At 39.6% G+C, this 60,948-nt stretch overlaps 2 protein-coding genes across 2 annotated transcripts in view; one reads left to right on the forward strand and one right to left on the reverse strand.

Moving 5' to 3' along the window:
- The window catches only part of sorcs3b (sortilin related VPS10 domain containing receptor 3b), an 87,001-nt gene extending 73,063 nt beyond the window's left edge, over positions 1 to 13,938 (reverse strand). The window contains exon 1 of the mRNA XM_035956496.2: positions 13,842 to 13,938. The gene's annotated coding sequence lies outside the window, so the exon portion shown is untranslated. The remainder of the gene's footprint in view (positions 1 to 13,841) is intronic.
- An 18,482-nt stretch (positions 13,939 to 32,420) lies between these two features.
- Positions 32,421 to 60,533, forward strand: LOC111580719 (E3 ubiquitin-protein ligase NEURL1). The gene is made up of 6 exons (XM_023288585.3): positions 32,421 to 32,677; positions 37,577 to 37,818; positions 39,245 to 39,566; positions 52,785 to 53,501; positions 58,101 to 58,280; positions 59,012 to 60,533. Exons 1-6 carry the CDS (start codon positions 32,644 to 32,646, stop codon positions 59,248 to 59,250), a joined length of 1,734 nt encoding a protein of 577 aa, XP_023144353.1. The 5' UTR covers positions 32,421 to 32,643; the 3' UTR covers positions 59,251 to 60,533.
- Positions 60,534 to 60,948: the final 415 nt, after the last annotated feature.

Here is a 60,948-nt window from a genome sequence, read left to right on the forward strand (position 1 = left end):
AGATATGTAAGAAGCATTAGCGGCTAACAGCACACTATTAACTATGGAACCTGTGTTACACGTGTTTTTCTGATCATGTGTAATCTTGTAGGTGTACAATTGCGATTTCTCAATGGAGTGCGAACTGGAGCAGTGGAAAAACATGACATTCTGTGTCAGTCAGCAGCCAGGATGAGTGAACCTTCATGTGGAGGATTATTACTGGTGATGCAAGATGGTCCTGCAGCTACCACCAAGACAAGAAATAACTGTTCTTGTCCATAACTAGACAAGGCACACAAGGTCACAAGCGCAAAAGGAGCATTTTCATTGTTTTCTTAAACATTCACCTGGTTGTGCACCAGAAATGAATCCCCCATAGTCAGACTGTTAAAGCAGAGTTCCACTGTAACATCATGTGGCGTCTGAGGGAGAACATTCTGTCCAAACTCTCTGAACTGTTGCACAACCGCATGTAAGTACTTCAATGCACTGTGTTCCCAGTTCCAATGTGGCAATTGCAATTTTTTGGCCACAACAACAGAACTGTGACTCCTCAGTGGTGCTACTGACCAGATTTGACTTCCTTTGATTTGATAAAAATGAAATTTAAGTTCAAGCTTCGCCATTTTTACTCAGTTTACGATATTGTGGCTGTGCTTGACATAATAAAAATGACTTCCAAGAGCATTACAAGTATTGAAGAAGCACTGGGAGCAGTGTAATGTTGCACAAGGAAACTACTTTAATGGCAGTTAAATTTGAATTAGTTACAGATTTAGATTTTGATAGGCATTATCTTGAAACGTCTTGATCAAACCTCCTAACCAGTCACAGAGAGTCGATCATAATGACCAGAAACTTCGAAAGTAAGCAAAAGCATTTATAACAAAGCACATATGAGGAGAAATTTACCAAACATTGCTTTCTGCTTGGAGGTACATGGGCACAGTCTCAGAGGTACCATGTCTGCTGAATCAAAGCTGCATTGGTGGACCATCTAAAATACCTACACAGCGTTGGGTAGTTTTAAGGTTATGGTTGGTCTGTGTGTGTCAGTGTTGTGTTTCAACTTGTTGCACTGCTCCCGAGTGGCCAAAAAAAAAAGAGAATGCAGGATAAACATACAGAAAGGGACTGTCTTGCACAAAATAAATGTTGTTTTAACTATTAAATGTCCAGCGCTTTAAATGATTTCACTGAGGAATGGGTAAACATACATGAGAGGAGTCTGCAGAATTTTTGTAGGTATAAGCAAGCACATCTAAAGAAATGTCATGCCGAAACAACAGTGTCTTACCTGAGCTACACAAACACAACCTCAACTGTTACTCAGCACGTGTGTTGGTTTAGAAGCTATGAAAAGATCCCACCAAAACTGTAATGCCAGTCTTGTCAGCCAGAAAGTGGAGCTGTGTTTGCACTACTACAATGGAGATTTCACACTTTATGTCTTTATGTAAAGTTTATTAAATTTTTTTTGAAGCTCTGAGTGACTGGTCAATTACTGAGAGTCTGAACAGCAGGGTTTTCAAAACTGAAGCCTTGGTGACGTTGTGGCATCAAAAATGACCAGAAACATTCTTACAAGTATTCATCGGAAACACTGCAGAGAAATAATCAGTTTTTGCACAATTCTGAAACGCTATTTTTGCAGTTAATCAATTCCTGTAAGTGGCACTATAACATTACATTATTATTATTATTGAGAATATAATATCTCGAGTCAACTAGATACCACAAAAATGTTGGAATACGTTCAGTTCAGTTTTCTGTATCTTTAATGTTGAAGTTGAACTATACTTTGTATTATTTTGCTATCTTGAACACATATACTTCTAGTAAATAAAACCAGTCCAGGCTTGAAGCTCATCTGGATGCACAATGTCCCTCTGTTGCAGACTTTTAAGATTTCCAAATAGGAAGTCATTACATCTGACAAGAAAATATCACTATCATTTCCCTTTCAAAGCAGTCCATTGAATGCAAAACAAACAAACCAAGGCATCACAATATACAAGACATCACGGGAAGAGAAGATTATGTTCTCTTGACAACTTTTATTTAGATGTGTGCAGTAGAACACATTAGGCTCTTTATTTACTGCCTCTCAAGACATTAGAAACACTTTGTGGCCCAGAGTGCCTGCCAGATATATGCAGTGCTGATGCATGTTTTAAAATTCTATGCTGGAAGCAGGTCCAATTTTCATTTCAAATTACATGATTGCCAATTGGAGGATACACGTGTAAACAACATTATCTTTGTTTTCTTAAGTACATGTGACCATTAATTCCACATCATATCCCCTTAAAATAAAATTCACTGATTATAAGATGTTAGATTTGTGAGATTAATCGTGCATGAAACTCTCCCACGCTCTTCAACGGGGAGGGAGGCGGCGGAGGAGAGGGGATGAGTTTTGCAGCAGGCAGATCCCATATTGCTTCTGTTTAATGTCATGTAAAGTACATCCATCTGAGTGGAAGCAAATAATCTACTACTACAAGAAGCGCCTCTGGCAGCAGACCACTCTCCTGGTAACAGATAGCGCTGTGGTGTTCAATCAGCAGTCAGGAGAGTAACAAGAGTGAAATCCTTTCCTGTGGTGTCTAATAGCATAAGTCCCTCCATCACCAACATGGGAGGGAGTCAGGGGCAAAGGTGATTCCGCCTCCCGTGCTATCAGAACCACAGCGACAGATCTTCAGCAGATGCGTGCACGGAATACAAAAATAGCCCAGATTTAACGACTGTGGCACATTTCCAAAAATGTGTCCCTCTCTGTGTCTATGAACTGTGAAAGTTATCTGACCGGGCGAGAGGTGTTCTCTCCTGCACCCCCAGTCAATTTGTGTCTCGAGTCAGGGCCTTTACAGATCAAGCCGTTTGATCCGGCTCTGTTGGCTCGGCCGTCTGCTCCTGAGCAGCTCGAGCCTATTGACCGAGGCAGCCGTGTCGCTGGCACCAGCCAATGACACGGAATTTCCATTCAGTTCATCTCAGAGTTTGGGGAAAAAGCCTCACCTCTGGAAATAAGAACATGTCAACACTGATTCATGTCAAAAAAAACGATCGTGTCCCTGTCCCCAATGAGCTTGCGTCTCTGTGTCACAACAATAGTGTTTCTATGTCGGTGCTTGTGTTCAGCTCTGCCTCTTGCATTGTATCACCTGAGCTAAGAATTCCCTATACATGAACATCAAGACACCATGTAATTACATTTAATTAAAAATCTGCAAAATAATAATCAAAAACAGCACATTTTAGAGTTTAAAGGTGACTTAAACAACTCATTTTATGCTACTTCCTACAGCATACAACACAGCTGAGTAATGTGAGTGAAACAGAATCAGTTAAATGTCAAATGATTCATAATTGTATCATCTTATAGTAATTGCATTATTGAACAGGATATTTAGCTCTTATGTAAGCTTTAAAACTAACAGTTTTGATTGACTGTATTAAAAAATACAGACCCTATAGTAGGAACTCAGTGCAGAAAAACTCAATACATCTTCATGACTAAGATTCAAATCTTTTTTTTTTTTTTTTTAAAATACCTCACATATCCACATTTACTTCTGACTACAGAAACAATCCTCCTCAGCATGGAGGACACCAGTTTCTAGTGCGATGTCCTGTAAGTCTTAACAGACTATTCTTTTCAGTTGCTCTTTGCTGCAGGGATTGTGTGACTCTACCTTTAGAAACTCTTGTGTAATTTTGGCAGAGTCCTTTAGATCATTATCATGCTGGAATATTTCTCTTCTGCCAAGCATCTGCAGATTAGCATTTTGGTATTACACTCACAGGCATTCATGGTGCCATCTATAGATGCCATCTTCCCAACACCTTTTGCACTGATGCAGCCTTTCATCATCACAGTCCCACCTCTGTACTTCACTGTCAGGACTATGCATTCACTGTGGTAGTCCTGGCCAGGTTCATGACAAAGAGTCTTGACCCCATCTGAGCTGAGCAAATTCATCTTGGTGTCATCCGACCAAACGAATGTCCTCCCATTATTCATTAGGTTTGTATTTCAAGTTCTTTAGCTAAGTTTCATCCTGCCAAAGAGTAACCAAGGTTATTCCTTGCATGCCCTCCGTAGAACATTATGTAATTTCCTTCTTGCTGTCCGAGCTGTCACAGAAACTTTGGATTTAGAGTCAAAAGAACTACATTGTACAAGCAGTGTACTGTCCATGGTATCATTTTAGAAAAACAGCCACTGCAGCTCTGATTAGTGGTACTATGAATAATTTTTTTACATCGTGATTACTGCTGTAATTGTGTTTAGACTAATTTTTATTTGCTCACCTATCTCCCTGTATCCTTGACCATCCTTGTGAATTCTCAAAATACGATTTTTCAATTCTTCTTTTCTACATGGAACCATGATGCAGACATGGAGATAGACACAAGCATCTAAACTGAGAAGGTATTCAAAAGTAATTTTATAATCATGTTCATGCAATTAAACTGAATGGAAGTAACTAGGGGCTGCACAGTGGTTCAGTGGTTAGCACTGTCGCCTTGCAGCTAGAAGATCCCCAGTTTGTGTCCCAGAATGGGCCTGGGATCTTTCTGCATGGACTTTGAATGCTCTCCCTGTATGTATGTGGGTTTTCTCCGGGTAGTCCGGCTTCCTCCCATAGTCCCAAAAATATGCAGAGGTTAACTGGTAACTCTAAGTTGTCCGTAGGTGTTAATGCGAGTGCTCTTGTTTGTCTCTATATAGCCCTGTGATAGACTGGTGACCTGTCCTTGGTGTCACCTGCCTTTGCCCTAAGTCAGCTGGAATAGGTTCTGCCCCCCCTGCAACCCTAATGAGGATTAAAAGGTGTATAGATAATGGATGGATGGATGGAAATAACTGGTGTACTCAATTTTGTTTCATTGTTTACAGGTTTTCTAACATGACCACAGTTGTATTCACTATTTTTTGCACTGACTTTCTACATGTTTTATTCAACTTTTTAGCTTAGAAACTATGCAGTTTTTGAGAAGTGATACAGTTTTGAATCATTTGTCATTTAAGTGATATTGCACAGGGAGTCCTCACTTCTGTTATGTAGTACAGTATACCTCCACTGCAGTTTTTCAGAGGAAAAAAAACACAGTTTGCTTCATGAATAACTTCACCTAACTGTAACCTATAAATCATCCTTGCATTGAAGGTTGATAATGAAAAAATTTAAACGAAAAGCGGCATTATGATTTTGGAGGATGTAGCTTGTACTGTATTGGTTGTAGTCATTTCAAACTTAAATTTGCAAATGAAACAGCATGTTCCACAGCAAACAAATTATGTGACAACACAACAAAATGTCCTGTTTATAAGAGGCATTATTGGAACCATTTTCATTTTACATTAGTTGCTTTTGTTACTGTGCAGAGTGGAGAAAAAGTATTTAACCCTCTGCTTTATCTGCACCCCCTCCCCCCTAATCACTTTAATACAGTCTCTTAGAGGAGCAGGCTAAATTTAGAAACTAAGAAAATTGAATTTCTGAAAATCATGCTTTGCCAAATTGAGGTACTGTAAGAATAAGCCAAGAAAGCGTTGACAACAGATGTCTGACAACGTTTGAGAAGGGATAATAAGAGATTTCAGCGTAATGTGTTTGGATCGATGGGAATGACACTATTCAAACATTCAAAGAAAGTTAAATATTCAAACAATGAATCTGAAGAAATCTGGTACAAGGAAGATCACTTTATTCATTCAAATGAGAGAAAATTCCCTTAAGCCTTTCAAAGGGATTTCTATCATTGTATAATGGATTGTATATCTATATGAAGTGTATCTTATTTCCCTCTTACACTCATCTCCCTGCTCATTTGCTTGCTAAGAGTCAACGCTCTACTTCACACTACAGACTGTACTTTCATGTGTTTTTTTTTTTGCACAGAAGTCTTTCCCTAAACACTTTGACTTGGATGGAAAACATCATAAAGTCAAAGAAAGATGGTAAGGAGAATTCATAAGGCTTCTTCCAAATTGTGTATGCCGCTGACGTGCTGCAGTGACACTACAATGTTCCGAAGATGAACTATTAAAAGCGTATTTGACTTGGCCTTGGTGCATTCACACCGTGTTGTTTCATGCCGGCAAAATGAATGCGGACAATCTGGGTAAAAATATTACTTAATTTCAAAGGTTTAACAGGAATACAGACAAGCAACTAAAAAAACGAAATGAAATGGTTGTCACATTGAGGATGGTTGCTAACCTCCTCATAGTTATTGAGATGAATCCCAATTAGCATAATTGTAACAAATCTACTACCGCACACGTCATTCAGAGGTTTAAACCATGTTAAATTAAACACATAATGACCCTATGCAAATAATATCTCGAGAGCCACCCACCACACATTTCAGTAAACTTCTTGAATGCTGCTGCCACAAGGAATTGTGGGGCATCATAATTTCATTTCCTTTTGTAAAATATGGTCCAGTGTATCCACTAACCTAGAAGCACCTTTCCTTAGCATAAAGAGAATTTGACCAGCTCTTCTCGTGGCTGCCACTTAGATAATTCCAGGTCATTTCACTCAGTTAGGAAGATTCCTAAGTGGTGAAGGCTACTGGACCGCAACCAGGGTCAAGCCCATATCCAGCACACCTTTTTCACTCCAGACCTTTTGACTTGCCACAGTAGGGAAAGCATAGGAGTCAGCCTCGGAAGAAGCAGACTGCAAACGATAGCAACTAACACTATCCTTGTCAGTTTTGTCTTTCTTTTCTGCTAATTTCAAAAGTAACTGCACCATTTCCAGGATGGCAACACTGATCAAAGCTGCAGATTCACAGTTGTATCTCCACAGCTGGAATCACTCTCATACATGGACACGTGGAGATGTTCCAAGTCTGGCATCAACAGGTTTGCAGCAACAGTTTTCCTCCTCACTTGGCAGCAGAGCAGTGAGTGTCGGAAGATGACTAGTCCCTCAAGGTGCACTGTCTTTCAGATCATCCTGTTATCTTTGTGCCTCCATCCCCATAGAGAAAGTCAGCTTCACACCGGCATGCACAGATGAATATGCCGGTGATTAGGTTGGCCGGCAAGTATCCCCAGATGGAGATCCCTAATGCAGTTAGCAAACTGTCCATTCCAGGCGGCAAATTTTTGTGTTTGCTGCCTGGAATGGATGACAAACCATTACCTTCGGTCAGAGTGAAAATAAAAGTTTAAAATGATTGATGTAAAAATCATCTTTCTTTGGAAAGCTGCAGCAAGCTCATGCTAATTTCTCCACTAAATGCTGATCCCAAGCTGTTTTTTGGGACTCCTCATTTACCCAAATCTCTCCAACAGGAAGTGCAGAGTGCAAAGTTAGCCCATAGACCCATCAGACTAGGATGGTCACATCAATGAGAAACATGCCAGGCTGAATTGTACCAGAATTCTCTTTTAAGAAGTGCCAGAACAAACTCAACAAAAACCTCCACTGAGGCTCAGATTTGATGTACGTTTGGATGAGGATAATAAGTTAAGGCAATCATGATCCAAAATGGTGAAAAAACAGTTATATTCGAAGTTGCCATTATAGAGTAATTATAGCAATTACCTGTCATCTGCCTTGCATTATTTAAATTTAGCACCACGGTGAGCCAATGATTTGTTTGGGTTTTTTTTTGGTTGGTATTTTGGTTTTGTAACAACATAGTGTTCTAGTGGGTGCGACAACCTGCACAATGCCAAATGCAACAAGTGGCGATAAATGCACGTAACTGTCTGTCAAACATGCAGCTTGCATAGCCGCTATGGGCAGCAAGTGAAACCATTTTGATGCTGCACAGAGAAAGAAAATAAAAGAGAGGAAAGGGAGAGGGTTTTTGTTTGTGTGGATATTTTCGTGTTTGCGGGATGCATCACAGAAGGCCTTGGCATACATTGAACTTAACATGAATTCCAGATGATCAAAAGGATGAATACTAAAGTGAACTCTTCCGTGGTTTAATGCACCGTTTGAACATTCACAGCATTTCCAGTAAATTAACATATTCTTTGGTCCGCCTGTGCTTTGAATCAACAGACAATGACCTGATAAGTACACTGTGATACTACAGATCATTTCAAAACGCAGAAACTCGGTTGTGCAGAGAAACCTATAGAGTTGCAACATTATTGCCGTGGGTCAAGGCAGAAAACAGTTCTGCTGGTTACTTTTGCAAGTAACTTTTTGCAATTTACTCATACAACAGGGAGTAAAATCGAAACAATTCACTAACTGTTGTAGCCATAATGAAGCAGTTCTCCTAATCTTAACGAAGCAGTTATTTTAGCCTAAACATCTGTTCTCCTTACGTAAATTCTAAAACGAAAAAGTGTAAGATTAGGAAACTTGAGAGTTATTCTGAAGGATGTATAGAACAATAGCACATTTTATTGCATAATTAGGACAACTTTCAGTAAGCCCACAGTATAAAAACGAATACAAAATTTGCTTTCTACAGCTGGATATTAGCTTCTGGCAGACAAATCTATATCAGCAGAGGAGATATGGAGTTGTCCATCAGAAAGCACTAACAAGATGACTTATTTTCTAAATGCAAAAATGTTCCATGTAGTAATCTGATGACCAAACGTAAACAATCCTTTTAAAAAATGTTTTAAAATAATGTAAGAAAAAATAAGACATACCACAACATATCTTTTTAAACAATGAAACATCAATATAAACACCAGTTTTGACAATTCAGGCTATAACAACTTCTCAACATCCACCCTGCCTACAGGTTTTCAGATATATCCCTCCAAGCAGAAACTCTGCTTTCCAGCCTGGTTTTAAAGGATCAGTACATTTCTTTTTAAAAACAATTGTCAGGTGCTCATACAATGTGTACATTGACATAAGTTTTGCTCGCTGGAATCATTTACTTTCTTCATGAAGGTCACAATGCTATCCTGTCTATTCTATGTGAAAATATATAAATGTACATACCAACATAATGACATTAATTCCAAAATGTCAGAGATCTTAAACAGGTAAATGAAACTCAAACTATCTACATAAAGGCCACTAGAGGTAAGTATGAGGTATGAACGGACTATTTACTGTGAATGACCTGTGTGTCTGAGGAATATCTGTCTGTTGGTGAAATAGCTGATTTGAGGGAATTTATATGTTCAATAATTCTTTAGTAAAAACTTCCCAACTCTCCACATTCGACACAGTTAAATCATGCTGCAGGAAAAGAGCCTACGGTAGGCTACGCTAGGTGTAGATATGAGGAGAATGAAATTGTATAAGAAATAGACGCAATACTCATCTGCCTAGAGATTGCAGGGCAGACTGACATTTTGATTTCTTTCCTGCAAGTTTGATGTTAATGATTTGGCTTTGGATGGGGAACCTTCATAGAGTCTGAGCCATATGAGTGCAATTTCCGTCCTGGGGATGAAAGCACATCGATTGCCCTCTGATGGTTTTTATGGGGGGCTGCTTTCATCCAGACTGAGACATTATTGAACTGCACTCAGCATTAATGCAGGACTGATTCTGTGTAACTATATCAACAGGAGTCCAGGCAAACATTCAATATGCTATACTTGTATGCTGTAGCAACTATACCACCGCATAAGTGTTCCGAGTGAATATGCAAATATCAAAGAGAAGGGGGATAATTTCATTTTCCTTACAATGGAGCACAAACCTCATATGATCCAGTGAATAAAGACGACAGAAAGTCAGCACGTCAGCCACCCATGGTAGGCATAAAAATGAGCTTTTTATTCTCAGTAATTGATTAATATTGCAATTAGACTTTGCAGTCGGCCAGCCCTTCTGCATTCACATTAGGGAATTTTATCCCTGCTGGTGTGCAGTAGGAAGGATGCTGTTGGAAGCCTTTCTGCCTTTATGAATCCCTCTCTCAGTGTCTGCTTGGATTAGGGAATCATCCACAGCTGCCTCTACTGCGCTGATGGGGTTTATGCACGGGTTAAACGCTGAAATGTGCTCAAGTGATTCCCTTATATACCAAACCTTACTGAATTGACCCACAAAGACACGGAGGAATGCAACTGTCTAAATGAATATGTCTAGACAAAAGCTACTTGTGAAGACATCACAAAGCCGGTATGCTTTTTTTGTTTGTATTACAGCAGCCGCCAAACAGATTCGAGGGTTGTTTTCATCCCAATGATGGTTCAGAAAATGTTCAACGTATATTTTCCATCGAGTTAAGATGCGCTTTGTGTTTCAGTAATTCTCGAGGGAGCAGGATTCACCTCAAATATGATTTGGCATGATATAGTCTGAAGTACCTCATTAAATGCTTCACATATCTGTTTGAAAATAGTGTAAACTACAACTGGCAAGGGAATTATAGATTTTCTACAGTTGTTACAGAGCCAGGTGTGCCTTCATGAGTTGTCTTCATCACAGATTACATTCGAGATGGCAGGACAAAGATTTCCCTCTTTAACTCTTGGCTGTCTGCAAAATGTGCATTTGTGCCCTGAAAGCATGAGCAGTAAATTTATTTAATCAATCTTGCAACTCGGCTGCAGTGAACGGCTGAGCAATCAATGATGCCTTTAACCTTTCATTTGTGTCATTAAACTGAAAATTCTCAGTGTGGGTACAATCTAAACCTGTAAAAGGGACACCTGGTGATATTTAGCACCCAACACAAGACTGCAGACTCGGCATCTTTACCTGTACAGGCGACACTGACCTCTGCTCTTTTTACTTAATTTACTGACAAACTATAAATATGGAACATAGAAGACTCACCTCTGCATTCGAAATTAGCGCAGCACGAGGTGAGCTAAAGGGCAGGGGTTATTTTAGAAGTCAGATGTGTTTGCATTACTGTGCCATAAACAAAAACCCATATGAATGTCGAGAGGTCCAATTAGGCCCCCTATTACTACATGTGGCTGTATGCATAACAGGTGCAGCTGATTCAGAAAGTACGACTCTTTCCTAAATAATGACCAGAGTCAGACACCAACATTGCCTGCAGACAGCGCAGCACATTATCCCCAATGTTGTTTCCCCTTGTTGATCTGAGATCTGCTTATCCCTTCGCTCCTTCACCTAATGGTCTGGAGTTAAGGAAGCAAGACTGATTGTTGGTCCAACCTGAACAACAAGTTACACAAAAGCCATGTTACACAAACCCACAGGACACTTGCATCTCATCCAATTTGCAGTTTTGTTCTTTAGCCTGCTCACTCCTCTCTTTCTCTTTTTCTTTCTCAACTAAGACCCACAATCCCTTCAGATCTCAAGAGGCTTAATCAGTGTCTGTGTCAGACTACTTCACGGCAGCCTTTGGCCACAGCGGATATTATCCATCTTTTCCCTCTAACAAATCTGTCAATCCACTCAACGGGAAATGAAACTTTTCCTTTTTGCAGACAAGCAAACTGTTTGTCTGCAGCAACGCCCTGGCAAAGAAAAAGAAAAAAAAACTAGAGAAAGCAGAACAACACAAATTCGACATTAAAATACTCGAGGATGAGAGCTCAGAGGTGTGTGAAAGAGTGCGAAAGTGGCACAAGCTCCACAAAAAAGGAATATCAAGAATAAAATACTGGTTTCAAATTCACAATGTATGCAAAGGGGTAACCAACCAGGGGAAAGCTTGCTTTGATTTGACTCGATTTGCATAAACCCTCCCAACTATGCTTTTAATAAGTGATCTTCACCCAGGGAGTTGCCGGTGCATAGCAGATTAGCATATTCCAGACAACATAACCACTGGTTGGTTTGAAAAAAAAAAAAAAGAAAAGGAAAAAAAAAGTGGTATGAGGGCAAATTGGCAGAATAGCAGGGGAGAATGAGGGGGGAATGTACCAAACAGACCTGTTTGTTTTGGATTTCATTTTCAGTAACACAGCAATAAACAGCTACTGCTGGAGAAATAACCACCCCTTATGACTCCCCTGCTAATTTGCTAATGGCTGGGTTGTTTCATAGTGCCCCCTAGTGGTTTGAAAAGTGTCCGTTTGTGTGACGTGAACGAAGCAGTTGATTGGAAAACCAGAAACTGTGCAGCAGCAGAATAAGACCAGCAGAGACTCTGACTTGCTGAGGACAGACACTGACAAGGGAGGAGGGGGACATAAGAAAAACATGGTACCAAGATGCAACCTCGCATTAAAATGAAATCTTATTCCTTTTAAGAGCAAGTCTGTGTAGTCTATAAAACATGTTACAAAAGCTGGAAGATGTGAATAACATCCTGACACAGTCTGTTGTATGTATGATGTATGAGGGACATGTCTAAAGGAGACCTTTGAGGCAGGAGTCTCCTACGTGATCATTTCTTCACACACTAGAGGGGGCTAGATCATTAGGAGCAAGTTACATTAAATAAGAGCTGATTATGATTACAGAAAGTGCTCTGGTCATGTATTTCCCCACATTCTACACCTACAGTAAGACTCTCTCTCTCTCTAGCTCTAACCCCGAGGAGGCACAAATTTGTAATTTTCCTGGTCACACAGAACAGATAAACAGCTACATCAGTGTCAGCCGAATCAGATATTACGAGCTGGGTCAGGTTAATCCCTCTCCCATCATATTACCCTTGAGAAAGAAGTGACATTGACTGTAGGATGAAATAATGACAAAATAAAAGATATAGTGTAGTGGGTCCACACTTCAGTGCCCAGGATAAGCTGAAGTGCCAGTTAATTTGCTGCAACTTTAATTTGCATGTATTTGAAAGGCCAGAAACTAATTGGTAGTAGATAGTTGCATGTTGATAGAGGAGAACTGTCAGAATATTGGCAGGAACGGGGACACGGGGTCCATTGTTTAACCGCCTTCCGGAGGGAGTAAAATCTCATTAATTGGCACAGTGAAGTTTCGGTTAATAATAAATCCCACCTAAAAAGATTCAGAGCTGTGACATAGTTTTCAGATTTTTACTTCGTATTTTGCACAACATTCAAAACAGAAACCCAATACCAGCATGAGAAGCTGCAATCATACTTATCGTGATGTGTTTACTCAGCTCACATTATTATGTGTCGCAGTTTCTTTCACAGATGCGAGTCTGTGAAGACTCATCCACACTCTAATCATGAATTATTCTATACCCACGCTCTCAGCGATATCTAATCCCAAAAGCAATGCAAGCAATATCCCAGCAGCCGGTTTTCACTTGCATTAAGAGCATTATTGCAAATATAATGGACCAATCATTTTCATTTTCAAAACAGAAAAGCAGCATCCTATGTGGATTTGTGCAACAGGTAAAACAACTGTTGTATGCATTAATGTATGTTGTTGCTACAGAAAAATCTTCAATTTCAGTTTGATTGTTGTTTTTATATTATTGTTTATTATTTGATTGTTTTCCAATTCCAATAATTGCATATTGCTTTTAATTGTTGCAAAATCTCTTATGAAGCTGCATCTATGTGTGTATGCTTTACAAAAACTGGAAATATAAGCAGTGTGCTTTCTACATTTCCATCTTCATCAATATTTGCATTTAACCATTTAGCTTTAAAGATAGCAGTGCAATGTTTAAACAGATAAAAATGGGTGGCAGCTGAAAGTATCGTGCCAGATAAAAAAATAAACTACATACAGCAAGGGTTGAAGATTTGGCTTCCCGAGGTTTTCATCTACTGCATGTATATGATGGTCAGCAGTTTACTCTGAGCTTCCACGGCCAACTGAACACTGACCAGTTTCCTTGACAACAGAGTGCAACATCTCAGCCATTTTCTTATCAGTGTCCTTGGTGATCAAATGTAGCTCTAATTAGTGTGATTTATGTATTTAAAAACCTCCACCACGGCTAAAATTGGTCCCATTTGCTCAGAGCACTGAAAGACAGAGACAATATTGTTGTTTTTTTTTTTTCTTTTTTCCACTGACCTTCGCTGTGTCTGCTTTGAGGCTGCATCCTGGAGTCTGTCAATTGTTTTAAACAGACGGCTGTTGTTGATTCTGATTTATTTACCCCTCCTCCATCCATCCACATGGTCTAGAAGCGTCTGCAGGCCCTGTGTTGGGGAGAGAGGGGGGCAGCTGGATGAGTGTGTGTGTAGAGAGTTTACATGTGTGGAGATGATGTCAGCTTTACAGTGTGAGTAAAGACAGATGTGTCATAAGTACAGACACAGTCAAGAGAAACACTGTGCTGTGCTGCACAAAAGACCACTCAATTTGCGTTTACAAAGTAACTCTTAGACCCATATTGTGGAGGGGTTTAGCCATTTCATGTCACTGATGGCAGTGCTAAATGAAATAACTCACTGCCTCCCCTTCTGAACTCACTCTCAGGAAATGATGATGATCCGCAGGTTCTGATCATTAGTTAAGCAAAGCAGGAAGGAAAAATAAAGAAAATAAAGCACACTCTTGCTTAATTCAATGAGCTCAGGGAGATTCATCTCCATACAGCCTCACCTGCTCTGGTACGAACAGTAACTTAGATCTAATGTTAGCAAAATCGACATAGATGTTGTTGTATAACTCAGTTTCATGAACTAAACTGAAACACAATCTTAAATATTTCTCCAAAACATTGCATTCTCGTGACTAAATAGACAGAAAAATTTTAATTTCAATGTTGTTAAACTCAGATTGCAGCTGAGCAAAACATAAAGCCTTGAAATGACCAGAACTTTCACACATTTGGAATAAAATCACATCTTCATGAGGGACCTCAATGTGTTCTGGTGTTCTTTTCTGTTTGTACTACACGTGTTGTCATCATGCTGGATTTTGTTTAAGCATTTATAATCATTTCATAATGCGTCATGATGAGTCAGCTTTATAACAAGCAGTGGCCCACTGGTGGGTTGGTCTTCATCAAGTTATGCAAAATTGTTCAAATCAACAAAAAAGAAGTAAATGTTTAAATTCTCCAAATTCGGTGAAATGCATTTAAAGAATGCACAAGACATATTTCCATTTGAGGCCAGGCTCATAAAAAACACAGAACATTTAGATTTTGAATCCAAAAGACACAATGTGTGTGATCCTCATGGAGGAAGTGGGGCTCAGGTGCAAAACTGTAAGTCCGTAATCAAAGGGGAAAAAGGTGACACTACACAAAAAAAAAAAAAAAAAAGCTTGTGATGGAATATTTCTGTTTCAGTGTCATCACCATGAAGCTTTAGCAAAGGTTTGGAACAAGCTGATGGTGTTAGTTAGCAGAGAAAAATATGATTTTAACAACCTTCAACCAAAAAAGGAAAAACTGTGTTAAAGGGGTTAATTCTTCTGCATTGTGTTGCTTTGAAGCTTGTGAGGTTTCTATTAAAAATCTGCTTTACAGGCTGCTGAGCACATGCACACACTCCTTCCTCTTACATATACACACAGCATATAAACAACATAAGTAAAAAATGGAGGCTGGTTTATCTGTGAGGAAGATGCTGTAGGAGACTTGAAATGTGCGGGTTTTCTTACAACAATAAGACATTTTATGGTAAATAACATCTGAGGCCAGCCTACCTCTAGTTAATGTTGCTCTCTCTCAGGTGGGATGTGAGATCTAGAGCAGAGGTCACGACCTTCCCGAGGCGGCAGCTGATTCTTTTCGCGTTTGTGTAATTCCTCTGTGTGCGGATAATGTTATTGTGACATCCAAGAGGACACTCCACAATATGGAAGAGTCTTATTAGCGAGAGCCAAACAAGCCCACATGGGCGCTCATAATTCATGCAGGTTTCGGCCTGTCTTGTAAAGAGACGGGCATTGATCAGGAGAGCCCACCCTGGCTGAAGTACAGCGCCATGACGATAACTCGATGAGAGGAAATTTTGACAAACGCAACCGAGGCCACAAGAGACTTTGCATGACGTTGCGGTGCTGTCATTTCTGGATAAAGGCCAGATGTGAATAAACATACACATACTGGCAGGCTGAATTTACAATAAACTTCCAAATAAAGAGTTGCACCAAGACATGCCAAAAAAAAAAAAGACAGAACTCGCTCACATATGTTCACGAACAACCAGCCACACGCACGTTGCAAATGCCCGTGAAAGCTATCATGGTGAATGACAGCTTATACATTGGATGCCTTCGAATGAAGGCCACGAAGTGACAGTGCGTAAGTCCCATTGCTCAGCCAAGTATAAAGAGATTTGATGGAGCATCTGTTTGGAGAGCACTGAAACAACAGGCGGAACAAGAGTGGAAATCTGGACCAGACAGTCTGCACATTGTCATGCAGCTTCAGATTATAACCCATAATAGACACAACAATGGAAAATCACGTTTACGCAAACAGAAGACTTAGAGAATTAAAATCAACACATCATGCGATATGAATGCGTTGCCTTCATACATCTTATATTATTAACTAACACTGAAAACGATTTGCAACAGCTGGTACAGATGTCGAGCTCTGGGTGTCGGTGTACGGAGAAAATACGAAGAGGAAGGTAAAGAAACATCAAGTAATTTGTACCTAGAGGAGCCGAACTGTCATTCAGTTAGAACATGGCCTTCACCTTGTTGTCAGTTTAATATGATTGTGAGTCACAGCCAATGACAGAGCATCTGTTTGTGGCACGGAGGAATCAATACTCGAGCGTGAAGTGTCATTTATCTTGTTACGCACTGACTTTGAAAATAAAAGCCCTGCTTCTTCCTGAATGTGGGGAAAAGGGTAATCATACAAAGCAGCTCTTGTGAATTTCAGCTCAGTCTTGAGTTATGCTTAAAGATTTTTATCTCAGTAAAAATACAAGCTATTTATAAGCGTTGGAACCATTAAAAATGTGCTGTATTTTAAAAGCTTGCCATATTTCGCTAATGTAAAGGCTGAATCTAAACTACAAGTTGCTAAATAGTAAGGTACTTTCTACCAATGTTTGGCTGAGATTATTCTTTTAGCTGCTATTTTGCAGATCAAAAAACTGCAGAAGTGCACAGAAACATCAACCGATAGAGCCAACTCTTCAAAAAGCTTTATAACAAGCAAGTGAAGATGCTTTAGTTGACAGATTTGTCAAGAAAAAATTGTTTATTCTTTACGCATCTGAATAGATTTTACATCATGTTTTCATGATTCTGGACACTTCCGATTTCTAAATTTAGGAAGTAAATATGAAAGACTTAGGTCCTAAAAAACAACAAACCCATGATATCATCCAAGTTTCTGTTAACAGTTTGGAAACCTTTCCTCTGCAGTGTGGGGGAATCACTTTAGGGACACACTGAGAGGACAAGGGACTGCTTTCCTGGGATGTTGACATATTTTCACATTTACATTAACTACTCGGCTCATAAAGTTAGTTTCCAGTTTGATATCCAGGTGCCAGTAAATTCCAGAAAGTATGTGGAAAGAAGTTTAAAGTTTGTATATGAGATGCTTTGTAAACCTGTCGGCGAGCTGACATGCTTGTGCTCCTTGCTCCATTAGCTTCTCCGTCATGGCGCTCCCTCCCCACTCCGTCTTGCAGTGATTTATGACGGAGCGGAAAGACTGCAGTGTCGCAATTTGTGTCCTATCCGCATGTCACCAAAGCGGTCCAACTATTTAAACTGTCTGTAAAAGAAGAAGTTAATCCCTGAGATCTACACTTGTCTATTTACAGGTTGTTATATCTATATCCTTATGACATAGGTCTACCGTTATAGGATTCGTTCATGTGTCAAGACTACAATGTTTGATTCTTGATCTGCACTGTTGCGTACCTTCTACTCAGATCCGTCACATACGGTTGTTTTTGTTTGAAGATGCTGAAATGACTGCATAGTGCACAATTTACTTTCCTGCACCCTTGTTCAAAATGATGCCTTTGATGGAAAATTCATTATGCTAAAAAAAGACGCAGGATTTTGAGTCCATGGTTTTGCATATTCATCAAACTGTTGGTAAAAGAGAAGGCAAATATGTCGAATTTTGGCAGTTCTGCTCCTGGGACACTTAAAACAAACCCCATTTTTTTTTTAAAAATTACTAAAATCCTTACAGACATTGCAGTAAATCTTCGACTAACCACGCTAAACCAGTCCTGTGTTGGTGGCATCAAGAACATATCTGACAAATTGCAGCCTCTATAAATCTGGCAAGGAAAGGTCAATAATTCAAAAGGTTTTCCAAGTTATTTCTTGTAGCCAAGCCTCTGTGATTCTCACCAGATGGCATTAAATCAGTGGATTATCTCAAGAGGAATTACTGAAACCAGCAGTGAAACTCTCTGCATTACTGTGCCGTCTGGCAAAGAGCCCTTCAAGCGCTCATATGTCGCCCATAGGAATTTAAAAGAACATAAGAAAAGTTTAGCTGAAATATCGTCTCTTTCTCTGCTACTACCATCTTCTCAAATAAATGTAACCTCAAAAGGACTGCTGTTGTACGTGGACACGGAAATCTTCTAACGGTTCTTTCTAATGATGGCATTTGCACAGATAAAACAGGGTTCACAATTTTCTCTTATAAATACTTAAACATCTCTGTAAGAATGAAAGTGAAGCAGCATCCGATTGTCAGATTCTGACAAAGTGTACAGTAGAAGTCACATTTAAAAATGCATCTACAGCAGACTTTCTATGTTTTGGTAATTGCATCTGGATTGTCACAGTACGTATCCACAGTGTGTGGCTGATGTGTGTCCTATCTACTTCATGTGTGTGTAATTTTACAGATAACATTTTTTATATGCAGACGATTTGTTGCTTTTTATGAGAAAATATTTTATCTACCTCAGAGGTTAATAATTACACACAGCAAGTCGGTTGCTCCAAGTAGTTTGAGGCTAATTTTCACTGTTGTAATTTAAATACATTGTGTGGTTTCAATATAACATTCTAATCTGCTCATTGGCATCTACAAGCTTTCACACGAGAGGACAAGTCAGTGCAACCAATAAATAAATGCTGTACTCATCTTGTAGTAGAGCTGCAACAAAGCAGGTAGACAATGTACTCTTTTATTGATGTCGAGGTTGAAGGCACAACATGGTACCGACGCTTTTCTTTCCAAAACTGTTACACCAAACATGACCAAAGGTGATTAAATAAGGAGAATAATACTCAGCGGAATCAAGAAAATCTCTGATAGAGGCTAGATTTCATTTCTTAATGCTCAGCAATAGTTGTTATCTGCTACAAAACACTTTAGAGTTATTTTTTTCTCATTCAATAACAAGAAATCCAATCTTGTCATCACCTGCCTTTGCCTGAAAGGCATATACCGTGTGAAAATATTCAAAAGCAGTGTTGTATCCTGGGCTAGAACAAACAGGCCTTTCAGGTCTCAATTAGATGCTCAATTGGCACCTTTCATAGTCACCCAGATCCATCTACAGGTTGGGGCTGTTCTCAAGCAACAGACAAATCAGACATCCTACAAACCAGAAGACTCTTCCGTGAAGGTATTATTGTGTCATTTTAGGAACCGCAAAATGCCCATGTGTTAATAAACATGGCAATTTTACTGACATTTGATCATATTTATTGTAAGGTGACAAAAAAATACGCAATACAAAAAGTGTATTTGATGGCACACTGTGTATTTAGCACAAATAATACAGTAAATTTTAGCAAACTATTATCAGTACAATCAAATCATTTGCTAATCATTTTAGAGCAGGGGTGTCAAAAATCGGCCCTCTAAAAGGGTCCAATCCAGCCCACGGGATGACTTTGTAAAGTGTAAAAATTACAAAGAAGACATCACTTGCAAATTGTAAATTTGTAAAACTATAAATTGAAAATAATTTCTAGACCTTGACAAGTTGTTTTGATCAGAAAGTAGAATACTTGATTACTCATTGTTCTTTTGTCATTTTGTGTCTCATTTTTGGAAAAGTTTCTCTTGTTTTTGTTGCTTTTTTGTCTTGGTTTTGTTGCTTCTGTCATGTTTTTGTCGTTTTGTTTGTCATTTTTGTCGTTTTGTGTTTCCTTTTTGTCTCGCTTGCATCATTTGTCTATTTGTTGGTCATTTTTTTCCCGCTTTTGTCGTTATATGTCTCATTTTTGTAATATTTTGTCTTGTTTTTGTTGTTTTTTTTGTTTCACAATGTACTTTTTTGCACTAAAACAAAGGAAAAATTTGGAGTTGTCGTTATTCATAGGTTATTACGCAATGATTTTACTGGTCTGGCCTACTTGAGATCAAATTGGGCTGAATGTGGCCCCTGAACTAAAATGAGTTTGACACCCCTGGGTCCCCCAATTTAACAAATAAAGGTCAGTTTTCTCATCATTAAAAAGCTGAATAACATAACATAAAAAATTCCACTGACCTACTCCAGGTATCTTAAGTTAGGCTTGAAACTGCAATATTTGAATAAACAGGACTAAATCTCTGGAGTTCCTCAAGAAATATAATGTGGCTCCAATATTGTCATCACCCTTGTGTTTGTTTTGCACTCAATAAATCAATACACGATTGCTAATTTATTGTGAGTATTCATCATCTCAATCCTAATATTATGACAGCACATCTTCAAGCATCACCTTCAGGTTACAATCTCCACTCATACACGAGAAATAACAAAATCCAAAGGGACGATATCCAGGAAATTTACTGAGCAAATTTGTGCTACCCAGACAAACTTTGTAGAATTTAGTGGCTCCATGTCCTCCTCTGAAATGTCATCATTTCATGTGTGTAACGAACAGAGTTAAGCTAAGTTTTAGTTTATTGTTCTACAGAAATTCCACAGTGAACTGCAGCTGTAAGCTGTCCAAAGCTCCTTATGCTCTGTGTTTCAATACAACACACCCGAGCAGCAGTATAAGATCAATATGTTACACCTCACAAGCAAAGAGAGACAAACAGTGTTTGTGTTATGTCTACTGTTGTCATTACATCATTACGAATTTATGCAAAGTGCTTTAATTATGCACTAGGCCAAAGCTGGAGGGACCACCTTAAATATTTATTGATTATAAATGTCATATTTCACTATAAACTTGCTTTATTCATGGTTGGTTTACTCTTTGCTTCAGTTAACATTCCAGCATGTTTGTAGTCACCCTCTGCTCCAGCAATGCTTTACAGGCTCTATATTAGCAAAGGTTTAAACAGTTTACAATACAGTGCTAACAATAGTTGAAAGAGTGTACACAGCTGCACCGCACTACAGTATTTTCTTCATGCAACAGCAGGACTTATATGTTGTGAGATTTAAGTGCTAAGTATAAAACATTCAAATAAAAATTTAAGTTTTGCAGTTAGGTATGTTTTGCTCCTTATATTAGTTCACCTTACCATCATTACATAACCAAACCACAATAGTGAGTAAGTGAAATAATGGGCCGTGAGATTTTACTTGGCCTTGCTTTATTAGTACATCTATTCAGTTCCTTCTCATCTGACTAGGTGCAGGTGCTGTCTGGAGAAAAAATGCTGCACTGAATTCATTTGATCTGCTTTGTTGCATCAAATGAAGCACAAACTGAGCAGATGGGAACATCTGTAGAATGGATGGTGCTTGATTTCAACCACAGCTACTGCAGTGATCCAAGGATGTGAAGAAAAAAAAAACATCCTCAGAAAAATATAGGACTAATTAGTTAATGCTCTGTTCTTCAGCTCTGCTGCTGAGCCCTTCCATTATCTGTTACTGCAGTATTAGTTGCCGTTTTAATATGCAGATTTTCTAGGTCAGCATACACTATGTTCAACCAGAATTTTCTTTTTCTTTCCTTCCTGGGATTCTTTCATATTTGTATGGGAAACTGTACCGAATCGCACAATGGAAATGTGATGAAAATCACTCAGGCCATAGTTTGAGCCATAGTGATCTCAGTTCTGTAATTATGAGAGGTTTTTTTCTCCCTGCGGCTTGGATTTTATCCTCTCTGGAGGAAGATCAATTGTAATCATCTGAAGTCTCCATAGTAATGAAAGTGATGTAAGGCCTGCTTTCAGATGCTGTTTTCACAAGCTCCGATAAATGCTCCATAACGATCATATCTGGTTATTGATATTTGCATGATAGCAAACATCCACTGTCCCAAAAAATGCACAATAGTTCTGCATAATTCACTGTCAGCAACTAATCCAACACTGAGGGGAAACAAATGTGCCTCATGCAGTGCCTGCTAGTGTTACATGTGCTAGTACACGTAGGTGTTTCTTCTGCAAAGCTAGATAAATAAATTGTCTTTTTCCAAATGAGGGGACTGTGACTGTGGAATATGATACAAACAAAAGAAAACATAATCAGATCAAACATTTCAGATGTCATTTGATATTCCCTTTTAGTATAATATTTGTTGTGTACGGCTGTGGAGAGTAGGTGCCTTCATTATCACTTCAAAAAACACGATTAACATTGTTTTATTATTCTGATATATCACATCTGATTCTGACCTGATGAGAAGTCTGCTAGAAAATTATGCATTACTTTTGTTTGTGGTTTCAGAGACTCCATTTGTAATATATGTAATGAGAATGAAAATGAGAGAAAATAAAAATTCACATCCGCAAACCCATGCGCAGATGCAACAAGATTGGGTTTAAAATACACTGTATAGAAAATGTAAATATACATTCATGAACTAATGGGGACTGTAAAGTATTTTTTACATTGCAATTCTACTACAAAAAAGGCACTACAACACAATAATTTAACATCAGTTTAGCAACAAATTTAACAAAGTCTGTCACCCAAAACCTACAAAAACAACTTGTATTTAAAAGCTGAGTTACAAACAGAAAAAGCAACAATAAATAAATAAATCAAACTTGATGGTAAAATAAAAAAAACACTTTTAAAAACAGTCAAATTGCAGCAACATCATAATGATTCATTATGGCTATTTACCCATGTTGTCAATAAAGTTTTCCAGGCCAAATAAACAGTCCTGGTAAGAGCTATTTAGCTGAATTTAGAAAAGTATAGAATTAAATATAAAGAACATATCAAAATATTGTTTTAAGCTTTGTGTAAAGTTTGTGACAGAGATCAATAGTCAGCATAAAAACCAACATTTTTTTCTCTTGTGTATCTGTTGCAAAGTTTGGCTGCGATCCTCAAACATCAAATTTTTGTTTTTTTATCGATTTCACTATAAAAAACAAACAAAAAAAATAAATAAAACACTCGTATTCCAGCAGCCAGGGAACCAAAAACAGACTTTAAAGTAACAGAAATTAACTACCTTATAAACATACTGTACACTTTCATAATCAAAATGCATTTTCTAGCCTTAATTTTAGATGATGCTTAGATGATTTAGATGATTTTTATATCATGCTTATTTTTCAGCTTTTAAATGTTTAACAGGGAATATTGACATGCATTAAACAATGAAATTATCTAATAAAGTAGACATAAAAAACTTTATAAATATGTACAAGATACATTTTGACTGAACTTTAAAAAATGTATGTAAAATTACATAGTCAATATTTCTTTTTGTGTTAATTGTTGCTATAAAAATATAAATACAAAAATAAATTTACCTGTTTCGTCTATTAAATAAAATGGAAACATTTGTGAAATTCTGCTGAATTTCCAGTTGTATTTTATTAGTCTTTTATGCAAAAATAAAATTTCCTTTAAAAATAAATTTATGATTATTTATAGTTTCAGATTTTTTCAAATTTATATTAGGCGTGTAAATTCCAAATTAATTTTAGAATGTTATTGTTAGTTTTGTTTACTTAAAAATACTGAAAAAAAAATCTGTAAAAAAAAAATCTATTTTTTTAAACAGTTTTTTATGCTGCTGTCTGTCTTTAATGGGTAGCATAAACATTTTTCTAAGCAAGTTTACCAGTGAGATGAAAGTCCACATAAACAGCTGGTCGTTTTTATGTAACAATAATCAATAACTCATCAGAATTTCCCACAACTTGTGTTTTATTATGTGCTTATGACAATATGATATGGTGATGGAGAAAATGACCGAACACTGACTTAAAAACAGCTCTTCTTGACTCTCCCTCCAGCTGAATAAATCAGCTCAGGGATATTTAAGACGTGTGCTGTGTTTTTAGTATAGTTTTACTACAGATTAAAACTGTTTTGACACACCTGCCGACCCAGTAATGTTTCTGTGTGCAGTTGTCATAATGTGAATATAATAGAAGTGGTAATTTGTATTACTTAATTCCAAACAATACATATTTCCAGGTGTGTAATTGTACTTGCTCTCACTATTCATGTGTTAAAAATGGTCTAAATCTGTCACAACATGACAGAAATGGTCGAAGGTGGCCCTTAGATGTGCTAATACAGCATTTCTTCATTGAAGAGTTTTATTTAGTCAGTTCCACCAGAGTCCAGTTTCTCTATGGCATGAGCTGATTAATGTGTATCAAGACAAAAAAATTATTTCATTAATAAAATATTCTATAAATCATGGTGAAAATATGTTTCAAAATGTGGCTGTGTTTTCAGCTTTGGGAAATGTATAATTGAGGTACTTTTGAAGTCCGTGGGATATATCTTGCATACATTTTCACTAAAAGTAAAAACAAACTAATGTTTTTTTATGTTCTTTATGATCATGTCTTTACAAATTCCATATATATTTATTATGGAAACAATCACTTAATAAAAAATGACTGGATATCACTAAAATGTCAACTAAATAACCGTCCAAATTTAATAACAACCACCTTCTAAATGGCTACACAATAATAAAATTAGTTTATTCAAAATTTGTTTTGATTGTGTTCTTTTTATGAAGTTGAGATAATCATGACAGATATTTCTTTTTTGGCAATATATCAAAACTTAAATGGAAAATAACAAATTGTATCTGTGTCCAAGGAATCACTTTCAACTAATTTACCCATTACAAACATAGACAGTCTATGATTACAAAAACACCTCTCAAGGAAGTGTGTTAATTCCAGATCACATGACCTGCTCCACATGATGTCATTTCCTCCTGAAGAAAAGACTGGCCAGACTCCAAGGCTTTCTGAGTTATTTAATATAAAGTAATGTGTGAGTCTAGTGTGGATTTATGGCATGTCAACAGGTTAACTACAATATCTTTATAAATAACTTTCAATTTCAATTTTACTCAGTTGTATATATAATATTTAGAAGAATCTTTCTGTAAAAATGCCATGTGGTGTTTGGTTATAGGCCGCCATGGTGATTTTAGGCCTGAAAACAGCAAAAATGTCAACTATGTTACAAAAGGTCTCGCAATTATATATTGATGGAAGGCTGTGTAACTCAACATTTGATTTCTGTTTACTATAGTTAGCAACCAGCAGTTAAAACGCAAAACTGGACATGGAGCAAACAAAGTGGTGAGCTGCAAAAGGTCAGAGGTGACCTTCCTTCCCCTAATCACAAATATAATATTATCCACAAATGGGCACATTCAGTATTTTACAAAGTAACATTTATGTACACAGATTTTTAAAAAGTTTTGGTTCAAAGTCAACGACAGGAAAATGACAGACACTGTCATCTTCTAAACACCACATACGAGTCAGAACTTCAGGGAAGCTTTGACTGAAACTTTGCAAGTCCAACCCTGTCTACTCTACTGATGTTAATGGGACCATTTCTTTTTAGAAAGAGAAAAGAGAGAGAACCAAATATAAATGTCCATCAAATTTTCCCTGAATGCCTCATTACTGGTACGACTGGTGCTGCCTTTTCCAACAAAGCATATTCACTGAGGATAACAGAAGGGATAATGACTGGACCTGCAGTGCAATTGTTTGGCTACAAACACCTGATTATGGCGTTTGAGCGAGTTTGAGAAATGTGATGGCCGTTTTACTCTGTCTTTGTCTGTCAGAAATGATGGCCCCTGTAGCTTCTCAGAGAAGGCTGAGATGTAACCGGGGGCGAAATCAGACTGTCTCATGGTTATTCAAATGTCACTGGAGTTCTGATTAACATGCGAGTGAGTAGATAATGATAGATTCCTTTTACAGTAATTATGAAGAATACTGAACATAATTACCAGCAAAGGAGTCTGACAAGTGGGCTAAGATGTCAAGTAAAATAAGCAGTCTCATGTCAAGTCTGAAATCCTGTGATCTTGTCAGTGATTTCCATATTGAGCCAAAATAAAATCCCTCTAAGAACACTTATTAAACCACCAACAACCCATTTCTGTGCATCAAAATTACATATTTAGAAGTGAGTGCCTTAAAATTGCTGCACCATCATTTCCTTTTACAATCTGCCATTCTCTGCAGTTCAAGCACACAAGCTTACCTATGACTCCGCTCAAACACTGTAAAAATAAGCTGCATGGTGGCAAATTATAGCATTCAATATTATATTCAACCCGGAAGTCAATTGTGAGGAAGAATATTGACACAAAAAGCCCCACCCTCCAAGCTAACAGGATTGGTTCCTCAGGTTTGTTACATATGAAACCCTGGTTGTCTGAATCTGTGTTTTTGAGACTGTCATTGCTGCACTGCAGTTTTAAGGTGGAATTATTCTGACATAACTCAGTAGATTCTTTTAAAAACCCATTTTTATAGGCTTGCTTTAATGCAATGTTGCCTATTGTTAAATTTATTAATTACTATTTTTTGTCTATTTTTTTCATTTAATTGTTTTTTTAACTTACATTTTATTCTTTTAACATTTATTTACTTATGTATTTGTTTTACTCATTTACTGTTGCTATTGTTATAATTTTTACCCTTGTGTTTATGGTTTTGCCCCTCATTTTTCTTTTATTCCATTCGATCCTGCCCTTACTAGGAATTGGCATTTTATTATTCTATCTGGTGCTGTTAAATTAATTCGCTTTGAGTATCTTTTACCATGATTGGACTGACCACTCTTCTTCCTGAGTATCTGTCTTTTCTCTTCTTTTTGGCTTTTGAACGTGCTATAAAATATTTATTATTATTATGATATAACATCACTTATCTCACTTATGTGTTGTTCAGCATAAAAAAACAGAGTATGGACATGTTAACAAGGTTTAAAAAAAAGATTTTCTGGTTAAAATTAATGTTTAATGTAAAAGATCACTCTTAATGACAAACGCCACAGAAGCTGATGACTTTGCAGCTCCCCAGCTCGTCACAGCTTCCAAGCATTCTTCGGCAACCTTCCTGAACAGCAGACAGGACAGATAAATAGCAACATAATGCAACAGCAATGGAGCTAAAGAGCAGACCACTTTTTTTCTGAAGTGCGTAGAGATCAAACAAGAATTTTATAAGATGATGTCAATGTTGTGCGGTGGAAAAAATAGTGGGGGATCTGCTACTTTGGACAGACAGAATGCCAGAAAATGACACAATTTGACACAATGCTGGCCAGTGGGTGCCCCAAATGAGCCATCGCCACTTCTTCAACAATAGCTGAAGTCAGTGTTCCTGAGTTACGAGTTGTCTACTCCGCTGAGATCACCACAAGAGAGAACGACAATAACATAAAACCTGACCCACATGGTGCAAGTACAGTCCTGCAAGATGGATGTGGAAATCATTTCTTCACATGTGGCTACCAGCAGAGCACCACATATGAGATCAGCTCTCTTATAAACAGTATGAACAACACAATCAAAACATATTTATTTCCAAAAATGATACCTAACAAATTAATCTTGCCTGTCATGTAAAGTGTTCCATTAAGGAATGTGCTTCTATTTTAACTCTAAATGTTTTGAGGACATCCACCCTGTGGTGATGTCTCTCAGTGACATGGAAAATATTCATCCTGATCCAAGAATTTGAGTAAAGTTGTGCTGTTGGGCATTTGCTATATGATCCATTTTGCTCACGTCAAGATCAATTACCTTTAAAGGAAGCCCTGGCTGAGAACCACAGGTTATTTAGTAAAAACGTAGAGATTGCACAATACCTAAAACTAGAAGTGCTTAAAAGCTACTGTTTAGATTTAGAAGCTGAATGAATGTTGCACTGTTTTATTTCATAGATACATCGAGATGTTTGCTTCTCAGTGAGTCAGTGCATAGTCTTTAAACACATCGTAATCTCAGTGATGATCCTTCAGTTCCATGGTGTCTGGATCACTGAACGCCAGGCTAAATAAAATCTAAACCGAGCTCAAAATGCTATGATGGGCCTCTTGTTAGATCCACAGCCCTTTGTTTTAAAAACAAGCCTCTGGACAACTGTGGGGAACTTAAAAAGGATCAATATGATAAGATAAACTTCACTGAAACCCAGTTGTGGAATGCAGTAAAATGGCACAATAAAACTATAAACAAGGAGTTTTTGTATACTTATTTGCTTTGTGTAATTGCTCAATGACTGTTTATCTGCACATTTTGGCACTGCATGTAAAAACTGTGGCTGTAATTCTAATAATTCTTTCTGCAAGCACACTTTGCCAATAAATAAACTGGATTCAGGTCATAGAGGAATGCTGAAAGCCCCTCAAGCTACAGTTTACCTAATGACATGATCAATAAACGCTTCCTATGCCGCTGTCACTTTGCAGGGCTGCGTGACAACTTGATTTAACCTCTGATATGTGCCTTCTAGGTGGGGTTCCTTTTCTGCTGACACCCCCCTGTCGAGGATCATATGATGTTCTTGTGTTGCTCTGTAATGTTTTGCATATGGCTCCAGGGCGAGGATCCAAAGTCTGAGTTGAATGGTGTTTTTGTTCAACATGGATCATCCCAGAAGAGAGCAAGAGTGCATACGGCTGCCTCAAACAAGGCTGTCAAGATGTCCGCAGAGGCCCCACGCCAGCACACCCCACCAGGCAGCTGCTGCCTGCCAGGCGCCCATCTACAAATAATCTACTGTGGGAGGAGGTGTCAGTCTGTTCTGTCAGGGTATACAGTGTATATTCAATCCAAAGTGAAAGGTTCAAAGCTGTTACACAAGGAACTAATGAGAATTTCAGCAGAACTGACCCAAATCTGAAACATAAGCGCTGTTCTGAGACTGCCTTGTACGGATTAATAAGCAGGAACAGGCCACAGGGCACAAGAGCGACAGTCACAAATGTAATTTTTTGGAAATGACTAAAAGGAGTCTCAAGGGACCCCAACAGCTACATAATTACAATAGACAGAAAACACATACAGAGACAAATCTACCACAAAGGATACAAATTAATTACAAAGAGATGCAAACCACAGAGGAAAACAACTTAGAAAAGATTCAAAATAACTGCAAACAGATTCAACAAAGTGCAGCATGACTACAAAGAGATAGGAAAAGACTGCAAGAGATGCAAAATAACTACAAGCAAATCTACAAACAGCTACTAAGCATTGCAAACCAACTATTAAGGGAAGGAAAACAACTAAAGCGATACAAAGATCCCAAAAAAAATTCAAATGCCAAACAAGTAACACAAATGACAACCACAAAATGCAACTCCAAAAAGATGCAAAACAACTTGAAAAAGATGCAAAATATCTACAAAGTGATGCAAAACAACCTCAAAGAGATGGAAAATAACTACAACAGGAGCAACTACAAAGATAAGCGAATTACTATAATATGCAATACAATATGACCATAAAAAGATGCAGAACAACAAGAAAGAGATGCAAAACAGATACAAAAGACGTAAAACAAATGATGGTAAAGGACTACAAATTGATGACCATCGAAAGATACCAAATGACTCCAAAAAGATGCAAAATAACAACAAAGATCAGCAGAGCCACTACAAACACTTGCAAAACCAATACAAACAGTATGTCATAAAACAAAATGTCTTAGTTTGGCAGCAAAAGATGCGACATATACCACAAAGAGCATAAACACATACCATAAAGACATGCAAAACTAACACTAGGACATGCAACACGGCCACAAACAGATGCAAATACAAAGACAACAACTACAAAGAGACAAAAACTAATGATGTGTTTGAGTCACTCTGAACGTCTATGTATGTATGTACGGGGTGCGTTTACATTTAGATGAGACGAGTGCAGTGCCCACTAACAGTGGTTAAACTCTGATGTTGATGGTGTTGCCTAGCAACAGGCAGTCAAAGGCCTGCTGAGGATTCTGCTGTGAAAGTGTAACAGGAAACAACTTTAAACTAAAATATGAGGGACTTTATCAAATGACTTCAAACTCAACGCTGCGCTTCCCTGAGTTCCCTGCAGTACGTCCGCCATGTTTGAAGTGGATCAAATGAAGCGTGGTCGAGAAAAGCGCAAAACAGACATACAGCCAGAGATTCCTTCATTTATTAGTGGGGTCAATATAAAACTGAGGGACTTTTGAAGTCCATGGGATACATCTTGCATACATTTTTATTAAAAGTAAAAAAAAAACTAATGTTTTTTATGTTCATTATGATCATGCCTTTACAAATCCCTAATTATTTATTATGGAAACAATCACTTATTAACAAAAAATGACTGGACATCACTAAAATGTCAATTAAATACTCGTTCAAATTTAATAACAACCACTTTCTAATGAGCTAAACAATAATAATATGAGTTTATTCGAAAATTGTTTTGATGTTTTGATTGTGTTCTTTTAATAATCATGACAGATATTTCTTTTTTGGCAATATATCAAATTTTATATGGAAAATAACAAATTGTATCCCTTTCAACTAAGTTCCCCATTACAAAAACACCTCTCAAGGAAGTGTGTTAATTCCAGATCACATGACCTGCTCCACATGATGTCATTTCCTCCTGAAAAAAAAGACTGGCAAGACTCCAAGGCTTTCTGAGTTATTTAATATAAAGTAGTGTCTGAGTCAAGTGTGGATTTATGGCATGTCAACAGGTTTACTACAATATCTTTACAAAAAACTTTCACTGTCAATTCTACCTAATTGTATATATAATATTTTAGAAGAATCTTTCTGTAAAAACGCCATGTGGTGTTTGGTTTAATGCAGCCATGCTGATGTGAACTATGATGCCTGTCAACTATGTTACAAAAAGTCCCGCAATTATATATTGACACAGTGGAATTATTAACAGATGACATTGGGGCAAACATATTTTGCTATTTGTGTTTTGCAATCATTATTTCACAATGGCTCTACATATTGGCGACCCTTTCTCGTGATTAGTGGCATGCAACTCTGACATTACTGTAGGACATGAGCCATCACCTTTTATCATTTCACGGCGAACTACACTTCTTCTTGTATTACAAAACAGCCAATCAGATTTTGACAGTCTAGTGATCAGGTGGCTTGTCATACTCCATTAAGCCTGACTGTCATAGCTACAGGGTCCATGCCATAAATTCTTAAGTGATCTGTTCACACTTTTTTGCTTTGGTATTTTTAGTTCATCTCAAGTTCATGTGACTAGCCAAAATATTTTTTTTGTCTAGAAAATCACCATGTAAAATGCAGCACAACAACAACATCAAAAACCCAGTCATATGGCTCTGACCACGATACAAATTGCTTACAGACAGTCGAGTTAACCGCAATCAGTTTGTCTAAACAACATGAGAATATAGCTCATGCTACCGAGCCAATACAGTGTCTCTCAGGCCTGACTGCTGATTCAAGTTATGTAAACGCTAAGGCGACAAGGCAGATCCCGAGAGGTGCCCGCTGGGGAGCTCTGGCCGTCATGCCAGCTCTGAAACTCCGAGGCCAGACACTTCACAAGTGTTCAACAAGTTGTTACTTTACTTTAAAAAGAAAAGGGGGGAAAGGACATCTGTCTTTGAAGTAAAATGTATAAACTGTTTTGATGTGAGATTACGCCCTCAGATTTAATTGCTTGAATGTCTAGCAGTGATCTGTGAGTTTAAACAGTGGAAATGTTGCACTGAATACTAATAGTCCTGACAGAGAGCTGCTTAAATGCATACATGTTGCATATTTCATGTCACTACCATGAAGGAAAAACGTGCTACAAATCCTAAAGAATCCACCTTTATGGAAACAAAGTTGAAGGTAATTCACCACATGGCCTTTTCTCAGTGGCACCGGTATCACATTAAACCAGGTCATTGTGGCAACCCCACTGCCAAGACACATTAAAATGAGCCAGTATTCATCTTCATACAGCCTGAATGTTGAAATGCTACAGTGATGAGTGAAGATGCTGCCATTAGATGAGCATAAACAAACCCTTTAGCTTGTGTTTGGAAGAAACACCACGCAGATGTGTGACATTTCTGCATTGTAGGTCATTAATTTCCTCTACATGGGTCGCTTGAGGTTTCATTCGGGGTGTCGGTGCCAAAATAAGAATGAAACAGACTTTGCTGCTGGAAAATGTTCCTCCCTTGCGTTTCCTATCTGTGAGTGAAGGAATATGAAAGTACGGCAGGGGCTGCAAACAGGTTAGTCAACAGGTGGGGTAGGGGGAAAAAACCCAACACAACTTGTTTTATATTAACGGGAAAGGCAGTGCAGGAATGTGGAAATAACACAAAACACAACAACTTCTGTTATACTTTGAGCCATCACTGGAGTATTAAATGTGCATTACAGAGAGATAAGAGTCCTTTAAGGTGTGTATAGAGAATATAAAGGGGATTTATTACTAGGAGCGACTCTTGAAGTCCTCTCTTTGGTGACTACAGCGTTAATAGTCCTGGAAAGCCCCACCTCCACTACCACCTTTTATGTTAATTTCAGCGTGATCCGTGCACGGACCAGAGAGAGCCGCTGGATCTGAAGGCTGCTGCTTCTTGTCGATGAGGCTTTTGGACCAACTCAATCTCTAATCGGGACTTTTTTTTTCTTTTTTAAAAAAAAAAAATTCTGTACGCGTCCGTGTAATGATGTCGCCGCTGAGGACGCGCAGCTGAATGTGAATACTGTGGATCCAAGCAGCTTTCAAGAGAGGAGGTGAACGCACCTTGCATCCAGCCATGGGAGGTCAGATCACCAGAAACACCTTCTGCGGTAAGGACATGTGGCATCGCGGGGCAGGAGACTCCCGGATTGATGCGTGATTGTTCGCGCATGCAGCGATATGGTATATATGAGACGATATGATCGAGTTGCAAAAGCGCGCTTGTGCAGCTTTGAGCCGCCGTGCATGAGGACTGTAGGCGTTCTGGTAGCCGAAAATAAATGAGAAGTGAAAGTAGCTGCTTTGGCCAAGTTTAAGCAGCATTTAGAAGTCACGACTGGTTTAGAAATAAGGACAGTCTACTTTTCAGATCCTCTACGACACCATTATGAGAGAGATTCAAGTTTGTCTTTCTTGATGTACTATTGTTAAAGCCTAACTTGGAGTTAAAAAGAAACAAAACAGGAGAAAGTGAACCAAGTTGTTAACTTTTCTCACCTGGCTTCTTAATTGTTTGCCTCCTGCTGAAAGTGACACTTGCAGTAACCTCACATGTTGATATATTTCCATTCATGTAGCTCTAACTGATCCTACATGTAAAAATAATAGTAGCTAACAGGTGTGTTGCCTTTTTTGAAATTCCATTTCACCTTGAGTTAATAGAGGGCAGTGTAGTATTTGATTTCCCTAATTAGTTTCTGCTTATTTGCAATACAGCTATTGTTGGAAGAACGCTAAAAAATAAGTTGAAAAGAAAGGCAATGAAGTGTGTTTGACTTTTTGTTACTGTGTTTAAATTCGGTATTGTAATTTAAAATTTTCATTTGAAAAGCTGACAGGTCTCGAAAACTATCAGGACATGTTAATAATTGTTTCAGTCAACATGCAAAAGTTCTCTGGCTTCATTTAATGCTTTTCTGTGGTTTATACAGTTAAAGTTGAATGATTTGGGGTTTTAAACTTGCTTCAAATGAGCAAAATCGTGATATGCACTCATTTTCTGACAAAACATGAATCGGTTAATCAAGAAAGATAATCATCAGATGAATCAGAGTATAATAACTGCATTTGTAATTATTAGTTGCACTTTCTTTCTTTTGCAATGTAGTAATTTTATGAGTCTTCACTTACTGTACATCCATAAAGTTGTAAAGCACAGAAAGCCATATAATTTATTCTTGGTTTTGAGTTACAGTGGTGATAACAGATATATCGTACACAATCAGACGACAGTAAACTTCTCATTTTCCAGATGGACAGATGGACACGGGCCACTTTATACAGTTCCTTGTCCGATTTCCCTGGTGGAGGCCACTGGTGTGAAATAACAATACAGGTGCAGACAGGGGCGCTGCTAGAAACTCTTGGCCCTCTGACAAGAGCTCAGTCAGGGCCCTGATAATGTAAACATGCATAATCCCCGTCATGTCGCAGGGCCCCCGTCCAGCTTAAGGGCTCATGAATCACTCAGCTCTTACTTTCCCCCTTTTGGTAAACTTGCACGAACCTATTACCGACGTTTAGGCATCACAGTGTGACGTAAGCGGAGAGGTCAAACCAGTTTTCAAGATGAGCCGTCTTGTGTGTTACAGAACTTTTTAATAACTATTCCTGAATACACGCTGAAGCAGCGGCCACGCCAAGATGGTGTGTGTAAGTTTTGTTTTCTGTTATTGGGAAACACCTCTAACATAAGCAGCCCTGATGATTATTATTGATAACATTACTAGATCTGATGAAGCAACTCTTGATAATGGCTTGTTTTGAGTCACTGAAATATGCAGACATTCTTTGGTTCCAGCCCCACAAATGTTACTGTTTTGTCGTTTGTTTAGTTTCTGTGACAGTCAGCTGAATATATTTGGGTTTTTGTCTGTTGGTTGGACAAAACAAGACATGTGAAGATAAGACCTGGGGCTCTTTCGCTATTATCTAGTGAACAAACCAAAATAATTGTTAGGGGAAGTCCAAACTTTATATTGCATTACATTCCGATAATTACTGTATGCATACCTCTCTATTAGGGAGGAATTGTGGCACAGAATACTTCTCAAAATTCTCTAAACCAATAATATCACCAAACTTTAAAAAAAAAAAAAAAAAAAAACTGTTTTAACAGATTCAAGTGAACCATTTTGTGTGCACTTCTACACCAATAACAGGACAAAAACAGGACTTTTTCTTGGAGTGCCCACTCTCATAATAGTATCCTAAAGTTTAAGTACAGTACTGATGGTAAATACAGTAACTAGCAGCATCTTAAAACTTGAAAAATGTTTGGGATTCACATTTGTTCACATCTTATGGAAACCACACGAGCTATGACATAGTTGCAAAAGCTAAAAACCTCCACGTGCCCTCTGGTTCTTTAGGATGCCTTTGAGTGTTTGTCTCGCGACAGAGTTCCACCGAGCCTTGATACTAACATCAAGCCACATTAGGGCCTCTGCTGAGGGATCTTAGTGAGATCGAGCCTCAGGATGAGACAGAGGAGTGTAAGAGGCCAGGTGACACTGGCCAGGGCCGCTCATTGTCTCCGCACTGTTTGTCCTTTCCAATTAATGACAGCAAAGCCAGCCACACTGTGTGCGGTGGTGCATTAAGTAACATTATCCTTCCTTAAGTTACTCATCTGACGTTTGTCATGGCACCTCTCTTTTATCATGGCAGGGCTCTGGTCACTCTTTACCATGACGTCTCTGTCAGGTCGCATGACTTTTTAAACTCACTCCAACAGCCGCTGTTTCATCAGCACTTTGGACTCCAGCTGTCATTTGCAGTAAATCACCGTGGTGTTTTTATTTATTCTTTTATTTGCTTATTTGACTTGTAGAGCTTATATAGTCCTCCGTGTGCTCTGAAAGCTGTAAACCCATCCCAAGGCGCCCGAAATACAGAAACAGAGCTTCGCCCGGAAAACAAAAAGTCAGGGGAATTCAATTTCACAGCAGCAGCAGAAATGATATTAATAAAGGCCAGAATGAAATATATGAAATATTGGATTCTCCTCTAAGATGGTAAAGCATGAGACAGACTGTACTGTCTGCAGAGACCTGTGAGGTGTTGCTTCTGTTTTCAGATCTCACAGGAAATACTCTATTCAGACTCGAGCCTGGTCACCGATGAAGTACAATGCAGTCCTGTTCTGCTTTCCTGAAGACATCACGTCTGACATGACATCATTGATGCAATATGGTTGAAGGATTTGTTATGACTTCATTTAAGACCTCTGTTGTGCATAGAGCACAATTCAACATTGTTCTGCCACGACAAGAGCATGCAAAGAGCTTAACAAATACACTGTACTGAGCCCAGAACATTTGGCAGAGTTCTCCGATTGTGATTTGAAGGGAGAGACTGTACAGAAAAATGTGACAAAGATGCCCAGTTGAGAGTATTTTGGAATTGCCTTTCGGGCCTTTAACCTGTCCAAATTAAAAGTTTTGACATTTAGCATGTCCTCGTTCACCGCTCCAACCTTGTAGCCCTGCCCTGAAATCAGAGCAGCAATGAGGTTATAGAAAACCTGGCCTCAGGAGTCACATGGTCGCTCGTTTCCACTCCTGACGATCTGTGCTGATCTGTCTCCAGAGCACATTATAAACCTCTTGACCCTCCAAGGTCAATCAAAGGAAAGCAAGAATAGCTGCCTTTCAGCAACAGCTCATGTACTCTCTCACAGACAAACACAAGCAGCTCCTACACAGTCTTCCAAGTTTAGGTGTGAAAATAAAACCGGTTCTCAAGGATGAAGAAGCGTTAATTATTTATTTGTTTTGGTGGATTGGTTGGATTTTATAGTACGTAAAAAAAAACCTTTAAATGCAACCATAGAGAGGATTGAGTTTCTCTAGTACAAAAACTGTATTATATCACTTGAGAAGATGATATTTATTCACATTATCAGTCAAACCAAAATAATCCTGCCTTGCCTTTAATGACAGCCCAAAGTCTGTGAGAAAACACATCCTCCAGTAAACCAGAGTGACCTTGGTGTTGCGCTTTAGGAGGAATGTGGGAACAAGAATGGGGAGTTCATCCAAATGAAAGGGAGTCAGCGTGAAATCAGGTTCATGACGACTTTGAGCAAATTATCTTTATCAGGGTAAAACCACAAAACACATATGTGACGGAATGATGTTTAGCTCTATTGTAAGCGGGAACATTTTCACATGGGAATCAAATCCAAAAACGTCATTTGGTTAAGTTTATCATTCTAGTTACGCAGGTATCGTCAACATGACTCTTAGCCAGAAAGGCTGCGATTGATACGGGATCATAAAAACACGAGCCACAACCGGAAATAGCATGTTAGTAGCTTTCAATCTTAAAGCTAATTTCCCGCTGGGTTAATTGTAGTCGTGTTGTTCCCTTCATTTTTTTCTTCATCCTCCTCATTGTGTGCTGCTACCTTTCCACTTATTATTGTACAAATGGGTTCCAGCGCAGAGAAAAACAGAGAAAAAACAAATGAAAGGCGAATCAGTTTGAAATCTGGCGAGATGAGGAAAAACAAAAAGAAAGCAGTGTTACCGGAAATGACCATTTACTGAAATTACCCTCTTTTGTGTGAACGTCTCACAGCTGCAATGTTCTCCCTAACTGCGTAACCAAAGGAGCGATTCCAGCTTTTTGTTGTTTCTGTTCTTCCAAGGACTACTTTGCATGTAATTTACCTTGCACATTGTTCATGTCAGTACAGTAGGTGGCTTTACTTGGCGAAGCTGAAGCCAACAGAAGCCAACTATTAGATTATTTAAATGCATTTCTACCAAATTGGACGTTACAGGAGCAGAGTAAGACATGTGGGAGAAAATGACATGTGACAGCGGGTCAAGACCTCACATTGTCAGTGTTTTGTTCAGAATGAAGCCTCCTGTGGCCCAGACTGTCTAATCTAATATCCTGATCTGATCTAGAATTCAGGTTTTCTTTACTGCACAAAGAAGAATTTTCTGCTCCACACCTGTTGACCAAACTCAAAAACCTGCTTTTCGTTCTCCGCGTAGATTCTCTCAACGGACCGTTTCCTGCAGCCTCCCACCGATGCCACCACAAGCCCAAGCGCTGCCTGCCCATCCAGCCATGTGGAAGTTTGTCCTCCTTCCCCTTGCTCTTTCACCCCAGCACCAAGGGCTCGCAGATCGTCATGGACATGTCCCAGAGGACCGTCAAGAGACAGGCCAGCTTCTGCAATGCCATCACCTTCAGCAACAGGCCCATCGCTGTGTATGAGCAAGTTCGACTGAAGGTAAACAGGACAGTATTTGTGGAACTGAGAATGACTAGTCACTGGGCTAAAAATCGACCACTTTAAGTGCAATAAGCAGCAATAATTATGCTGCTGTCACCAGGGTCAGAGCATGACCAACATTAGTCATCTTCCTGGCTTCCATTATTTCCTGCAAAAAAATAAAGGACTACAAAACCATACAACCATACAAACTAATTCCAACACACTGCAGTATCAACATTCATACACAATGTACTTTGTAATACGCAGTTTAGTAGCGAGAACGACACTCAAGACGCTAATCGTGACTGTGATGAAAAGTGGTGTCTTTTCTCTGTCTCTCCCACTCACTGTCAGTATGTTTTTGTTTCTCTCCTCCCTCCCTGTCTCCCTCACTTCATCCCCTCTCCTCGCTCTCCTGTTTTGATTTTCTCTCTTTTCTCTGCTCTGCTCTTGTGTGGGCCAAAGCAGCAGCAGCTTAGAATGAGTTTCCACTTCACCTATCAGGCCATCTATGTCTCGAATGTGAGAGAGCAGGGCAAGTGCTGCCATGTGAGGACTACTGTTATCTCGCACAGTAAATGCAAAGTAAATAGAGGTTCGAAATAAGACAAAAATCGTTTCCAGGTGATAAACATACCAAGGTAACTGGTCTTCGTGTGCTTGAAACAGATACGTTGTTTTTAGCCCTGCTGGCTGTTTGGCACTGTAGATGGGAATGCTGGTCTGCCTGTTGGCCCAGACTCGAAGCATCTCAGCAACTACAGGATGGATTGTCATGGAATTTGGTGCACGCTGACACTGAAGTCTTCCACTGAAATGTAATGAATCTGATGATCCCCTTAATGTTTCATCCAGTGCCATCAACAGATCAGATTTTTAAATTATGAAGATCTCACACTCATACTTCTGGATGCCATTTTAACCATGGAAAATGCTCTGTAACACACATGGAAGTTCTGTGGATGAGCTTGTTTTTCCATCATCATATCTGTTCCCAAATAGGCCTCAATTATGGTGTTAACATGTTTCCATCTATCAGATTAGCAAAAACAATTGGCATTTACTCAATTGTGACACAGAAATCAAATTTCCCGTTTCACACTGCTGACACATAGCTCTTTGCGCAGACAAAATGCACTCCATTCCTCTTTAAACGACAAGGACATCACTCTGCATAGGAGATAGATGAAACCAGTAGGTAATTGCGGCTGTAATTATAACTGGGGTGGGGGTGAAAAATTACCCACATACGAGCCCTGAATGGAATAAATTAATCACTGAGCCACACAAGTAATGCTGACATCAACCCACCGCCACAGAAATAAACTCAGTCCAATTTGCGGTTCATTGTTTTTAGCTTCAGCTTCCTGTAGCAAAGAGAAAATGCAAAGATTCATCTTAATGTGATTATTTATGTTAATTCACAATATGTACTCTCCAGATCACCAAAAAACAGTGCTGCTGGAGCGGTGCGCTCCGTCTTGGTTTTACATCCAAAGACCCATCAAGGATCAATCCAGACACGTTGCCCAAGTATGCCTGTCCTGACCTGGTCTCCCAGAGCGGCTTCTGGGCAAAAGCCCTACCAGAGGAGCTCTCTAATGAGGGAAACGTCATCTCCTTTTGGGTGGATAAGAGAGGCCGGGTGTTCTACAGAATAAACGACTCCAGCCCCGTGTTGTTCTTCAGCGGGGTGCATGTCGCCGAACCTCTCTGGGCTCTCATAGACGTCTACGGCCTAACAAGAGGTGTCCAGCTGCTAGGTGAGTCATGTGTTCAGGGAAAGGTCCTTTGGGAAAAGTGGTGACTTTGAACTGTGCACTTGCACTTGACTTTTTATTGACTTTCTCCTCATCCTCAAACACCTTCAAAACAAATGACATTGCTCTCAGATCAACCTGTGTTTTGTGCTGTGTTTAGTGCTAAAAATATTAGCCTATCAAACCCAGTGAACATCCGAAGCTACGATGATAAACACTGCAGACATTTTACTGTTTTGCAGCACTAAATATAGACTCACAGAGTCAATAGCCTGGCTCTAAACTCTTTGACTCACTACTTTAATGCTTTACCACTGGAAACCATTCTGCACCTGATGTTTGTTCAGTGAGTGATTCAAAGGTGATGTTACATACAGCTGCACTAGTTTTCCCAGACCCACCAAATCGCTCAGTGGAAAAAGATGGTGGGAGATAAGGCAGATTGTATGGCAACCGCAGTTGTTGCTATCAAAGAAATTTCCCTGATTTCAAAATGTCTGAAATCCTTTCTAACAAGTCCTCTGTGTGGTTTAAAGGGTCATTACATCAAAGAAATTAGAGGCAAACAGGTCCTTCACAATTATTAACAGCAGTTGTTCACCAAACTGAACCATCTGAAGTATGTTTGGGCTGTAAATTAAAATACATTAATTGAACACATCATGCCACGGAAATAGCCGTCTACAGTTTTTGAAAACAATACAAAACTATGCAAAATAGACCAACAGGAATCCTTGTGGATGTCTCAGTACTTATTTATAACCATTTCCAAGAATTGCACTGCCTCTCTCCAAAGAATAGAGGCTGTCAGCACCGTTAATAAAAATAGAAGAGGCTCCCACATTGTGTAGATAGTGCCATTTAACCTCATTTCTTGCGGTGTGGTTGACAGCGAGAAGCGTGCTATCTCGTGATGGGCTGTTTGGTATCCAGCGCCAGAGTGCGACTATCTGGGGTTCACTGGCCTCATGGCGCTGACCGGCACATAGCTCTTGTCGCAGAACAAGAGCAGTGTGTTGGTCATCCCAAGAGAACAGACAAGAGGAGGGATGATGTCAGGTAAGGACATGTCTGGGGTGTTTTTCCAAGACAATCAAACCAGTGGAATGTCTCACTCTTTGGTTTCCAAGTCTGAATTCATTTGGCACGTGATTACCCTGCAATCACCCCTAACTCGCATTAAAATGTTTACATGAGAGTCATGTTCACCAAATAGTATAGAATAATAACGTAATCTTTTCATTTTACAATCAACCAGGATTTTCTGGAATGTGTTGTACTTGATGCAATCTTTGCCTGTGAACGAGGCCAACAGCCCTAAATCCCACTGTTTCTACTCTAGTTTTCCCACATCGATCACTTTTATCCTCACATTGATGGTTTAAACCGAAAAGCCTCGGCCCCTCAGTCGGCTGAAGGATCACTTGGCTATCAGCTTTCCACTATAGCCTGAGAGTGTCCCTACTCGAGAGCATGGTATATCTCAAAGGCCCAGTATTGTATCGCGAGTTGGCTGCAGTTCAGCAAACACTTAGTCTCTGAAATATGGGCGGGCACATCAAAGTCTGCTGCTGTGAACTGGCACATATTTTCCTTTAACAGAAGGCTGCATTTTGATTCTTAATGAGCCTTATACTTGCTCTGAAATTAATGCTACACCAGCTGATAAACCGAGCCAATTTTCACCTGTTGTGGGTTTATTATCACAAAAATCTTCCCAGGTGGGAATTATAGATTTCCAGCATTTTTTTTTCCTTTTTTTTACAGGATACAAATGGAGCGTGGAGCTGTGAATAAGCTCTGTGGAGTGTGGAGAATGACTTGGTTAGGTGACCTTGATTTGGCTTTTGAGATAAATGTGTAGACAGTAAAACTATAAGACAGAAAAAGTTGTGATGAGCTTGTTGACTTAGGTAATGTGCATTGCTGAGTCAGTGAGATAATGTGTTTCGAGAGCTTAATGTTTATTAAAGGGGCACTCCAGCAATTTTGCACAGGAAGATCAGTGTACCTTCCACTAAGAGTGTTCAATGACACCGAAGGGAGCTTTTTAAAAGAGCACTCCACTATTTTAGCATTGACTGATAGTTATTTGAAAAAGTTGCAATATCACCACAGCACAAGCAGACATATAGGTCCAGACACTATATGTAGAGATTTTACTATGTTTTGCTAGCACAGCAGCTAATGTAGCCTCGAGCTGATAGCCTCCAGCACAGATGAGGCATCCTGCACACTGGTCTGGTGATCTTTCTCGCCCTTAGATTTTTTTCTTTTTTAACTTGAGAGTGACTTTTGACCCAACTAAGATTGATTCGGGTGACAAAGCTTGAGGCAATTTATCAGATTTCACACAGCTCCCTCATAGACACAAATGGTTTCATGTACTTTTTTTCTCATTTGCACTACTGCTCCCTAGGACCTGTAAACAGACTTTAATGTGTAAAATTGGAGATGTTTGGTAAAAAAGATTTACAAGGAAGGGTTGGAGCTGATATAAAATGGTGTTTTAGTTGCATTATAGAGAATGTGGGTCAGCATTTCTGGAGTTTGACTTGGGGGCTACTAGTCAGTAATTCTGCTGCTTCTGTTTAGAGCAGTTTCAATTTTAATCAGTTTCCCTTTGAGCTCATGTTGAGAGAAGGTATGTCCGCTTACGACAGATTTCCACTTCCCCATAACATTTACAGTAACTGTTGTTCCTGTAAGTCGAAGCATTCTTGTGTTATGACTTCATTCCCCAGCTGACGCGGCTGACACGTTGGTCGAACCAGTCTTCACTCTTTTATTTTAAGACACATGCAGTGAGCAGAAATGTATCCGATCCCATCCTTCATGTGAAAAGCGTCCTCCTCTTTAATATTTAATGGATTAATTACACAAGCGCCCCTACTCACGTCAGCACACATCAGTGTAACCGTCACAATGTTTCTGCGAAGATCCACCTAAGTATAAACCTCTGCAATGTGCTGCTACTATTCTGATAAGTTGTGATAATTTTAGTTGTTACTAATGGTTTCGTTGATCCTTGCAAGGGTGAATACTTCTATAAAATCCAAGCCTCTTAAATTCATCCTGATGATGATGAAGTTGCATAACTGTCTGAACCGCTTTTTTCCCTAAATAAGTAGATTTTTTGAAGATGTTTTTCATTCAGCAGCAGTGACCTACTATGCAGAGCTCCAGTCAAAAGTTTGTTGTTTTTTTTAGCCGGTGGATTATCCGTATCAAACACATGCTTCGCAGGATTCTCATACCGTTGTGCCCGTTTGATCTTTTACAACCTTACATGCTGTATTAAGGGATGCATCAAAGCTGCCATCCATCACTGCCGTTTCACTTGTGCTGTCTCTCAACGCAGCCTACTGCCAAACAGTTTTTTTTCTGCTATCAGGGTTTTATTCTGATGTTTAAGGATCTTTTCAAGTGCAGTGTTGTTTCCTCTCTAAGCTGTTATCAAGGGAGTGCAGTTCAGTAGCTAGCCACCCATGCAAGGAGTCAAAGGTGATCCTGAGATCAGTGAGACTGCTTGAAAGCTGAGATGGTGTTGCATAAGAGAGGAAGCTAAATTAATCTGCTGAAATCAAACTGAGCCTTAGGGGTTGTCCAGACCAACAATGCTGCCCATGCAATTTAAGAAAGATCTGTTACATCACCACACTTGTCCTACTCACGCAGCTATCAATAAAGACTGAAGTGCCCGGCTTGGGTTTTGTACAGAACGGACTGTGCTGTTGAGGATGTGCCGCGCTACGCCGAGACACGTTAAGCCCTTAGACGGATCGACAAAAGGTTTCCTCAAGCGCATAATATGTCTCAAGCAACATAACCGTTTTCAAAGCGCAGCCTGTCAACTGTGTTTTCACAAGGTCTCTGATGACTACATTTCTCCGAGGAAGATTATAAAATGCTCCAGTTTATGAAAAGAAAATTGCAAAATTTGGAATCTCAGGTTTTCTCTTTAGCGTTTGAGTTTTATCAAGTTGTTTGTTGCAGAAGCCCAAAAAAATCAGGTCACAAAAAACAGGCATGTGATAGCAGTATACCTTTCTTCAATCAAAAACATAATTGGGAATCAGAGTGCTCCCTGTGCACACATTTGGACGTAGGCTTAACAAAATGTGTTTGTTTAAGGGGCAAATCCCAAGAGACCACACAGAATCCTCTGCTTTGTACAGGTATAATGGATTTCCTCCAAGTTAGATAAGCCGAGCGAGTCAAAGGCATCTTTTGATGGATGCAAGATGCTCTACTGGGGGTTTGTTTACTAGAGGTAGATGAGTCACTTAATCACTGACAGAATGGTAGTGATCCGTAAGACTGGCGTCAGCTAACATCATCTGCAACCTGTCTCTCCAGTCATTAGAGAAGAATCCAAAATGGCTGCCAGACTGTCAAGAGGCTGCGTACCTCTCAGGTGATTAAGAGGAGGGTGTTGACATCAATCATTTCGGTACACGACATTGCGATGCATTAGGTCTGTAAAGCATTGGGGTGGGGAAAACCTACTGCTGTATGCTTTTCTAGTCACTAACATGCTGAGGGACATCACTAACATTTCCACCTCAGGGGACAGAAGGAAAGTTTGTTTTTATTTCTGAATGCAGTTTGCATAGAGGAAGGTTTTGTCTATATCCATATCCTCTCTTAATAAATATGACATGGATTTCCTGATATTTTCTACAGCCATTTGTGGTGCTCAAAGGATAAATTCTTATTATTTTGGAGCCTGCCTTTGTTTTCATTTGGTGCAATCAGCAGGTCAAAGATCCTCATCTTCTAAAATACCTCCACATCTCGAGCTGTAACAGCACCAAATTTTCAGACATTCACAGTTTCCGGATAATCACTTTGGGGATCCCCGAGTGATACTCGTGAAGCGGAGCACTAAACGAAGCTTGAGCTGACTGCCCGGCAGACTGACTAGTGAGGATTGAGATACAAGTGCTGCTTCAGTGAACATCATTAATCAGCACAAGTGACTCTCCTGCTCCTTAATTTAAAGGAAACAAAAATGGAAACTGGCAGTGGAAAATGGAGCACCAATCATCCATTGCAAGCCCTGTGTGCTCTGCAAAACTTGACAAAACTCTGTGTCTTCATTCCCCGTATGACTGCTACTGCTGCTAATTGATTGGAACTGGTGTGTGCATCCACCATGTGTAACCTTGACTCTTTTCCCCCCTCCATCTTTACATACTGATTCTGTTTCTGCCAGGCACTGGATGCCTCTAGCTGATGCCTATAATTAATTTGTAAATGCACTAAGGTAAATGTTCTACAACTAATAATTATTTCCGTTATTATATGGGAAAACGGCCATCAGAGTAGAAACAGATTGATGGTTTTTCTGCAACAGCTCTAAAAAAGAAAAGAAGAAGCAAACATTCATTTCATAATTTAATAGAAGGAACAAAGCAGAAATTTCTCATAGGCCGGTCCAAGGGAACATTTGGAATTTTAATACAAATGTAAAAATCAACAATAAACAGTTACTGATTATTTCTCTAGCGACTGAGCTGTTAATCATCCCCACAACTTCAAAGATCCATGAGCATGACTACTGACTCTTGTTTAAATTCACTGATGCCCGTTTGCAGCATTCCATCATTGTCTCCGAACGCATTATGTAAGCTTGTATTCATGTGAATCTCATGTTCCTCAGATTGAAACTGAAAATGTTTGGCATAAAAGATCACTTAACCGGCCTCATACCTGTTTTCTCAACAGATGAAAAGATAGGGTGTAAATGATGAAAAGCTTGGTGCTGCACAAACACGTTAGGTTGCCTGAACCTGATTGTGCTGTACTTTCCTTCCTTTGTTTCTATTTTTGTCTGTGTTCGCTCAGTGTGCTACACGCATTCTTGCTCGCTTGCTACAGATCTCACTTATTGTTTCACTTGTCAGCGTAGATTATGTGGCGTTTCACAGGATTTGATGATTAAATAGTTGTAAAAAAATAGAGATAAATCAGGTGCAGTGGCCAGATATAAAGCACTGGGTCACTTTGGTAACAATGCCGATAAAAATGGCTCCACGTGAAAAGATAAACTAAATGTATGCTGTAAAAGCTTTTTACTAAACAAGTTAACTTTTAGTTTTATACTGTATCGCTTATTACACTGTGCAGATGTGGTTCTTAACTGTTTCTGCGAGGCTTCCTTAGGGAGCAGATCTAAACTCTTTTGTTAATTTTGATTGATGAAGACACGCGATAGGCCTGAGGGGTCTGATTACCCCAAAGTACTGCAAATGGATGTTGTACTAATACATTCGATTTCTGGTCTGCTGCTCACAGCCAAATCCTCCAAAAACAATACACTGGAAATTCAGCATAGTAATAACAATATGCAAAGTCATCTGTCAAAAGTCAGTTTCAAGCCAAAGGCAGACAGCAGACGGTGAGAGAGAAAGGCAAAGAGAAATGCTAAATGTCTCCATATTATAAACATTTAGTAATCTCCTTCAGCTGCATTCTTTTCTCTTGCATCTTCTCACTCTTTTCTTCGACGTTCTCTCTCTGTATGATTTTAACTCCAATAAATCTTAGAAAAAGTGATCCTTTTTCAACGGACTGGACACTTAAACCTGATTATAGTCGCATTATGATTTTGTAAGATTGTGGATCCCGTCCCAAGTTCTCCTCTTATGGAAATTACTGAAGCCTGCAACTTCTGTTGAGGTCAAGAGGACCAGTAAGGCCCATGCTGATGCCTTTTTTGGGTAAAAATCGAAAGGCTAGACATGATACTGGTAAATCTGTGGTAACCTTGTCCATTTCTAAGTAGGTACAAGATCTTACCTTCTATGTCTCACCCACCATGTTTGATGTTGACACTGTAACTCAGTATCACATCAATCAGAAGAACCCATCACCTTCCCAAATGCAGCCTTAACATGCTAATTATATTTTTTGCCTAAAATACATAGTACTTCTACGGGAAAAAATGTTAAAGTATTTTAATTGCAAATCTCTTAATAGCTAAATGTGATGTTTTAAAATTTGTAATTGCGGGTAGTAGTGTCATCTTGTTTGGTATCTGCAGCTGCACAATTGGCACTATTCCCTGATAGTACAGATATGTAATCATGGTGCATGAGTCGTCTTCTTTTCGTATAACAACAACCAAAACAATTTAGTATGAGGATTAGAGTGTAGTATTTCCTTATTGTGTGAAACTGGGTGCAGATAACCTAGACGACCTCAATTCCACTGCAAAGGCAATTTGTCAAATTTTAATCTAAAATAGTGTATGTGAAGATAAATACAGTGTGCCGATCTCCAAGTTTTGACATGCAAAGCTTTATGGATCAGTGATGAATGAGTTGAAAACAAAAGAGAATCTGTATCACATTGGCTGTAATCAACAGGAGAAAAATGCAAGATGAAGGCAACTATGGTAACGATGTTTCTGAGGCTGGTGAGTGTAGAGCAGAGGAAGACGCCAAGAAACACCAAGTGAAAAAAGATAAACTAGAATTACCACCTCGCAATTGTAAGCCTCTGCCATCTAGGCAAGTTGCAGTTCACACCCATGTCTGTCCAGACTCATAAAATGTGCTCAGTGAAGAGATTGAAGAAATTTAATGAAGGATATTGTGTGGTCAACGTGACTTTTAAAATTTGACAATCAAATTCTAGGTCATCCTTGACTCCAATTCGATGTTTGTGTCAAATGTAATGAAATTCCTGATCAATGGAATTCAGAAGAATAAGAGATAAGAAGTTGACCTGAAGTTGACCTTAGATGTGGATATAAAATGTCATTACTTGATTTTTTTAATCTTAACAGACATTTGTGTGAAAATGTGTCAAAATAACTGCATCAATTCTTGAGTTATGACCAAAAGCGTGTTTTATGAGAATTGAGTTACTGTGGCTTTTGATTGTCAAAAGTCTCCAGTTCAGCCTTGATTTCAAGTCTGTGCAGAATTTGAAAAAACTTCCTTAAGGCATTTCTGACAAGTCACATCACTCACAAGACAATCATAAAACATAATGCCTCTGGTCACAGTAGTTGCTGGAACAGAAGCATAATAATTGATTTACAGAATCAATGAAATGGTGTAGGAAGAATTGTCTTCACCGTGTAATTCTACTTAGCATGCTGCCTAAAAATAATATTAACCTTCTCTAAGGCCACCAAGCAGAGTTTTAGCACAGTTGCCAGTGTCTGGGTTAATTAGGGTGATGTGACTGGTGCTAAAGGGACCTGAAGAGCCTTACAGGTTGTATAGCTGCATTCAGGAGTTAAAACAGATACAAACAAGCTGGATTCACTGTCCTCGAGAGCCTCAGTAAGTCAGGGTATTACACAACATTACAATCCATTACCATTCAGACCATTCCATCTTTTATTCACTTTCCCAAAGACACAGTGAAGTGATTACATAAATGAATCCAATCAACTGTGATTTGGGGTGTTTTGCTCCCTACATGAACATTATCTGGGTATGACTAGCAGACCAGTGTCTTAGTACTAGGTGTGTGTTTGGATTGTTGGATTGTCATACTTAGTCTGTTTAAGACTGCAGGTAAGGAAGGTGTGAGTGGAGACCAATAGTCCTGTACAGCTCTAGTGCTGTTTATATGTACTTAAAACCTGATTATAACTGAAGAAAACTGATCCTCCAAGACGGTTAGCTGCAGTGAAATGCGAGGCCTGGTATAAACTAAAATGTTGGAGGACTTGTCCAGTGACCTAACATCTGCCAGCATGTACACATAGGGATTACAGTCCATGTATTTATGAGAGCTCCGTTTCTAGTGATCTCAGAGCTCGGAATTTATTTGATTTGTTGAACCAAAATAAATGCCGCTGGACAGGCCATTGTACCTCAGCTGGGATTTAATCGGCCCAGATGGAATCGAACAGATTTGCAGGAAATCAAAATAGAAATCGTAATGCAGCCTGTCAGGCTTGGATCCTGGGAGCCGGGCTGTACAGGGGGAAGCCTTCAGAGAGGAGGCTAATCACTTTCAGATGACCAGAGAGGCTCGTCCCAGTGAAAGACGTGGTTTCTGTGTATTATTGTACAAATAATGTCCATCTGTGAAGTTTTCACAGAGGTTCTCTTGATATTACTCCGACAAAAACAATGAGATGAATCTATAATTGGAGAAATGTGTTGCAGACTGAGATCAGATTGAGACACCTCATCAACCACTTGTAAACTCTGCAGCTGAAGACAAGACGGGTCTGTGGAAAAGCAGTGTAGAGGCATTTTAGTTGAGTTCAGAAGAGGCTTCGACTGGCCTTAGAGAAACTGCCTTTGAAGGGCAGAGCTGCACTTTCCCCGCTGCCATCTATCACCTCAGCTTGTCTCCTTTTCTTTCAACGACGACAGTCATAAATTCAGAAACATCTGGCACTAAACCAGAAACTTCACTTGATCTCCCAAAGACACCACATGGCATCTCAGATACTCAAACCGTTGGGCTTCTCCCATGTTTCGCTATCATAGCCCCCTCTAGTCTTTTAGGTCCTCTTGCTCATTTACTCCACACCAGTTTTTTTTTTCCTCCTTTGATAAGCTAAAGCCCATCCCTCTCCTTCTTTCTGGGACAGACACATAACCTCTTTGCCTCTGTCATGACAGATGACTTCACTCGCTCATTGTAGACAGAGCCCTGGATAGTCCATCTATACATGGGGCAAATCCCCAAACACTCAAGCTCACAATTGGTGCAGCTGACCTTGTATAGCAGTTGCAGCTTCATTAAAACCCCCAGATGCCTGTTAATCCTGCTCCACTGGGCCAAGGAATAAACGGAAACCTCCCTGGTCTATTTATGTGTCAGTACTATGCCAATGTCTGCCTGAGAAAGAGTTGAAAGAGGCATAAGATACATAAAAAATATTTCAATCAAAACACTAATACATGCAAGTCTTTCTCAGATGCATTTGAAGCTGAGGTGGAGCTAGCCTGTGTGCTTTGGCAGTGCACTATCACAAATGTTTTTTTTTAAAAAGCTGCAATAGTTCATTCTGGCATGTACTCACAGTCAAACAGGAATCCAGTTTTCAGTTATAACCTGGACATCCTCCTTTGCCAATATCACATTTACTTTCCAGGAACTGGTTCTTCCAGACTGTGTAAAGACTGTCTGTCTCTGAAGGCTGTTTGAATAAGTAAACCCACAGCAGGTAAAGAAAGAGGTTTATATCTCCGTGGACTACTTTTTTGTTTTGTTTTGTTTTGCAGGTGTATGTTTTGGCATGGGTGTGTTCTGACTCTCTTGAAGCCAAGAAATTCCTCCATAACATCCAGCAAGAGTTGAGCAAGTCTGATTACTGATATTTTTCTCACAGGTTCAAATGATAACATAAAGAGCCAAAGCCAAGAGGTCAACCACTGACCCTGCAGTGTCGGTCTGGTACGTGTTCCTCTATTCAAATGGGGAATTTTCTCCTGAGACCGAGTAGCTGGAGCTGTTCAAAGACCACTTAATGTTACTACGGCAATTTCAGCCATGCACTTAATCACATCAGTATTGTTTTTGTGCCAAAAAACAGTAATTCAAACTCGCTACTCAAAAGCTTCAAGGACATGAACTTTAAAATTTCAAAGTAGAATATAATTGCCATTATGCTGAGTACGTGATGTTAAAAAAAACACTGGACATTGCCAAATGTTAAGACTGAAAAAGTGTCATGCTAAGCTGCAGTGGATTTCTGATGAGTACCGTGCTTAATTTTCTAAAGACAAGACTGAACCTGCCTGTGTGTGCATGACGTCTTTAAGAAACACAAGCTTGAGAGTTCGCACTTTATCAACCGCAGTGACAAAGAGTGTTTACACCCAGCTATAGAAAGATTATGTGTGTGTGTGTGTGTGTGTGTGTGTGTGCTGTTTACATGGCAAAGGTGGTTTCTAACCTTTCTGTTGCCAAAATATTTTCAACACTTATCTATGACTTTAGCTTTTAACTGTTTATCCATTACTTATAGCCAACTATTTCGACATTTATACATTAATTTGAGCAATTATTTTAAATAATTAGCCATTTCTGAGCTCTTTCGATCATTTAGTCACTGTTTTCAACTGTTTATTTACATTTAGCTAAGAATTTCAACCACTTATCCCTTAGTACAGCTAACTAAACAACTTAGCAATTACATCTGGCCATTATTTTAATAATGTATCCAATCACTACATCTAACTTCATCTTGGTGTACTTAAACTTTTGTGCTTGCTTGCTGGTTTTTACCTTCTTCACTGCAACATGTGGCATGTTGTAATATAGAGTAGCATCCATCTTGTCCCCTGTATGTGGATAGTATTTTTTTTTCTTTTATTAATCATAATTTTCATTGTTTCATATTAGTTTCGCTGACACTCCTTCCAAGTCCAGGACAAAGAAGATAAATATAGTGTATTGTGCGTCTCAGCTGTATAATCTTACTGTGCAATGTGAGAATTTTCGTTTTTGCCAAATATGTGAAATTCGGTCCCACACTCCTTTGAGACCAAACCCAGGGAGAGGTCATACATATTTATTTGGCTCACGTCTTTATCTCTCTTTGTTTTATCTTCCTTTATCTTTTGTATATTTTTTTTTCCTCAGTAGGTTGAACCTTCTTTGTAGTGTTACTATTCCCCTCACAGCTTGTTTTGACTGCTGCACAACTCTCAAAAACAGAAACGGGGAACTGCAGGAAGCCGCAATGGCAAGAGTAGAAATTATCTCTTGTATCCCAAAGTCGGCTAACTTTGCCTTGAAGATGATAAGGCTGCTAATAATAAGAGCCTCATGCCTGGTTGTGGACACTCTTGACTGAGGAAGTAATTAAGTTCAAGCAGTTTATCAGTGGCTGGCCGGAGATGTGCTGTCTTTGTGTGATAAAGAGGAGCTGGTGAGGTATGCCCTTTCTCTCAAGTTTCCACCCCACCCTATAATTCATGTGATCTCTCCCCACGCCGCGCTCTCCTTCTCCATCCACTTCTCAAAGGGGAAGCCCAAAGCAGGTCGAGGCGGGGAGCCATCATGTCACTCATCCCTCATTCCTGCCCCCATGTGCTCTCCTCAGATGTCCAATCAGCCTAATTTTAGCTCGTTTTAGACGCCCGCGTTAAATTTGGCAGCGTGTCCCCAAGCGTGCTGCGATGCAGATCCGTTTGCGCTGCGTTGGAGAGTGTGCATGGAAAGCACACTCTCTTTCTGTTTTCTTTTTTGCAGTGATGTTCCCATGTGGTTTCTATTTTACAGTGAGCAGAATTAGCATAGGATGGGCCGTTTGGGAGGGAGGGAGAGGGGCTGCACGGCATGGAGAGACATGTGATGCAGTTTTTAGAACGCCCTTTCCTTTTTCAATGATCGGAAAAACAGCTGATTTTAGCATCCAGACACATAACTGAAAATGTTAACAGGTTAAAGAGGGACATCAAGTCTCTGCTGCTGAGACAGTTTGTTATGTAAACACCTAGGACTTGTTGTGGCTCATTACAGCTGTTTGTATACCATACATACATGTCTAGTCTATCAAGGAAAAAGACTAAAGTCAATAAAGAGAGGCCTTTTCAAATGTCCAATCTTTGGATTCCTTGAATTACAGTAGCTGTGGTGACTTAAAAGCAGAGTTAAAAGCAAAAACGGGGGTAAGAGATAAGTTAGGTAAGAAGACGCGGCACATTATCACAAGACCTTGAGCTATAGCCAGAGAGGGGGGCTAAAACGCGCCATCTCCCATTGCTTTAACGTTACATAAAGCTGTTATGTCCTCTTTTTCCTGTGCAGTCACTGGCCTGCAGCCACAGCATGCCCCCACTTTAAGTCCCGACATGTTTCTAAACATGTAAACATTGATGTATTTGTTCATATTGTTGAACTACAAGCCGTAGCACAGAGAGTGCATTCGAATAAATATGTTATAAAACAGAGAAGCCGGAAGCCACCATTTGTTTACGGAGGCAGGTATGATGAATGAACAGTGTACAGAAAGAGAATATAAAACAAACCAGCGTTGTACATCGAAATATGCAGAATACTGAGTGGGTGCATAAATTAAACTTTTTTTTTTCCTACTTGCAAAGGCTGTAAATTGATAAATTATTTTCCGATTGCATTAGATGCATCGCAAATAAAGTTAGGTTATCCAAATAAAAAATCCTTGAGAAAACACATAAAAGCACTGTGTTAATTCAGATTGAAATGTTCACTTCAAAACACCACAGCCAAGTGATTACATAATGCCGCTGTGTGTGTTTTTTTCCACAGACAGTGAGATGGTCCCACTGGACTGCCTGCGTCCTCGTTCTTTTGCTGCCGCCCACCGGGCCTCCATTCAGCGGAACAGCGATGACCCTCGCCTCTCCATCAGCCTGTGCGACTTGAGCCTGCAGCAGCAAGAGATGCATCTGGAGGAAGATGATGAGGAAGAGGAGCAGCTACAGCCGTTAAGCTCCTCCTCCTGCCATGTGCCCCAAAACTCTCAGAACTCGCAGCAATGCTCGCTGCTGCCCAGCCATTTGGACACCGACCTGCACTTTCACTCCATGCATGGCATCCATGTTACCGTGCTGGATAAGCACACGATGGCGCGGCTGGATCACCGCGGTGACGAGAGGACGCTGGTGTTCACCAGCCGGCCGATGCGCTGCTCAGAGACTGTGTTTGTGAAGGTGAAGGCAGGCGTCACGCGGCCCGGTTGCCTTTCTTACGGTGTGACATCGTGCGACCCGGCCACCCTGAGGCCCAGTGACCTTCCTTCCAACCCAGAGTCCCTGGTTGATCGCAAGGAATTCTGGGCTATGTGCCGGGTGGCGGTGCCACTCCACAGTGGAGATATCTTGGGCTTTGTGGTGAATGCAGAGGGGGAGGTTATAATGAGCCATAATGGCGTCAGTGCAGGGATGCAGCTGTGCGTCGACAACTCCAGGCCCCTCTGGATGTTCTACGGTCTGCACGGCGCCATCACACAACTCAGGATTTTAGGTACACTCACTTGATCTTTCTCACAAAAAGCACATCTTTCGATTTTATGTCAGCAGCAGAAAACAGATTGATTCAGTTTTAACTAAGTTTGGGGATTGAAAACATAGTTTTTTAATGTTATTATTCAGGAAAAAGTGCTATAATTCTTTCTGAAAACAACTAGTGCTCAAACAAAATTGCTGAATTTCATTCATTTCCAGTTTCTTATCATCCCTATTGAACAGATTCAGGAGTGATGTCCATGTTATTGAACTGTGGAAGAAAAGACACTAAAATTTTAACTCGTTTGCAGTAGGAAGACGACTAACTGCTAAGTCACTGACCTTCATGTACTGTTCGACAAATAAGAAGTTTCAGTGGAAAGGTTTCGGTACAGACAAAGTTTTTTATTAACAGTAGTTTTGGCAATATTCTTAATAATTACTTAAATAATTCACTGTTCTAGGAATTCAAACATGTTCTGCAGATTTTTACAGGATGTCATTCGTAACTTTCCATTCAGAAGTTAATGCAGTCTGTGATCCTTGAACGACATTTGGAGGCTGAATTCCCACTCAGCCGAGTCATGAAATAGTTTCCCCCTCCTTTGCTGTCTGGGCCGCACTCTGACTTTTTATCAACTCATATATCACTTGGGAATTTACATTCAGCCCCCATGATTTGCATATGAATGTTAACTTTGTACCTTCGGTTGAAAAGAATTTCTGTCGGCTCAGTTTCGTTCCAGCAGATTTCGCACAGTGATACAGCAGCATTACCTGAAGTTAATCATGCCTGGTGTTAAGATTCCAGCTCCCTGGATGAGGAACTGCATGCATAGTTAAGGTCTAGAAATGAACAAAATAAGAACATATACAGGCTAACAAGTTCAGCAGCTGTTTATTGACGAGCAGTGATTAAAGGTTGTTGGAGAATTTAATCCACAAAAGAATTTCTGGGTTCTTTTTATTTTGAACTCCAGAATGAAACCGTATATTTTAGGGCCTATGCAAAGGCTGTGGTGATGATCACAGGCGAACATCCTGAAGATGTGTTTTTGATGAGGTTTGGAAAAAAAACAGTCTCTGGTTTGTTTGTTTGTTTCCAAGCTGTGTCCAAGATCTTCACATCATTTTATTATTGAATTGTTGACTACATATTCTCTGTGCGTGCAGCAGAAATTTTAATCGAGTTTGGAGAATTTTAAGAGACAGCTGAGATGAGAAAAATACAGTCTCTGGTATCACTAAATATCGCTATTTTCCAGGACATTTGACATTCAGCATATGCCTTCATTTTGTGCGAGTCCAATTTAAGCTTGAAATATTTAGTATGACTTGCTCAGTTTTAAAAGTCCTGCACTTAAAGAATCTCAAATCCTCTATTTTTCATAAGATAGACATGCAGTACTGCTGTATTTTGCTGCAGCCAGCACAGATGTGAGTGCTTTTGATGTGTTTACCATCACCGCAAATTAAGACATTCATCTTAATTCTAAGAAAACAATCTTCCTCCCAACCCAGAGATACATTCAAGCTAAGCCGCTAATGAACCTCTCTCAGCAGGACGGACATCTTTTCATGGGAAATCTGTCATTTGAGATGAAAGTCACAGGTGGTCCAAATACACTGGTTAGTTAGAATTTGTCGATCCGTATAATTTTCTTTCGCAATTCATTCCTGCATTTCTGCTCTCCTTTCCTCTCTTTCATGTTGTCAGTCAGACCAGGAACCTAGGAGGTTATTTCTGTCTTGCGTGGGCTCTCAGCAGCCAGCATTATGTATCAGGAGGGGGCCCGTGATAGCTCCTTATGATGCCCTCCATATGCATTATTAAAATGTAATTGCACGGAGATTTCAGATGCTGGGTTTTCCACCCACGGCCTGTTCCCTTAACGCTGGTCCTCCAGTCGTCTCTGTACGTCCTCCTTTCCTCGTGCATTTTCTTCCTCTTTTTCTCCCCTCTGTCCTGATTCTTTGGGGTATGAGCGTTCTTCGAGTCATTACCCACTCCAGCTGTGGGGAGTGCATTTGTGACGTCTCTGCTCACCCACTCGCTGTAGCCACACGCCATGAGTTGCCATGGAAACATCTAGCCACTGAGGCAAGTGACGGTTTGTCATGGCTGGGTGTTGTCAAGCCTGTGAAGTGGAACAGATGGGAGTCTGTTGCTCTCACATGGTCATTTTGTCCTTGTTATCTCAGAAAGCATGATTTTATCATTTCGTGTAAGATATTTAGAATCAGCAGTGGCCGACAAGAGGCATGTATTTTCTCATGTGTGCTCATCATCATAAAGCAGCTATAGTCTATATTTTTATGTTAACAAATGATCAAATGGCTACATGTCGATGCGTGCAGAGAGTTATCACTGGACTCTGCAGACATTTCAACACATTTCAGCTCATTGTTTTGATTTTACTGCTCACCAATTACTCCAATCACCAATTCTGTACTGAAACTACATCAATTCTACTGTCACGTTCCTTTTTAGATACCTGGCACTTTCTGAGAAATATCTATTGTATTTGCATATTCACTCAAAGGAGTACTGTGCTGTATTTTATTCTTCTTTTTTTACATCCAAAACATAGTTGGCAGACCTAATCTGTAGGTACTTTGCAGAGTGCTCTAAAAGCAGTAATGTAGGGTAGCTTGTAGGTACAAAATCAAAAGTCTGCAAGCACTCAGTCACTCCACTTGCTGCTCTTCGCTGAGCTCATTGCTCTGTAATAACTGCCACGACTCATATGATTACATCAACATTTTTAGAAACACTTGTGGACTATGGTGGCAGCACAGTAAGAGACAATTATTCTTAGGGTTGAATCTTCAGTAAGAAACTCAACATGGAACAGAAGTTAGGAGAATGAAAATGATATTTTTGAAGATGAGGGAGATAAGTCCTCCCACCATCCCTGGTGTAGATAACACCCATGTGCCCTGCAATAAACAGCAAAACTGACTAGCTAATGAAAAAAACACTTAAGCTAGTTGCATAGACCAAGATGTTTCCCCCTCAGGAGTTGATAGTGAGCAAAAAAAGAACTCAAGGGAGAGTGAATGTCAGGCTTACATTTGGCAGATGTATGCTAATTTTGCTCTATAACGGCCAGATGTGTAGATAAACAACTGCTCGCCACATCATCTTATAGAGTAATAAATCTCTATGTTTGATATACAAGTGTTGAAAGCCACCGTACACATGCTCAAGCACAAATAAGTCTCTTGTGCTGCCAGCATAGCTTAAGACTCACACATTCATGGTCGCACAGCCAGCAGTAAATACATAATACAAGAGAAGATGAAAGGTACCCTTGATGAAAGGCTACATGAATAGACATGAAGGTTATCCATTCTGCCTTATTAGAGTTCACCAAGTAATTTACTCAGCCATGCTGCCACACAGGTCAGTTGAAGTTGGTATGGGAAGGCTGTGCAAATGCTACTGTGTGAATAGGCCCCCTCTACCAACTATAAAATATAATGTAACGAATAAATAAACGGATGACTCTGAAGACTGTCTCAGCGAAGTGGCACAATCGTCAATCCCAGCCCTAACACTAAATGCAAGCAAATTACAGAAAGGTTTAAGTATAGACGGCCAGAAGTCCTGTGCTCATGCAGACTTTGCTACATCGGCTGCTTTTTTAGCAGCAAACTGGTTGTTGCATGACCAAAAAGCTACTATGATTTGTTTATGTGGGCCGAAACTGAGACTGCAGTGGTTGAAGTGGTCCAAGGAAAGGGCATCACAGTTCAGAGCACGTAGCTAAGTTATGTAACTAAGTGTATACATTTTTGTGCTGACAACAGACCACATTTTGTTTTTTATGAGCTTACAGTAGTTCGCCTTATTTCTGCAATGTTTCACCATCTGCGGTTTTGATTTCAGCTGGTTCTGCACTCCACATTGTCATTGTAGGAAAATGTGTATAAACACACTGTGGCATAGGATGTAAACCAATATTACCAATATTAGGTAATTTGACACATGGAAGGATAGCGGTGCCAAGTAAAGCGATCTGCCCGACTGTGTAGCAGCTTTTCTGCCATGGTCAGTTGAAGGACAACGTGTAAACAACAATACCGCATGCCTGCCAGGCAGACTAGATCAAAATTTGTCTGTCTGTGGATTCGGGGTCGGTATTCTCGTTTGTGACGAGAGATGAGCTGCCAATGTGAGAACTGATGCCAGAGCCGGTGGTTATAGCGTGCGGACGGGGACGGATCATATGGGACAGACAACAGATAGTGTGTAGAAGTGTTTTGTACCCTCCCCAGAGGGATCATGGGCTCACGAAAGGAGGAAGGAAAAGGAGTGGGGAGACTACATCATACACTGGCTCCTGACTCACTCCTACACACCCACGTACAGACACTGTGGAATCACAAGTCATCTGCTTGGCAATAAAACCGACTTAATGTGTTTCAGAGAGAGAGGGACAAACCGAGATGGTGAAAGAGATGCAACAAGACATCAGTTTCCTACATTTGCTAATGATCAGCTCTGAGACGAAATTCGTAAAGATGTGAATGATAGAAATATTTGATTCTCAGTTACAACACTTATGTATGTTGGTACACTTTTGCATGACCCAGATATATTTTCTGTCTCCAGGCTCTTCTCTGCATCCAGACCTTCGAGGCCCATCGGTGCCCAGCTCCCCATCTTGTACACCAAACACCCCTATCATGTTTTGCAGTGGCAACACCGAGTCCAACCTCAACAACCCTATGAACATCAACCTCAACTCAAGCCTTAATTCCAACTACCACACGTTATTTTCTTCCTCCACAGGTTTGTAGAAAAGCTCTGTTTTCCTCTCTATCTTTTCCTCTTTATCTTCCATCTCCTTGAGTTCTCAAGAGTGTCTCGATAGCCCTCAATTCTATCACAGAACCGTGGAAAGTATATCTCATTGGAAGAGCACTGTAGCAGGTCGTTTTCAATAAACTGTATACCATGTACTTAAACCTTCTTTTTGTGTCCACATTTGAAGTCAGTTTTTTGTACAGGTAATTTCCATTTATTAAAATGCAGACGCACAGGAAGAGCAATAAAACAGGCATTGGCACACAAACACTAACTGAACAGTGCCAAGACATCAACTCACGCTATGCATGTCCGCGCATGAAGCAAATATTTACATTGGTGATGGGAAGCAGTGATCCCCGACATCACCGCAGTCCCAAGCCGCCGACAGCATGACAGGAAAACTCCTGACAGATAATGACGGCAGCAGGAGTGATGATTGGAGCGCAAACGCAATTATTCTTGCATAAAGTTGTCCTGAAGCTTCATTAGCAGGGAAAAACAGTGAGCGGGGTATTGACAGTTTAAATAAAGGCTGCACTGGATATGCAGCATGTTGCACCGAGCAGAGTGTGGGTGTAGCTGTGTAACTACAGCAGTCTGCCTGGACTACCTGGAAGGCTTCTCACTTTTTTTTTTTGACAGTTTCTCAGTTCTCTTTCTCTCGCACCCCCGCACTCACAAAATCTCTCATGTCTTTTCTCTCGTCACCTTAGGTACAACCCCGAGCTCTCCGTTCTCTAGCCATCCAGAATCTCCTACCTTCCCATCCTGCTCGTGGAGTGATGAGTGCACCATTTGCTACGAGAATGTGGTGGACACGGTCCTCTACGCCTGTGGACACATGTGTCTCTGCTACGCCTGCGGCCTCAAACTGAAGAAGATGGCCAACGCATGCTGCCCCATCTGCAGAAGGACAATCAAAGACATCATCAAGACCTACCGGAGCACGTAGGCTTGAGGAACACAATGTCAGGTTCAGCTCAAGACATTGTCAAAGCCATGCTAAGACTTTGTAAAGACACAGCACAAGTGAAAGTCTTGCTTGTTTGTGTGTGTAATCTGGCTCAGGTACTCTACGACAGGACTTCACACTCGATCATTAAGACATTTTAATTATGTTACGTCTAATGCACACATCCTTGGAAAGCTCACAGTGGTTCCAACGAGATTCATCAGAGACCGCTGAAAAAGAGTGTGATCATCATAAACTAAACATGTGCTCCTGCAATACCAGCACAACATCACACCTTGACCCAATTCTGCTGAAGAGAAAGAGTAATCTGAAGAGGCATCTGTCCTACTTCCTGCAGAGTAAACCTTCATTCTTTTAGTAAAATTGTCCAGAGCTGCGGAAAAAAACAAGGAGAATAAATCTGTGGTTTCACCAGCTGCTCCTCTGCTGCTTGTCAGGGAGCATTGGGTCAAAGTGTTATTTTAGAAAAACAGTCAATTCTTTTCTAAATCTGAGAGAAAGTCAGGGCAAGATTGTTTTATTTGAGATTTCTAGAAGGCTCCCAAATATCGGAAAGAAATGAGTGGAAGGGCAGAGAAAGAGTTTTTGTAGTGAAAACGCTCCTTCAGCAATAACACAGTGAAATGCCTAAATCTAAAGGGTAAAGAAATCCATAAAGAAACTTGGTTGTGTAATAAATGAAGTGCTTTGCAGAGTATCTCACCACCTGCTGCGCTTCTGTGAACTTCAGGCAGGGCGAGACTGTGCAAAGGGTAAAAAAGTGAGAACATTGTCACCATAGAAGGTCACGCTTGCTGTGAATGAGGATGTAAATCAGCGAAGAGGGAGGAGGGAGGAGCGAGGACGTTGTATGTTTGGGATAGAGACGGAAGAATAAGGGGCATCTTTGGCTGCGTCTGTTTCGGTGTAAAGAAAGTGTAAGCTCGCTCAGACATACCAGATACATCTGAAGTTTGCATGAAAGCCTGTGAAATCTGGGACTTGCACGGCCAACATGTCCTGCTTCTTGGCAGCTGTCCCGACCATCTCTGGCTGCTCTGTGCGCCTCCTGGATTCTGTAATTGCACAAAAGTCAACCAAATAAACACTGGTGGGCAGGGAAGTATTTTCAAGATGCTGAAAGAGCACATTAGATGATGAATCGACCTCTTCATCACTGCAAGAAAGCCATGAAATCCCATGTTAAGCTACAGATGGCTCCGCTTACTTCAGGTTCTCTTTCGTGTATGTATGTATATGTATATATATATATATATATATATATATATATATATATATATATATATATATATATATATATATATATATATATATATATATATATATATATACACACACATATATATAATTAAAACGTGAATATTTGCTTTTAGTGATGATGCATTTATGTACATTGTGTCTTCAAGTGCACACAAATTGACACGTGCAGTCAATGACAAGGATGTAGCTTGTTATTGTGAGAATTTGCATATCAGTTTCTGAGTGCTGCACTTCGCCGGTAAAAGCAAACTCCAAGGACATTTTCCCTCGACTAATGTCATGCATTATGTACTGCTTTGAATTGTTAAGAAATTTCCAGGTGTTACTCTGGCCTCGCGGAAACATTACTTAGTCATTTTAAAGTAGTAAGTAAGTCTGATTTGTTTTCAAGGTGTTCAAGTTTGTCATCTCGTCGCT

The sequence above is a fragment of the Amphiprion ocellaris genome, chromosome 16 (assembly GCF_022539595.1).
Source record: "Amphiprion ocellaris isolate individual 3 ecotype Okinawa chromosome 16, ASM2253959v1, whole genome shotgun sequence".
NCBI lineage: Eukaryota > Metazoa > Chordata > Actinopteri > Pomacentridae > Amphiprion > Amphiprion ocellaris.

Excerpts from the sequence above, each read along its gene's own strand:
- LOC111580719 (XM_023288585.3), top strand. The coding sequence starts at position 32,644 with ATGGGAGGTCAGATCACCAGAAACACCTTCTGCG. Across the intron at positions 37,819-39,244 it reads ATGAGCAAGTTCGACTGAAG|ATCACCAAAAAACAGTGCTG; the intron begins GTAAACAGGACA and ends TGTACTCTCCAG. Across the intron at positions 53,502-58,100 it reads CACACAACTCAGGATTTTAG|GCTCTTCTCTGCATCCAGAC; the intron begins GTACACTCACTT and ends TTCTGTCTCCAG.